Source organism: Rhineura floridana, chromosome 1 (genome assembly GCF_030035675.1).
Source record: "Rhineura floridana isolate rRhiFlo1 chromosome 1, rRhiFlo1.hap2, whole genome shotgun sequence".
Taxonomy (NCBI): Eukaryota; Metazoa; Chordata; class Lepidosauria; order Squamata; family Rhineuridae; genus Rhineura; species Rhineura floridana.
In genome coordinates, this window is record NC_084480.1 from 266,654,456 (window position 1) to 266,726,085 (window position 71,630).

At 42.7% G+C, this 71,630-nt stretch overlaps 3 protein-coding genes across 8 annotated transcripts in view; all 3 read left to right on the forward strand.

Moving 5' to 3' along the window:
* Nucleotides 1-8,291: 8,291 nt before the first annotated feature.
* On the forward strand, nucleotides 8,292-13,356 carry RRS1 (ribosome biogenesis regulator 1 homolog). 2 transcript variants are annotated; one of them, XM_061600345.1, is made up of 2 exons: nucleotides 8,292-8,329; nucleotides 11,606-13,356. In XM_061600345.1, exons 1-2 carry the CDS (start codon nucleotides 8,307-8,309, stop codon nucleotides 12,765-12,767), a joined length of 1,185 nt encoding a protein of 394 aa, XP_061456329.1. In that variant the 5' UTR covers nucleotides 8,292-8,306; the 3' UTR covers nucleotides 12,768-13,356. The 2 variants fall into 2 exon arrangements, with proteins under 2 accessions (XP_061456329.1, XP_061456319.1); XM_061600335.1 differs by lacking the exon at nucleotides 8,292-8,329 and adding an exon at nucleotides 11,342-11,529.
* A 2,262-nt stretch (nucleotides 13,357-15,618) lies between these two features.
* On the forward strand, nucleotides 15,619-42,238 carry ADHFE1 (alcohol dehydrogenase iron containing 1). Of its 4 annotated transcripts, XM_061600377.1 has the most exons (15): nucleotides 15,620-15,854; nucleotides 18,097-18,134; nucleotides 22,379-22,422; nucleotides 22,582-22,635; nucleotides 23,268-23,422; nucleotides 24,415-24,611; nucleotides 26,952-27,029; nucleotides 28,002-28,107; nucleotides 31,375-31,527; nucleotides 32,789-32,887; nucleotides 33,405-33,483; nucleotides 33,614-33,710; nucleotides 35,395-35,552; nucleotides 40,939-41,009; nucleotides 41,511-42,238. In XM_061600377.1, the coding sequence occupies exons 1-14, from the start codon at nucleotides 15,799-15,801 to the stop codon at nucleotides 40,996-40,998; spliced, it is 1,374 nt and encodes a 457-aa protein (XP_061456361.1). In that variant the 5' UTR covers nucleotides 15,620-15,798; the 3' UTR covers nucleotides 40,999-41,009; nucleotides 41,511-42,238. The 4 variants fall into 4 exon arrangements, with proteins under 4 accessions (XP_061456371.1, XP_061456361.1, XP_061456351.1 ...); XM_061600387.1 differs by lacking the exons at nucleotides 40,939-41,009; nucleotides 41,511-42,238 and adding an exon at nucleotides 37,843-40,922 and having other exon boundaries at nucleotides 15,619-15,854; nucleotides 24,526-24,611; XM_061600367.1 differs by lacking the exon at nucleotides 41,511-42,238 and having other exon boundaries at nucleotides 40,939-41,422.
* An 8,876-nt stretch (nucleotides 42,239-51,114) lies between these two features.
* VXN (vexin) overlaps nucleotides 51,115-71,630 on the forward strand; it is a 31,176-nt gene continuing 10,660 nt past the window's right edge. For both annotated transcript variants that reach the window (XM_061600400.1, XM_061600410.1), the window contains exons 1-2: nucleotides 51,115-51,266; nucleotides 59,443-59,498. In XM_061600400.1, the coding sequence (XP_061456384.1) occupies nucleotides 51,203-51,266; nucleotides 59,443-59,498 (120 nt within the window). In that variant the 5' untranslated portion in view covers nucleotides 51,115-51,202. The remainder of the gene's footprint in view (nucleotides 51,267-59,442; nucleotides 59,499-71,630) is intronic.

Below are 71,630 nucleotides of genomic sequence, written 5' to 3' on the forward strand. Positions count from 1 at the left end.
GTTCCAGAACACAATGTGTGTTTCTTACTTCAGAATACTATGCTGCTATAGAATGTTTATAGCTCCATAGCAGCAGTTGTCTTTGACACTTTGCCTCACAATCCAATGTTACTTGAACAGGTGTCAGGGATGCTTCTATGACCACCCATAGGAATCCTGAACACCTATTCCCACCTGTCCTCACTGGTGTCACTCATAACTCACACTTTTCTTCTGGAAAGGCAGATGACTTTAACATCTGCATGTCAGGCAGAATTCAACATATGCAGCTTTTCCAATACAGGAAAAGCTGCTGACTTCACCTTGCCATGCAGCTGTCAATGGCATATTTACTATGCCAGGGAAAAATGGCAACCCTAATTCCATTTTTGCTAAAACTTCGGCATGGTCCTGCATTCCGGGATGGGCAGCAGCATCATGTTGCCTGGCTTCTGGGATATAAGTGATTTTGTGCTCTCCTACATGAAGTCACTTCTGTTATTGGTCTACAAGTCACTATCATTTTGACCTTCAAGAATAAGACAATGCTATTCCCCTTGAGCTTCTTCTACAACAGAGAAAGATTTGAACTGTTCTCCCATAAGTTTAGAAAGATCTGAATACACTATTTTCCACCTTCTAGTAGAAAGGGAAAAGAAATGTTAAAACACCAAATACTTTGCAAGGGTGTCCATTTAAAGGAAGGCAGATGTAATCTTTGAGGGAAGAAGTAACTGGTACTGGTATCCATCTTCAGCACAGATTGAAAATGGGAAAGTCACACAGCACAAATACTCTGCCTATACTTGTTACTTGCTCATCTGTACAGTCCGTTTGGCCAACTGCAGTACCAGCACAGAGAACATTTTATTTGTGACTGGCAGAGCAAGGTTAGTGCAGATTCTCCTGTGCTACCTGGTGGGTCTTGCTTCTGATTTTTAGCACTAAAACACACAATAAAACCTCAAAGACGAGAAGTCCCATGCAGACCCATCCTAGACATTTATTTATTATTACATTTATATCCTGCTGTGGAGACAGAGGCAGTATGCTTTTGAAAACCAGTTGTTGGAAACTGCAGGAGGGGAGAGTGCTCTTGCACTCATGTCCTGCTTGTGGGTTTCTCCTGGACATTTGGTTGGCCACTATGAGAACACAATGCTGGACTAGATGAGCCATTGGCCTGACCCAGCAGGCTGTTCTTATGTTTTAACTCCCATTAGCCCCATCCAGCATGGCAAATAGTCAAGAATTATGGGAGCTGTAATCCAAAAACATCTTGAGGGCCACAAGTTCCCCATTCCTGCAATAAGTGATGTGATTCTATCTCAAGTGGTAAATATGTTTTTTCAGTGATAAACACATTGTCCTCATGTGCTCAACAGGGTATGTGCGCATTACAACCACCTGCCGCTACAAGAGAAAATAACCTCTGGTTTCCAGTCTGTCATGGAAATGTGTGTCTCCTTAACAAGCCACCCACCATAAAGCCACTTCCTTCCTGAATGTGAACAGCGACCATCAGAACTCATCAGCCACAACATCTAAGGGACCAAAACATCACAGAGTTAACATTCCAAAACTCTGGAGCTGGAGCTGCTGCTGGCTTACAATGGCAGCAATGGTAGGCTGTCAATACAGCTGCAAAACACATGTATTGTGTGATATATTCCTCCAGATTATTGCAGAGGGACGGTGGCGGGGACAGAATAGCTAGAAAGTATTTGGTAAATCTTTTTGGCTTGTTTATTTGGTATTTCACCTTGAACAGAATTATATCACCAAATTACCTGGCAGCAGAATAACTAAGAAGGAAATTAAGAGACCGTTGTAACTAACCCTCAATAATTCAATATATTAAAATTATTTAATATTTTAATTAACAGTATTCTTTCAAGAAACAATCAGAAACAGATTTGTAGGATGCAATTATCTGCTTTCAACAAGGCCCCAACCAGTAGTAAAAAGAAAGCTTTGAGAGCCTGCCTGAATTGTGCATGTGAAGCCTCCTTTGACACTTAAGCATACAAGGTAGATATGCCATATCTACTGAGTAAAAATTAGTTTCTCACATTTTATCCTGTATTGAAAAGAATCTCAATTTTATACAGCTAAGATTATAACATAGAAGTCACACCCCAAACCCCCAACATAGTTCTGTTACACAGTACAATCACATGTTTAAAAAGCCACATTTCAATAACTTGAATACATCGCTATGAAAGTTTACAGCCTTCATCCAGTACTTTAGCAATTGACCCCACCAGCAGCTGAATCATGCACTTAAATACCTCATAGATTATGAAATCATTCTGCAAACATTTAAAACGCTTGATTTTATTTGGGAACAGAATGCTTTGTCTGTCAAAATGAGATACTTTCCCTTCAACAAATTGAAAAAAGGATGCTGAAGAAAGAACGCTGAAAGAATATCTACTTTCACTTGAGCCATAGTCTCATTAGTAAAGGAGTGTTTACTTGTCCTATTGTGAAAGTATCCCATATATCATTGCTAACTCTGCAATGTAATCCAATTCAACTCCCAGTGTAAAACAATACCACTTACTATGAGTGAACACATATTACTTGATTCCATTCTGAAACCACCACCAGTCATGACAAAGATGCCCTTTAGACATACCTCAAGACACATGGAAGCTGTTCTTCCCAGAACTGATCATAAGCAGGGTCTGAATAATGCAACTACACAGGCAGGGACCAATTTCATTGGTTGTCTTTGAGGAAAATCAACATGCTTGGTCTTTCTAAGCTTGACTACCTGATATCATTTTAATTAGAGATCCCAGGGACTGTATATGGGATCTGCTACATACACAGAATTTAATCTACCACTAAGACAGTCTTCCCCAACCTGGAGTTTTCCAGATGTTGTTGGACAACTACCATCATGCCTGACTATTGGCCATGCTAGCTGGATTTGGTGGGAGTTGCAATCCAAAACATCTGGAGGGCAGCAGGTTGGGGAAGGCAATAAGCTATCCCACCCACCCATGTGTGGTATTGACTCATGAAAGAACAGCTCCTACAGAATATATATATGGCATCTGAGAAAGTTCTTCTTTTATCATCTGAAGGCTTTGGGGCTACCCAAAATATTTACCTGACAAGGACATCAAATAAAAAGCAGTATTCATGACCCAACCTTACATTTTTATGGCTTTAAATCAGCCTTTCCCAACTAGTGAGCCACCAGGTGTTGCTGGACCACAACTCCCATCAGCCTCAGCCAGCATTGCCAATGGTCAGGAAAGATGGGAATTGTGGTCCAACAACATCTGGTGGCCTACTAGTTGGGAAAGGCTGCTCTAAATGGAAGGATACAATTAGCTCAGACAACTAACATTTTCAGATGGAAACGTTCTGAAAATACAGTAGTTACTATGCTGGAGATAAGAGGCCCATTCCAGCTAGAGTCAATGAAAAATCTCTCTAAAGCTTCAGTCCATTTTTTATCAGAATCACTTGCAATTCTGTTTTATAGCACTGATATGGTAGATGAGTTCATATGAATTATAAACATAGATCAATAACGTATCTGTCTCTGAGGTTAAGATCAGGAGAGAATAAGAGCATGAAGGTATCCATTATTCTTTTATTTCTATACAAATGCTTGAGTAGAAGCTTAATTTGGAAGCTATGGGTTTCTTGTTGGGTAATTTTTCCCATTGTAGTACCCTATAGTGTGAGTAACACTGTCTTCCAAGACTTCTGAATATCCACAATTTGCTCCCATACCAATTTCACTAATCAGCAAAAACACAATAAGAATGTACTCTACCCAGTGCTGCTTTGCACAGCTTGAGTAAATTGGACTGAAGGAAATGCAATCATCCAAATCATTCATTCTAGGAGAGGTTATTCTCCTCCTCCTCCTCCTTCCCTCTGGATCTTTTCACATTATCTCTTAAAGTAGTTTTCCATGGCTCCCCTCCTCTTGTTTCTGCTGTCCACAGACTAGTATATCTCTAGTAGTGTTCATGCCATGGTTCTTCTGGAAATGGGGTATGGGGTCAAGGACCATTTATGAGCAAAGAGACGTTTTCCACCTCTTGTGCAAGGGTGGGCAGAAGGTAAATTGGGATCTACTGGTGGATATCTGATTTGCAGTAGGTAGACAAAGGTTTCTGACACCCAATTGTTTAACATCAGCAACAACAAAACAACTTTTCTCCTAAATTAGGCTGCTGAAATGAAGAAAGCTAACCAGGAGTGGACTTTTGAGTGAAAGGAACATGAGTTCAATTCAGTTCTGGTACTAAAAACAATTTCTTAGGCTCACAATGTGCTCATACTAGATGCCCTGTTCTTTAATTCTAACTGCATGTCATTTGCACCTGTCTCTGGTTGGTAAAAAACAAAGTAGATCCGACAAGCCTGAAGTCTGTCCATCCCAGCTCAAAGGAATACTTGCATAAATGCCTTCTCCATTACAACCTTTTCCCTGTCTAATATTTAAGATCAGCTGATAGGGGCCCTTCACTCTTATCTCCCTTTAGGAGACACAAGGTCAGTTAGTGCAGAGTTGAATATTTACTGTGACAGCATTTACAGAATTTTCTGCTAAAGGAGACTTACCTGGCTCCTGTATTCATGCAGGACAGAGGTTAAGTAACTCCTACATGTTTCCACTAACATGAAGGAATATCTAAACAAGATAATCTTACCATTCCAAATGAAGGGACCAAGTACCCTGAAGTTCTGTAGGTCAACTAGACTACAGGAATATGTATTTTTGCAGGAAAGCATCCAATTATTCTGTTCAGAACAGAGGGCAAAAATGCATACTGCTTTTGTTAAACAAGGTCTGGTTTCAGAATTAGGAGAAACCATCAATAGTTCCTGTGTGTTCTGATATTTCAACTTAAGAATAGCTCCGCTGGATCAGGCCAAGGCCCATCTAGATTAGCATTCAATTTGAGCAAAGTGTCTAGAACGGTCAGAAGGACTATGTAGCACAAAAGTAAGAACTCACATTGCCTTCAGCTTTGTACAGCACCTTGTGTGAAGTTAAAGGCCTGATTCATCTCCCCTCACAGAGATCACACACAACCCTTTGCTCCCAAGTCCTTTGCACTTCAGAGATGATGGCAGGGGCAGGAATTCACTTGGTGGAAAGCAACATCATGCCACTTTATTACAGAGTCTTTTAAGGTGATCTCACTGAGGAAGGGTTTATTTGCCCTGGAGGCACCAGTGCATTCAGTCACTGCTCTTTCTACAGAGAGAAAATGCAGTTAATCATTCTCACTAATGATCCTCCAAGCAATAGAAAGGGTGGATTGAGGCCCTGGTGGAGCAAGAGCTTGGCTCAGGAGACATACACATACATAGAGCCACCCATCAGGGAGGCAACTTGGCAAGCTTCCCTGGGGAAGGAGTTCCACAAAGATTATATTTCTCATTATCACTTTCCTAGGGGTTTCTCCTGCCTATATAATCTGCATCTGGATTACTGTCCCCTCCTAATCTTGTCTCCAGTACAAGTACACTGGCATCGCAGTCAGACATATGAATACAAAAGTTCAAGGCGCAAGAGTTTCAATACTCTGATGTCAATATTAAGCCATCAGAAAACAGTGAAGCAGATACAGCATGTGCTTCACATCCTCTGCTCAACATCTTTGAGAAACATTCCAGCTGCATACTTGAGTGCAGTTTAGTGAGGCAGGGTTAGTTCCAGGTTTGGATCACTTTCGTTATATCTGGGTAGTGATCCACAAATTGGAAAACAATGCAGCCATTCTCACCTTCATGTCTATAGATTCTTCATATACAGAAAGCATCTATTACAAAACTGGTTTTATTAACTTCACACACACACACACAAAGGCTATATATAACCCAGCATCACATCAGTTATTGTTATATTTCCACAACATAACCAGTGGTCCTACGAGTCAAAATCCTGCCTCCTGTCTGCAGAAGGCAGGCTGCAGAGGCTTCTCAGAGCATTCATGTATATTGCCACACACATTCACACATACCTGTGTCAGATGGTTTGTAAAAAACAAACCCCAGCAGAGTAATTTAAGCTATTTCATTGCTCCTATTAGGATATCCAGCAATCCAAATCCCTTGTCATCAGACTACATGACAATAGCAAAGAAAAACTATACATGCATGGGGGCTGGACTGGGACCATTAAATGGAGAGAAGAAGCAGAAGTGATTAATCCAAGGTAACCCATGTGTGGGAGTAGCCCCCACCTTATGCTGATACTGCTAAATGGCAAGCAAGAAGATGCCCAGGAAGGTATACCTAGCCCTTGTCCTCTCAGCTCCCCTTCCTTTTCACTTGCATTGGCCAAGCAACCAGTTACCTATCATTCACACACCAGATTTCTGCCACCTGCCTCTTTACAACTTACTTCTGATTTATTTCAAACCAGTTCTCCAAACTGAAATAGAGGACTAGGGCTACAATCCTAGTTCTCTTACCTAGGAGTAAGCCCCACTGAAATCTGAGAAAACATGGATACACTTGGCTGAGGGGGGTTATGAGGCATATTGTACAAGACTGATTTGACCATTTGTCAAAATAGCAACAATACGCCATACCACATGTCATCCTTGTATTTCAGGATTTAACTACAGTGCTGCCCCAAGGCATAAGGTGATCTACCAGAGAAGCCATTAAAACTGCAACCCTAAACACATTTTCCCTGGAGCAAATCTCACTGAACTCAATGTGCCTTTACTTCTGAATAGATATACAGATTGCTCCATTAATCTTCTAAAAAATTAGTTGAATCTATTCTGGTGGAAAACATGAGCTGCATGAATCAAGAAGGAATTATCAGTTGTCAGAGCACAGTACCATCTTGTGGTTATTTACAGTATTGTTACAGGGAAATTACCCTAAAACCCATTTTAAAATTGATTTTAAGATGCAAAATTTATTTTTTAAGTAACTGTGCCATGAACATCTTAAGAATAAGAACCTGAAATCAATGGAAAAATTATTGGGTCAAACATATAAAGTTGCAGTCCATGCAGTCACACTGTTCTTGGAACAAGACTAAGAACAAAAACAAATTCTTACTCGTGTTGCTTACACTCCAAGCTTACTGCCTCGTACCTGGGAATATGCCCTATTGAATTCAATAGGACTTACTTCTGAATAACCATGCTTAGGACTGCAGCCTAATATATTTAACCACTGACTAGTTTGAATATGCATAAATACTACAGTACTATCATTCTCCAGATGCATTGCACTTATGACATTTTGGAATAACTACTACCGTATCTACAAAGATTGTGACAGCTCACATCTCTTCCGTCTTTGCATCAAAGATTTCAATGGACCTAGTGTCCCATCACTGTACTCGAGCTTTCTCAGAGCCAGGAACCACAACCAAGTTTCTGCCTGCCATTGGCATGGCATAACACTGCAGCGATTAGCTTTTCACCATTTAGTTTACCAATTTATCACTTTGGCCCCATCATCAGAAATGCTAGAACTACTAGTCCATCACTTTCATTTCCCCCCCTCTCTCTTAACACTACAACTAGCAGATATCCAATAAAGCTGATTGTTGATAGATTCAGGAGAGCCAAAAGAAAGGACTTCTTCACACAGCGCTTATTTAAAACTATGGAAACCGCTCCTACCCGATGCAGTGATGGCCACCAACTTGGATGACTTTAAAAGAGGAATAGACACATTCATGGAGGATAAGGCTATCAATGGCTACAAGCCGTGATGATTGTGTTCTGCCTCCATAGTCAGAGGCAGTATGCTTCTGAATAGCAGTTGATGGAAACCACAGCAGGAGAGAGTGCTCTTTGCACTCAGGTTCTGCTTGCAGGCTCCATTAGGCATCCGGTTCGCCACTAGCGATGCCAGATCTCCGGCAAATGGCCGGAGACTCTGGCCCCGCCCTTGCTTTTCTCACCTCCGGCCAGAATTGCCCCCATGTTGTTTAATCTCCAGTTTTCAGCTGGAGTCTCCGGGGTTTTTTGGGAGGCCTCCAGCTCTCCGGCTAGTACCCCTTAATCGCCGGACTCTCAGCTTCAATTTAAAAAAAAAATTAAGTTTCTAGGTGGTCTGGTTCCCGAGATATACACCAAAATGTCAACCGCCCCCCGCGCGACTGTTTTTTACAGATCTTTAGAACAATTCCTACAACTCCCATCAGCCCAGTCCAGTGGCCACGCTGGCTGGGGCTGATGGGAGTTGTGGTTTAAAATAGTAACTTTTCAAAGCTCTGGCTGTAACCCCACCCTTTCAGGATTGTAGCCAATGAAGCCAGGGTTGTGACTTGTTGATCCAGGCATGCCTAGGCTTAATTTCAATGTCAGAAAATGGTGGCTTTTTTGCAGTTTGCGTAAGTAATATGGCTTAACGTTTTTTTCCCTCTTCTGTCCAACAGTCAGACCCTGGGCTAGGAAATATGAAAGTATTTAATCCAAAATCTGCTTTTCTGGGAGTAAAGCAATTCGAATCCCATGCACCTGGAGTAAACCCCACTGAATTCATTAGGACTTACTTTTGAGTAGACATGGTTAGGATTGTGCTGTAAATTAATGGGACTTTTGAGTAAATATAGCGCAGACTTGTGTTTGTGTTGTAAATCTTTCTCTCCCCCTCCAACCTTATTTTTAAAGAAATTAGTCAGGGTTTATCAGTTTTTATTATGCAGGAAACTAATACTGATTTTTTAAAAAAATGAATGAAGTTTATTATTTATTTTTATTTATTTATTATTTGATTTCTATCCCGCCCTTCATCCCAGTGGGAGCCCAGGGCAGCAAACAAAAGCACTAAAAACACTTTAAAAATCATAAAAACAGGCTTTAAAATATATTAAAACAAAACATCTTTAAAAACATTTTTAAAAGCTTTAAAAAATGTTTAAGAAAAGGTTTGAAAACATATTAAAAAGCAATTCCAACACAGACGCAGACTGGGATAAGCTCTCAACTTAAAAGACTTGTTCCTTATCACTTCAGGGTACAGTTTTCCCTGGTTGAGTAAGCCCCATTGAATACATTGGGACTTGCTTCTGAGTAAACAAACATAGGATTGCACTATAAATATCTTTACAGGTTGTATAAATAATAAACATATTTGATAGTCATGCTTATATAAATATTTTCATAGAATCATAGAATAGTAGAGTTGGAAGGGGCCTATAAGGCCATCAAGTCCAACCTCCTGCTCAATGTAGGAATCCAACTTAAAACATCCCTGACAGGTGGCTGTCCAACTGCCTCTTGAATGCCTCCAGTGTCGGAGAGCCCACCACCTCCCTAGGTCATTGGCTCCATTGTCGTATGGCTCTAACAGTTAGGAAGCTTTTCCTGGTGTCCAGTCGAAATCTGGCTTCCTGCAACTTGAGCCCATTATTCTGTGTCCTGCACTCTGGGACAATCGAGAAGATATCCCGGCCCTCCTCTGTGTGGCAACCTTTCAAATACTTGAAGAGTGCTATCATATCTCCCCTCAGTCTTCTCTTCTCCAGGCTAAACATGCCCAGTTCTTTCAGTCTCTCCTCACAGGGCTTTGTTTCCAGTCCCCTGATCATCCTTGTTGCCCTCCTCTGAACCTGTTCCAGTTTGTCTGCATCCTTCTTGAAGTGCAGAGACCAGAACTGGACGCAGCACTCAAGATGAGGCCTAACCAGTGCTGAACAGAGGGGAACTAATACTTCACATGATTTGGAAACTATCCTTCTGTTAATGCAGCCTGATATAGCATTTGCCTTTTTTGCAGCCACATCACACTGTTGGCTCATATTCAGCTTGTGATCAACGACAATTCCAAGATCCTTCTCACATGTCGTACTGCTGAGCCAAGTATCCCCCATCTTATAACTGTGCATTTGGTTTCTTTTTCCTAAGTGTAGAACTTTGCATTTATCCCTGTTGAAATTCATTCTGTTATTTTCAGCGCAATGCTCCAGCCTATCAAGGTCCCTTTGAATTTTCTTTCTGTCTTCCACGGTATTAGCTATGCCCCCCAATTTTGTATCATCTGCAAATTTGATAAGCATGCTCTGTACCTCCTCATCCAAGTAGTTAATAAAAATGTTGAAGAGCACTGGGCCCAGGACCGAGCCCTGTGGTACCCCACTCGTTACTTCCACCCAGTTTTGTCAAGCTGTGTCCCTATAAGTATCTGATTTCATACTATGGTTGTACAATACTTCCTTTACATTTTAAGTATGCCTTGGGGTAGTTATGGTTCTCCATTGTTTTCATCCTGAGGGGCAGATAAGCTGACAGATGGTGAGTAGCCCATGGTCACCCACTACAGTTTATAGCTCATTTCCATTTTGAAAAATTAATTAAAACAATTTACATGCAGGCAAAATTTATTAAGTGGATTCACACAATATGTGTAAAGCACATCCAACCCACATTTAAAGCGCATGACTTCCCCTAAAGAATTCTGGGAAGTGTTCTCACCACTCTTAACAAACTGCAGTTCCCATGATTCTGTGGTGGGATTCATGTGCTTCAAATGAGTGTTGAATGTGCTTTAAATGAATGGCGTGGATCTGCTCTAGGTATGATGTTCATTCAAGAGTGAATTGGAAAGGACAATTTTAAAAGATACTTCTTACTCTTACTCATTTCTCAGACCTCTTTCTGAAGTAAAGGGTCAAATCTGTAAAAAAGTTTGGAGCAGCCACGTTAAAAGATAAAGGCAGCGTATTGCAGGCAGGGGGTTCCAACCCTGCTTGGATATGGATGTCTTTGCAGAAGAACCCTAGTCAAGGTTTACCAACAGCACAATCCAAACTATATCTACTTAGAAGTCAGTCCTGTTGAGTTCTATGGGGCTTAATCCCTTAGTAAATGTGTTTAGAATTGCAGCCTTCAGAAGCATCCATCTTTACTCCCCAACGCTCCCATCTAACATCTCCAAAACCCTAGGCTCCTTTGTCCCTGCAGTGGCCTTTGGTGACTGGCCTGGCCTGAAGGCACTTAACCCTTCTTGCTGAAAGCAAGTAGGATAGATTAAATGTTCCCTACCCAGGCTCCATCTTTTAGCTAAAATGTCTAGCTTAATTTCCAGTCAGATATTTTTTTTAATTGTATGCTCCAAGCAACTGTGGTTGATGCTTAATGTATCATGCTTAATGACATCACTAGGGCCCGCCCCTCAAATCTCAGGTTTTGCGATGCTTCTGACCTGGCAACCCTATTGGCCCCTGTGAGAACAAGATGCTGTACTAGATGAGCCACTGATTTGATCCAGACGGCTTTTCTTATGTTCTTATTTCAAACTCTAGGGCAGGTATGGAGGACGGGTGGCCCTCTAAATTTGTCGGGACTCGTAGCGTGGCCAATTATCACGGATAATAAGAGTTACAGTCCAACAACACTTAGAGGGCCACACCTTCTCTGTGTCCGCACGGCAAAAAACCACAGCACAGACGCCCAAATATTTCACCCAATCGATTTCCCAATCCTCAGACCTTCCCCCACTATTCAACTCCGTTCACAGAGATTACGAGAGCATTGCATGTCGGGAGTCGTAGTTCATGTTCAACCAGTCACTAACGACCTGTCGTCTATGGTAAGAAACCCGTGCTTACGCCACATCCTGTTGTTCTTTGACTGCACACAGGAACCAATTTCTTTGACCTTTCCAGGAGCCGGCGGTGCGCGGTGCGGAAGAAAAGAAAAAGGGCAGCGTTCTTTGCGCACGTGGGGAGCCCTGCGGCAATGGCTGCTTTGTCTGTGGAGGACTTGCTGGCGCGCGCTGAAGAGCGCGAGGCGGAGACCCAGCGCAGCGTGACGGTGCATAAGGAGCTAGATGTGGAGTTCGACGTAGGAAACTTGATGGCGGTGGACAAGAACCCCGCGCCGCGCGCCGTGGCGCGACAAGGAGCCGTCTCTCAGCGCGAGGCTCTCCTGCGCGCTTTGGCCCGCGACAACACTCAGCTGCTGGTGGGCCAGCTGTGGGCGCTGCCGTCGGAGCGAGCCGAAGGAGGGGCGGGTCCCGTGGTGGCGCGGTTGCCGGAGCCTTCCACCCGCATGCCCAGGGAGAAGCCGCTGCCCAAGCCCCGGCCGCTAACGCGGTGGGAGCAGTTCGCCAGACTCAAAGGTATCCGCCCGACGCGGAAGAAGCGCGGCACGTTGGTCTGGGACGAGGCGGCGAAGGAGTGGCGGAGGCGCTGGGGTTACCGCCGAGGCGGCGGGGACCCCTCCCAGGACTGGCTCCTTGAGGTGCCTGACTCGGCGGACCCGCTCGAGGACCAGTTCGCCAAACGGCGCCAGGAGAAGCGCGAGAGGGTCGCGCGTAACGAGTTTAACCGCCTCAGAAACTTGGGGCGTGCCCATCGCGGCGGAACGCCGACGGAGCTGCACCCGACGGGCCACCAGGACCGGGCCGAGTTGGGCCGCGTCACCGCTCTCGCCCGCATCTCCACTGCCTCCCGCGGCCGCTTCCAGCCTCGTCTTCCCAAGGAGCCCCACGCCCCACAAAGCGCTACTGCCGGAGGAAAGAAGCGCCGTTTCGGGCCGGTTTTGGGAGATCTCGAAGGGGAGAAGAATTGGCAGCTGGAGCTGGCCCGGAATTTGGGCAGCAAAAAGCCGCCTCTGGACTTGACCCGCGCCGTCAACAAACAGCTTCGAGAGGAAGAAGCCGAGGCTGCCAGCGCCAAGGGCAAGAAGCGCGGGCAGCGGGGCAAGAGAGGTCGGCGGCAACAGCAGAGGCCCGGTGGGGCCAAGGGCAAGAAAAGTGGAGGGGCGGCCAGGAGAGGAAATCGGGGGCGACCTGGAAGCATTGGTGGCAAGGGAAAAAGAAAATGAGCCTTCTAGTGATGGGGTTGGAGTCTGGGCCAAGGATGACTGGAGCAGCCGCCCCCAGTTTACATAACCTTAGGGTACTGAGTGCCTCCCAGCAAATTACACAGCCCTGTTTAATTATTGCTGCTACATTAAGAAAATGGGGCCTTGACTTTCAGAGACTTTCTTCTCTAGTTGAACAGTTTGCCTGGAAACTGTGGCCAGATAAATAAAAATGGGATGAAAATGTTATCCAAAACACCAAATCAAAACTGAACAATAATAATTTCTTTGACTGAAGTGGAGTTGGAGTCTCCTTAAAAAATCTTCTCACTCTGCAAAATGAAAAGCAATGTGCAATCCTTGGATAGCAGTTTCAGTGTAAATTCTTATATAAGTATTGCGAAAATCTGATGGAGCACATCATTACCAAAAAGTTACAGAATACCAGTTGGTTTTTTAGTCTACTGTGACCTGGATTGACAGTGTCCATAAGAAACATGGCAAGAGTGGTTGGGGCTGAAATAGTTGAAAGGATTTGTTTCAAAATAAAATCCTAATAGTGTTTGTTTGCTTTTAATGGGATCTGAAATAAACATCTTTCAGAAATTAAGTGTGTGTATCTGAAAATTTGTATTGATTGTATATCATTCTGTAAGGAAATACTAAAAGAGTAGAGCAATTCCAAACCATGCATAATTTGCTTAGCCTAATAAAATGTTGCATGAATATTAAGGACAGATCTGAGTGCATGTTTTGAAAGCCACAGAAGAAACTCCTGCATTTGGTTCTGAGTCTATTTGATAAAAATATGTTATAGGAAATAGCACATCTTTGTCTTAAATTGAGGACTCACTAAATTCAGTTAATGGGTTGGAAACTGATTTTCAAACTCTTATGAAACTAGAGAGAGGCCTGAAGTCTAATCTTCAAACCATGTATTCTCCAGAAAAATCCTACTTTCAAAGGTTCAGAGGTGGATATGACCCTCTCCATTCTATCAGAATTTTGCAAGAAGGTATTATATATTTTTCCTTGCCTTGAAAATGGTAGGGTTTACTCACTTAACAAAAACATTTTTATGGGGACTTAACCCTTATTTGTGAGTGGTTCATTACAGATTGGGAACTGAGGCTCAAAGCTATCCAATGAGCAAGTGGCTAAGCTGTCTACAAAAGCCAGTAGAAAATAAACTGTTAGGCTGCAATCCTGTACCCTCTTACCAGGGAGTAAGCCGCCTGAACTCAGTAAGGCTTCTGAGTATAAACATAGGGTTGCATTGTTAATCTTTAAGGTACCATAAAGCTGTTATTTACATATTACTTTAGTTTTATATTCTAGGCTGCTCTACGGAGAACTTGCAGTAAAATTTTGTACACTGGACCTACTTAAGTTTACAAACCTACACAAACATGCAAGAAAGTAAATCCTATTGAATCAGCAGGGCTTACATATGGGTAGATTTGAGATCCCACTGCATGGTGCTTAATGCAAATGGATGACTATTACTCAATCTATATCTGTACATTGGTCTCTTTCATGCCTGGAATAATAAGAGTAATTTAAGGTCTGAAACTAAGATATGAGTAGACAATGCAGTATTAAGTGACTGTATTATATTTCCAATTGCCAGTTTATAATCTGTGTTAAGAAAACAACCATTTGTGAGCATATTGGTCAACATGTCTCAACTGCTAGTTTATTTTTGCATGCTAAATGGTGGCTGCATTCCTAGGGACTGCTGAGTAGATATGTATAGGATTGCAGTGTTGAAACTTCTTTAAAGCAAACTTTCAAATCATTTTTGTTAAGAGTAGGAAAATCAAAATACAGCCTTCTAAACAGTGGATTCTATTCTGGAAAAGTGGAAAGCATTGCTGCACTTAAACCAAATCTTTGGGAGTTGAAGGTAATATAGGACTAGGCAACTGACAGCCTGGGGTTCAGTTTACCCAGCACCAGGGTTTTCTACCTCACTAGCAAAGATAACCTAACTCCAAAGTTCTTGATAAAGTAGGAAGCTGCCAAGTGCTGAGTTAGACTATTGATTCATCTAGCTCAATAACATAAGATGAACCTGCTTTATCAGGACAATGGCCCATCTAGTCCAGCATACTGCTCTTACAGTCGCGGATCAGTTACCCATGGGAAACCTACAAGCAGGACCTGAGTGCAAAGAGCACTTTCCCTTCCTGCGGTTTCCAGCAATTGGCATTTAGAAGCATGCTGCCTCCACCTTATACTGACTGTGTCAGATGCAGAACGTTAGACGGCTTTTTCTGAGCCATGTTGGAGATGCCAGGGACCCATTTGGAGGTTTTTTTGCCTGCAAAGCATGTGCTGAGCTATAGCTCATCCCCAATACATTTCAACTGTTTTGGCTTGCACGAGCGACTGAGTGCCTGATGTCTGCAATCACTGCAGGCTACTGAAGAAGGTCACCTGTATGTGGGTCAGCGGGAGCAGATAGTTATGCTGATACTGCAACTTTCAATTGATTCAAATTATAGCTCCTGCCCTGTTAAAATTAGGGGCTGATTGGAGTGATACAAACGGAGTTAACGTTTTGACGTTTCTTCTTCACACCAGCTTTTCCTGCACTAGAACAATCCCGATTGCCTTTTTTTTTACAAATAACGACCATGTTGTGAAAATGCTTTTCTTAAGACTGAATATTCTACATTCACGATGCACCAGAATTGCAAGTTTCAATTTCCAAGTAAAAGCCTGGAAATGATTTTCAGACGTCGGTTTAGCAAAGACCGGCAACACATTCAGAGGGCTATATTTTTCCTTGTAAGGAATAAAGTTTAAAAACCTGATAGGATATAAATTGTTGAACCATGCCCAATAGGATGAATAGTTGGAGTTAAAAAACAAATCGAAACGATTACAAGGTGTTCCTAACTAACCCTAAAGGCTTCAAAACGATTTCGCGGGTAATCCAATGCTGTTCGGCCCGGGACTGCGATGACCAAATCCTTCGAGGGGAACGGCCCCTTGTAGTGTTTACACAGCTTCCCATCATGCCTTGCTATCCCAAGTAGTTGCAACTATGGCAGGAGGACGCGACAGAGTGGCTTATTTGCTGAAGCAATTGCAGCGGGCGTCGTGAGTCTTTGCGTCTTTCCCTGTTCCTTCCTTGTTAACTTAATACTCAGCATGGGAGCCTCCAGTAAAGCAATTTCGCTTCCCACAGAGCGCTGATCAGGTTGAGAAGCTCTGGCACTTTCCAGCATTACAAAAGCATGACGATCTTTGTTACAAGAGGAGGCTTGAGGAATCTGCACATCCTAAAGTCAAGGAAATTGGTGTATTTTGAGAAAATGCCCCCCCTCCCATTGTTGGAAGTTGTTCACTAGCGTGGCCATGTCTATTTGCCTTTTTTTTTCCTGAAAGAAAGAACAGGAAGTTTTGTTCAGACATCTGCATGTTTCAAAATAGTTCCTATAGATCACAAAAATGAACTTTGGTGTTTGCTGAAACTTTGTAGCAGGTCACAGTTTAGGCTTTGGAGAGAAAAGCGTGCAGACCTAATATAATTCAATATAAAAATAGTTTTGGGCTTTGTTGTATACCATAATACACAATTGTTTCTGATAAGCACTTCTTTTGGAGCAAATCCATAAGTTTTTAATATAAATTGTATGTGATATTGCAGTAAGCATATAAAATTATGCATTCTGTGGAGAAAGTTGGCAGTGTTTCTGTCACTCTCATAAAACAAGAAATTGGGGTCAACCCATGAAAGTAATTGGTAGTAGACACAGTCCTAAATAGAATTTTCTGCCTCAACAAGCTGGAATATTGGAAGGTGTTGATGCCGATTAAGAACTAATCAAAATTTGCTGGGTGAGGCTCTCAAAGACTTTAGGCAGTCAAAAATGTTGTTAATCCCATTAAAACTCACTGAAAATTTAAAATATGTGGTTACAAAATTCCCACGTAGTTTACTTATATGAAGTGTTGTGTGCTCCCAAATCTACATCCCCCCCACCTTCCTTCTCACATGCCAATTTCCTTTTCCTGTTTGTTTGTTTGTTTATTGCATTTGTATATTGCCCCATAGCTGAAGCTCTCTGGGCGGTTTACAACAATTAAAACATTAAAAACAAATATACAAATTTAATAACACATTTTAAAAAATCAATTTAAAAACACATGCGCTGTTTTTTTAATCAGTTTTGCCCCCAGTCCTTTGAATTGTACTTTGAAGTGGCTTTGCAAACCACAATTTGGAGTCATTGCTGGTTAGTGCTAGCCATAGGTTTGCCTGATTTGCAGATCCAGCAAATAATGGCCATGCAAACCAGAAAAGGCAGGTGGACCAATCCATTATTTAGAGAATTGCTAATGTGTTGTCTGTATTGAGCTTTTCTGTCAGTGTATCTACCTTGCAAGGTGGTTGTTGAAAATTAATTAAATTAAGGCTGTAATCTGCAAGGGAAAGGACCATAGTTCAGTGGAAAATACATGTTCTGCATGCAGAAGATCCCATATTCAGTCTCTGGAATCTCCAATTTAAAAGGATCAGGTAGCAGGTAACAGGAAAGACCTCTTCTTGAAACCCTGGAGAGCCACTGCCAGTCAGAGTAGACAATACTGGGCTAGATGTACTCACTGGCTATGAGGCAGCTTACTTATATGAACATTACATAGGAAACACTTGCTCCCAGTGAGTCAACTGACATAGCATCAGGCTGCATGGCTGACTCCTAAGCATACTTGATAGAATGTAGCTTATGTTGAACTTGGTGAACTCACTTTTAAGTAAACATGTATTAGGTCAGGCTAAATCATAATTACTTGGGAATAAATTTTATAGGAACCTCAACGAAAATGTCTTTAAGATGGTTAGGACTTGATCTAAGATAAGAATGAGGCCCGCTGTGAGCCTTGGAATAGGGTGCTCTGAAGAAATCCACAATGAATACAATTATTTTGTTGATTCTATGTTAATTGGAAGAGACCAACAGTAAAATAGAAATGTTCTTCTGAGCAAAGAAGCATTTCCATTAATGGGCTTTAGATATAACAGGTGTAGAGAACCTTACTTTACAGTTGATGTTCCTAAATGGATGTACCCTATTTCTGAACTCTATTTAAACTGTATTCAAATTAGATTACAGCATGATACAAACAGTTGTAAACAGGGCTTAATAAATGAGCATTTCAGTATCACCACTTTCAGACACTAGATGGCAGGATACATCTGTGGAGGGGGAAGTGCAATATAGTATAATTAACAAATTCGATATATAAAGATGTTAGTTGTGCCCCGGTTTATATGGTGTTGATAATCTCCTTAATTTGTTAATGCTTTGTTACCAAAACCATTTTTGCTTTTCTTTAGATGCATGTGTCCTGCCCATTCCCACGCATATTCTCAAGGTAACACTATCATTATTTTGTGTCTATGTGTCGATCCTCTATTCAAATTTCCACTAAACAATCATTACAGTACTAATTAGACAAACCCTAAAGCATACTTCTAAAGAGCAGTCTGGTTTTGTGACAGCAGCTTTTCACACTGTGGCAGAGGCTGCTTCTGAACCTCTCTCAAGTTTTGGGAGTGGCTTGTCAAACAAGCTGTGGGACTACTTGGAGTTATTCCATACACTCAACTGCTTTGAAATTCTCCTCCATTCAAGGGAACTGTCATTGTACTCTTATCTCACAGCAAGGAAGTGGCACCCACTTTCCCTCTATGGGACAAAAAATAAAAAGACTACATTTTTATAACAGATTTTAGTCATAGCCACATGATACATTTAAAGCACTCTTATACCACTTTAACAGTCACAGAAAATCATGGCAACTGTTGTTTGTTAAGGTTGCTGAAAACTGTAGGTCTGTGAGGTCAGCACCCTTACTACAGTTCCCAGGATTCTTTGGGGGAAAGGCATGACTGTTAAAGTGGTGTAAGAGTACTTTAAATGTATGGTGTGGATGTGACCTAGGTGTGGGGAAGATGCTTTCCCCTGTGTCTCACAACATGTATACATTCTGACTGCAAACAGAGAATGACATAAGCTTGGCAGGCTTAAAGCGCTGCATGAAGCTTCATAACATAACTATCATGCTTTCTCCAGAATTGGGCCAGACCTATCTAGATGGATTTTTTTGCTATTGTCAGAAAACACACAGCTAGATGAAAGTTAGATACCATACAGGCAGCCAAAGAACCCAAAATATATGCATAGCAGCTATCCACTCCACATTATTCGCTATTGTTTTGCAAAGTCTTGTTCTGGATACAGAGCTTACTTTAATGTACATCCCCCCAAAGTCATTGCCTTGCTGAGCCCTTACTGAATTACCCACAACTGCTTCCATTAGGAATCTGTTGCATAAACATGGATGCATCTAGAATTGCTGTCTATTAAAGGGGGTTCAAACAACTCCCCCTGCATTGAAAGAATGTATGCAGAAGGTCACAAAACCCCTGTGCTAGCCACATTCCCCACTGATGATTCATGTAGCCACCACCCCCGCCTTTTCATCCCGTACTTGGCCAGCATGTAAAAGGTCTCTCTCTATGTGCGTATTGGGCCAGATTTTTCCTTTCATGGAGGAGCTCGATGGCTGTACTGGTGCACGTGCAAGAGACCCTTCACACACCACGTACAAACTGCAGGAGGCATGGATGCGGTATGCATCACTATCAGGGATTGGGGCTGGCCCATGTGGCCCTGGAACCAGGGCTGTGGAGTCGGTACGCCAAACCTTCGACTCCGACTCCTCTATTTTTCTACTGTCCGACTCCACCCAAAATTGCTTCCAATTCCACAGCCCTGGAAAGGGCTGTAAATGTCTTTTTAAATTGGAAGCTCTCATAGGAGCATTTTTATCGCTGCCTGGATATGCGCTGATGTTGGCATCACAGCATTTGTCTTCATCTGGGTCCTGTGTCATACACTGACACACAAAATGTTTTCCATCTTGAGTTATGGCGAAATGCTCAACTACAGCTGACTTCCTGGGAAGCTTCTTTGACATTTTGAATTTATATTTTTAAAAATTTGTCAATCAAAATTTATTTTGAAGCCGGAGTCGGAGTCGGTACATTTCTACCGACTCTGACTCCACCCAAAATTGCTTCCGACTCCACAACTCCGACTCTGACTCCACAGCCCTGCCTGCAACTCCCCCTTACATGTTCTTTCAACTCATGGGCAGAACATCTGAACGCACACACTCTTTATATGTTGTACTTATGGCCATGAAGCTTCTGATGTTGATTGTGTGAGCTGCTTAACAGACTTTCCAAATGAAAATGTCAGAATATTTGGAGTCTGTCTTCAGGAAAGAAAAGGAAAGTTGACAATTTGGCAAGGATTAAAACTGCTGGAGTCAGGAATCACTTTGTAAGACTGGCTGAGGACCAGGAGGTGGTTGCAAGAGGTGGGAAGGCTAAGGTGGAGGGAGGCCCAGAGGTGAAATATCTGAAGGAAAGGTGCAGGGTAGGCAATGGGCCAGGAGCCTCAGGGAGGGTAGATGAAAGAAGAGGAGGATGGCAGAGAGAGGACAAGAAGGGACTGAGGCATGAACGCACTAATGAGAGAGAGTCATGGGGAACTTTGGTCCTCCAGATGTTGTTGAACTACATCTCCCATCAACCCCAGCCAGCAAGGTCAATAGTCAGGGCTGATGGGTATTGTAGTCCAACAATATCTGGAGAGCCAACAGTTCCCCATTAGTCTGGGAGCACCTCATACCATGTCAGTGGTGAAAATTAAGGAGGTATGGGCTTTATCAGTGCATATTTGGGAGGTCACTAGGAACTCTTTGTGAGTTACTCAGCTTTCTCAGGATGAGCAGGATGCATGTATAGTAACATTTGTTTGATATTTGCACTGTTGAATTAAGCAGAAGTGAGCATTTACAGAGCAGACACTGCAGGTTGCGGAAAAATCCAAGTGTGTATCATTATTCTGTTGCCTTGGGTTTTTTTGTCGTCATTTGTATTTAAGTAAGCCACTTCAAATATTTTAATAAAAAATAGCAAAATTATAAATATCTAACCACAGCATCAGATTATAAAGGAGTGACTTTACTGTGTCTCCTCTTCAGTAAGCATTCTATGTTTCATGAGTATATATACTGTACTCCAACGGAAACAATATAATTTTCCAAGCTCTTTAAAGTATTTAACAAAAGCTTAGCTCTGAAAAATAATACAGCAGCAGGAGATCTATCATACCATCAAAAGAAAATAGTATAAGTGGCTTGAACATGTCTTCAGGATGTCAAATTAATTACAGAAATGACAACAGACTCAGACATTAGGGGAAATCAACCATGAACAGGGCTGGTGAGAGACAATAGAAAAAGTAGCCAAGGGTAGCAGGCCTGAGCATGAATAGAGAGCACAAAAAGAATCTTTAATATATTTATGTGCTTAATTATTTGGGTCACCACTATGTTGCAACCCAAAGTATCTGTAGGCTCATTATCATGGCTTCAAACACAAAATAATTAATTCAGCTACCAGACAGAAGGAATGGTTAGTTCTTTGACTGGGGTAAAAAGGGCAGGATTTGACTGGTGGTGGTGGTGGGTATTAATTCTCTCTCTCTCTCCCTCTCTCTCCTCTCTGTCTCATATCTTGTGTGTTCCTCTGTGCAGGAAATTTGTGACTATGCAGTTTTTTCTATCAAATCTGAAAGATTTGTAGGAAAACCGGGGGGGGGAGAAAATTTCTATGCAAAGAGGCATTGTAAGCCCTCATGGTGACAATGGCCAGGTTGGTTTTACAGAATGGAGTATCATAAAGGTGAGATGATACATTTTATTGGTCCAGCAGGTCTCTGAAATCCCAGCAGAAAACTTTAAAGTATGCACCCTTCATCAGACAGGTGTTAGGAGCAAAAAGAGATAGAGGGAGATGGAGAGATAGATCTGATGGTAAATGCTTTTAGTAACAAAGACAAGCTGAAAGGTTTTGAGGAGAGACTGCATTAACTGGATTGCAGAGAGTTTGGTCTCACTGGAGACTTTTTTATTATAGAATATCTCCCAGGCCCCAGTGGGAAAGTAGTAATATCTTTGTTCATCTTTTTCCTTTTTGTTTGAACTCTTTTTTTTTAAGTGCATTTTGTGAGATATGGACAGATGTTACTTTTGTTAGGAATACAGCTTCCAGACTGCTAGGATCAAGCAAAATATAGATTATTGTTGTGGCTTAATACCTGAGAATAACTTGCCATCATCTCCTTTTTACAAATTAAGAATTGCCAGAGGGATTTGAACTGCAAAGGTTTATGAAGGACAAATTTATACATGGCAGCTGGTCCTATATAATCACCCCAGCAATATGATGTAGTGCTGTGTTTCATAGCTGAGCAATCCCAGTATGAAGATGCCATTTCTGTGAACTGAGGTCTCCATGTGAATACTGTACATGTGGCTGCCCTAATTTCCATGACAATAATAACATGTTTTGAAGCAAGCAAGTAAATCTTAATGGTGAACACTAAGAATAAAATAAGATACCAAAAGACACCACCTTAACACACTGAGGTTTATACTTCAAATGAAAAAATCCATTTAATAAGAGTGTCTTGGAAACATAAACACGGCTGTGTCTTCCTGCCCATGGGCTTGCTAAATTTGGTGTACAATTTCTGTTCCAGGTATTGAACATGCCGCTTTGGGGAAAACAGACTATGCCTTTGAGGTAAACTTAATAAGTTTGAGAACTATATTTGAAACTTTGTTGTGCTAATTTTAAACTTAATATTTCTTGAAGATAATACACGTTGGTTATTTGAAAAGGTGACTTTTGTAGGCTTCATATAACCTCTTTTCTGAAATTATTATTTCTTGATTTTTACAGATGGCTGTTTCCAATATCCGATATGGAGAAGGAGTAACTAAAGAGCTGGGCATGGTAAGCCATTAATTACATATTTCCATGAGGGCTTCTGTTTGGTTTAAAACAAAGAAAGCATTATGAACAATTGTACAATGTAGCTACCTTAGAGAAAATATTCTTCTGAAACCTAAAGTTTGCTGTATTTACAAGGAAGAACTTAAGATGGGGACCAACCTGTGTGCTCCTGCAGTATTGCAACCAAGAAGTTAAGCATTTCGGACAGATACATTACTGCAAAGATAATGGCTGTATGTTGTCTCTGTAACAGATCGTCTTCATATGGAGATTAAATTAATTGCTATCATTTAAAAGCCTAACAGACCCTTCTTTTCCAATGAATGAGAAGCTGCCTTGAGCACCATTTGGTGGAAAGGCAGGGATAGAAATTTAACAAATAATTGACAGCATTCTTCCCATGGAATCAAGTTTACACAAAGAAATCAAACTTCCTCAACCTCAGGTGCAGGAAGGGTTGGGAGAAGAGTGAGCAGTAAGGTAAATTGGATATTTAAGATTACAAGTACGGGAACAGTGAGCATTCAGATAATGTTGGATATTTAGCATTTTGTGATGGAAAGGTTCTCTTCCTTTGAGATTGTTTTCCTCCTCTTCTCCTCTTTGGTTTTAACTGCTTTTTCTCACTATAGGACTTGCAGAATTTGGGTGTTAAAAATGTTTGTGTGATGACCGATAACAACCTTTGCCAGCTCCCTCCCATGAAAGCAGTTTTGGATTCTCTGACAAAAAATGGTGTAAACTTCCAAATATATGAGAACGTAATGGTGGAGCCAACAGACCAAAGGTACTTATACTGGCTTTTTTCCATTTTGCATCTTAAGTTTCTGCAAGAAAGCTTAAGATGAGGACATATAAACTCCTGGACTTCTGCAGCATTGCGACCAAGATGTTAAGCGCCAGATGTTTACATTGTCCCACACCCTAAACAGCTTTACCTCTTTTTGATGTCATGGGTAATCTTACTATACTACATAGAAAACTATGGTCCTTCCCCTTCCCAGCATCAGTATGATGATACTTTCAGGTGTGCACTGGTTTTCTGTAACCCCCTTAGCACAACTGATATATGAAGCTCAAGTCCAGCATACTTAACAGACCTCCTCCTTTTCCTCCCTTTATATTCCACCACAAATTTCTTAAGATTGGCCAAGAGTCCTTTTAACTATAAAACCCATACAGAAAATTCATACTCTGTAGCTATAGTGCAATAATATAGTGCATGGTCTGAAAGATAAACACTTGCCTTTTGCAAGACAATGCTATACATGCTTATTCAGAAGTAAGTCACACTGAGTTCACTGGGGCTTGCTCTCAAGTAAGTGGGAATAGGCTTGTGAGTGGAAATAAACTTCTACCAGTTTGTAGGAAACAAGACACATATTTAAAACCTACTACAGTTTGGGATGAATCTAAAGTATATTACTTCCTATTAAAATACATGGGACTTAAGTCATCACAGCTAACTTTTCACATTGATTTCATTGGAATGTAAATGCAGTTTAGTCTGGAATCAACCCATTAGCTGCAATATATGTGGAAATATTGCTTTTCCCCCCACACCATATTTTCTGGTTCCCGCATATGCACATGGATGGTGTGTGTGTGTGTGTTTGGATCAGGGTCATTGTCCACAGTGAAGCAGAGCTGATGTTCTCTAAACTATTGGTTCCTTCTATACCTCAAGCTTTTTCTTTTGGTTTTTAACTACATGATGACACTCTGTGAGTTTGGAGGTAGAGCAGGGTAAAATCAACCAAAAGGTCTTTTCTTTCCAAGTTTCATGGATGCCATCGAGTTTGCTAAAAAGGGGGAGTTTGATTCCTATGTTGCCGTAGGCGGAGGTTCCGTCATAGACACCTGTAAAACTGCTGATCTCTATGCATCCAGTCCAGAGTCAGACTTCTTAGATTATGTCAATGCTCCCATTGGAAAAGGCAAGCCGGTCAGAGTCACTCTGAAACCATTGATTGCAGGTAAGGAAACATGTTGTTTTTGTGTGTGATTGTAAGATGACAGTGTTTATCTGATGGTTTTGAATCTCCAGTTCTCATATCCTAAGCAGGTCTAATTCTGGATGAGAGATCTGTGGGAACTTATCAGATGCTGATATTTATACAGTAGGGCCCTGCTTTACAGCGCTTCACTTTACAGCGCTTCCCTAATGTGGCAGTCTCAGTTAGACGCAATTAGACTAAAACCCCACTCATACAGTGCTTGTTCCATTTTTACGGCAGTTTTCGGGCATTGCGTGCCATTCTATTCAATGCGTTCCGCTTTTCAGCAGGGGTCCGGAACATAACCCGCCGTATGAGTGGGGCCCTGCTGTATGTGATATCTCTCTTATATAGACTATCTGGGTTCTTTGGAGAAAGACTAAGGTGCTAGTGTGATAAATAAATTGCACTGATGAAATAAATTCACAGAAGGCGATGGCACTGTCCTGTTGGCAGTGCCACGCTCTCTTTGTTTTGAGAAGCAGAAGTGTATGATGGCCTTCTTTGTTGCGGCCCCCAAGTTGAAGAATGTCGTCCACTCTTGAGGTGCGTCTTGTGCAAGCATTGAGTGCTTTCTGATGATTGGCCAGGATGCACCTCTTGACCCAGACGTTTGGTTGAGTGGGTATCTTCCCTCCTCCTGCATCAATGTCCACTGTTTATTTTATTTCTTAAATTTATTAGTCACTCATCTGGCTGGTTGTCCAGCCACTCTGGGCGACGCACAACATAAAAACATACAATTCACATTAGAGCCTTAAAATTCCAACAATAACACTAAAATCTAACTGCTCTTCTCTGCTGCCTTTTTGTTACTTTGTCATCAGCTTTTTCGTGGTTTAATGTAAATTGTATTTGTTTTAATTATGACATTTTTGTAACCCGTCCTGGGACCATTCAGCTAAGGTTGGGCCATAAGTAATAAATAAATAAATAATAAATAAATAATAAATAAATAATAAATAAATAATAAATAAATAATAAATAAATAAAATTACCCTCAGGGCTGGATACACTATTAAAACTAAGTAATGGTGTATAACATTCATTATCAGTAGGCCTTGACATTTTAGGGGGTAGGAGGAGCAAAAGAGGGGATGAAACAACCACTAGCACCCTCAGTTTACTCTCTTTTATTTTCTTTGCTGCCGTTCCATTCACACTAGTCAGCATTCCTCTGGAAAGGTTTAGTATCGCTGTTTCCTTGTGGCCCTGCCCCCAGTTTACATGTTTACTCCTTCTGGTTGCTCTACCTCTTGCCTCCAACCACTTCCAGAAGTTTGGCAATTGAAAAGAAGTGGGGTCATCTGCCCCCCATTTCTCTGAGGTCCCTTTTTATTTCAGAATAAATTTTTCCCCTTTCTTTGAAAAAACAATTGCAATCCCCATGACTGTTTGGGCTTCAAGGCTGAAGCCAGGAGAGCACCTCCATGTGAAATTGACATGACACTGACTAGACCCCCCCCTTCTCTGATTATCATTCCCCGCTCCTTCTTTCTGAAGAAATGCTTGCACAGTGCACAGGATTATTTTCTAATGCATGTGTGCACGCATGTGTGCAGCTGCTGAAATTGTTAGCCTGGGTCATAAAAGTGATTTCAGCAGAACTCATTATGCACTCTGGGCTGCCCCATTTCTATCATGCCAGGGCATTGCCGCCGCCATACACTTCGCAGTCCAACATTCACTTCCTTCCTGCAGATCTGTGGTGCGGTGCGGGAAAATCGCAGGAGTAGTTCAGCTTCGCTTTTGCAAAGCCTGAGGGTGTTTAGGTGGAAAGAGTTCGAACTGTGCCGAAGTTTAAAAAAGAAAGAAAGAACAGTGCCAGTGATAGTAGTAGTAAGTGTCAGTAACAAATCACTTCCTCCTGATGTGGGAGGGCAGAGCGAGTCGGAAGTGGCTGGTTAAGCCACTGGAAACAAAATGGAATTCATGGAGAGTTTAGTGGGTGGAGAAAGGGGAGTATCTGAAAGTGACAATCCACCTGCCCAGCAAAAAAATTGGAGTAAAGCACCTACATGAAGGAATGCAGCGAAGCAGAGATTGTTTTTTCTTCACTTTTTGCATTATCAGCAAATTGGGTTGATAAAGATTTAAAGGGGGAAGCTTTGTTATAGCTTCTCCTTGCCTGCAACATCATGTGAACCATGCAAATTAAATGGGGATGCAAGTAGCACCAATCTCACAGTAAGTCACCATGTGAACGAGCCCAGAAATAGCCTCCCTCTCCATTTTGCTGCTCAGGAAATTAGTTTCTAAGTTGACTTATGATATTGTGTGTGTATGTGATAACGAATTTAATTTTGTCCTTTTCCAAAGTTCCTACAACTGCTGGGACTGGAAGTGAAACCACTGGGGTTGCTATTTTTGATTACAAAGAACTAAAAGTAAAAACTGGTAAGGATTTTATATGTTTACGCCTATCTTGTGGATTTTATGTTACCTCTTCGTTCCAGGCTTCTTTTGTTTAACATCGTGGCTTGGTACTGTCTCCATATTATGATATCCAAGAAGATTTTTCCCCCTCAAGTACTATTCTCTAATGCAGTATAATAATGGCATATGCACATGATTCAGAAAGCTACAGTTGACAATCATAAGGGGACCGGGGATAACAACTCCTTTGTAGAAAACTTTGTATGTTCTATGGTTCTATCCTGTGTTTGGAATAAACTAAGAGCTTCTTCACATATGATAAGTTTCCTAGAGGTCATGAACATACACATGTGTACACTATCACAGGCAATGTATCTGCACATACCTGTTTAGCTGTGTGTACATGATCCAGGAACATAATTGCACCTACAGAGACATTTGAAGTGGATACAGTGGTTCTGCCTCCTCAGACAAAACATCTGAGGAATTTCAAGGAAAGCCAAATGAATTTTAGAAAGACCAGTACAATTTCTCAGGAGGGTGCCACGCATTCTTAGATTTCAGCCACAAAGAATTTTGAAGTAAATTTGGAGGTTCTCTTCAGGAATTCTGAAGAATTTTAAAAGATTCCCAGATTTTCCTGGAAGAGGGATTGTTAAACCACCCTGGGAATCGTAGCTCCCTGAGAAGAATAGGGATCACCTAACAACTCTCAGCACCCGTAATGATCTATAGTTCTCAGGATTTGGGGGGGGGAGTCATCCCTGTTTAAAGTGGTGTAATACTGTTTTAAATGTATAGTGCAGTTGGGGCCTTGGTTACTCCATATTAGAAGTATATACATGTGCGTTTAGTTCTTACTTTTTTCCTTTCTATGCAATCCCTTGACACTAACCCTTTGTATGGTCAGTCTTTTAAAAGACATTTTTATGTTATTTCAAAATATTTTGAGTCCTTTTCCTAGATATTCATTTATGTAATTTTCATGTTCAGGCATTGCTTCTAGAGCTATTAAGCCCTTTCTGGGCATAATTGACCCTTTACATACTCTCACTATGCCCGAGCGGGTGACGGCTAATAGTGGATTTGATGTGCTTTGGTAAGTAATCTTTTAAAAGTATTGTAGATTTCCTTTGTTTTAAAGACATTTTTATGTTTCTTGGTTGTGTATATTGATGAGGTGTTTTTAATGAAGCATTTAAGCAGAAAAATGAAAGTGTGGCTTAACATGTCAGTTTTGAGCTGAACTCCTTGTTTGTTTTTCTCTCATTTCGTTATCCCTTTTTTCCCTCTGGACACAGCCGCACTACAAACTTAAATTGGTTTAACAGTCATTCCTTTTCTTTTTTCATGGAGCCCTGAGAAGGCTAGGCATGCAGCCTCCTGCTTTACTGCCCTTCACCATAAAGTCTCATGGCAGGTTACAACAATATAACCTATTTTATAACTAGTTACAAAAACAAATCAACTCATTGCAATTATAAAAACAAGTGAAACTGTTCCAAATGGGACAGAAGAACAGTAGTATAAATTCAGCAAAAGGGAGTGGTACCCCATAAAACAAAGTACCTGAACAGTCAAAGTAAGACGTGCGTCTTCAGTATACAGTGAAATACAATGAAGATGTGTGATACACCTCTTTGAGGAGGGGGTTCCTCAATTTAGGGGCTATGAGAGAAAGCTCTCTCTTGGGCTACCATTCCCCACACTTCTGAGGGTGGCAGAACTGCCAAGAGGGCTCACCCTGAAGTTCTTAACACCCAAGAAGGTCAGTAAGGAGGACAGAGGCAGTCTTTCAGATGTTTGAGGCTTAAGTAGTTTACTGATGTACGCACCTTGAATTAGGCTTGGAAATGAACTGGCAACCAGTGCAATTGTAGACGAAACTAACCAGACACGATGTCAGAGATGTGGGAATACGTCACCAGCGTCTTTCTCTTCTTCCTCCTCCAGAGGGAGGGTAATTTAGATTGCAGCCATTGGGGGAAAGGGGTTCAAATCTTTCTCCTTAAGCTGCATCCCAATCCAAATACCACCCCCTCCCAGGGAAGCATGCTATACACATACAGTATGGATGTCGAAATGTTTTTGCCTCTACAGTTAACAGGAACTCTTGGGGAAGGATGTTTTGGATTGGGGTTACCACCACCCTGGTGCCATGGCACAAATCTAAATTGAGGGCTCCCACTGCAGTGAGAAGTTCCAGGAATGCAGTGCTTGCCAAGGTTTGGTTTCCATTGGAATGAGGTCACTGAAGGCTGTAATCTTTAATTTATTTTCAAATATAGAGGTTGAGCATAGATGGAGGCACAGCTTAAACACTTCCAACAAACAGCCAGATTCACTGCCCCATATCAAATCTCCTTGGAGACAACCCCCCCATATCGCTCTAAGCTTTGAGAGGCCAAATTCAGCCCTCTGTCTCAATCTGCATCTCAGACGCCATATCTGCAATCCTTTGACATTCCTTACACGGAGATACCTATATCACATCATCTTTAGCTTAGAGGAGTGGTTCCCAACCTTTATGAGTACGGGACCTCCTTTGTAAGCTCAAAAAATTTCATGACCGCCCCATGCTCCAAATCAGATCTCCAAATATCCCTTTCTATAAAAAGCTCCCCACACACAGGGAGGTGTTGCTTACTTTTCTTAATGCAAAGGTCCAATCAAATCGGTCCCAATCCTCCCCCCCACACACACACACAGTCTGAAGATGTACAGTCCTGTCTCCCAACACCAGTGGGTTACAGTGTTGAACTAAGATCCAGGTACAAATCCCCAAGCAGCCATGAAGCCCACTGGGTGACCCTGGGCCAGATACAGTCTCTCAGCCTGACCTATCTCACAGGGTAGGTGTAAGGGGGGGGGAAGAAAAGGGGGGGGAAGAAAAGGGGGGGGACTACCACTTTGATCAACTTGGAGGAAAGGTGGGATATAACTACAATCATAATTAAATAAATACATACATTTCAGCTTAGTATGTGGACCCCAGCCTCAGCCAACCTGCTGAGCTTTAAAAATAATAATAATAAAAGAAGCAGCAATGTGGTAGTGGTGGGGATGCTAGATTGTGAAGACAAAAGGGTGATAGATCGAGGAAGCGGATTAGTGCTTTTAGGCCTTGGGATGATCATCAGAACTGATAACTTGGTCAGCGTGCACATGGGGAATGAGAGTGGGCAGAAGACAGATCAGCGCATGCACACACACAAACACACCTTCCCCTCCTGCAAGCATCTGCAGGCATGCATGCATTTGGGCACTTGGGAGGGGGGAAGCCCTCAACTGCTGCAGCATCTTAGAGAGAGAGATTGGGAGCAGAGTGTAGGTGGGAGAAAGGGGGGACACTGGCACACACACTTAGCCTCAGATGGGGGGGCAAGCAAGCTTCCTCACTGCTCCGTCTGGGCTGAAGGCAAGATCTGGGCAGCCTCACAAATAAGAATAATTTTTAAAAGGAGATGGCAGTGAATCAGGAGCCAAGAAAGGCAGGCAGCCTGGCTGCCAGGAAGGAAGGTGGAAAGCAGCCTTTTGCTTGCAGCCTTGCTTCTTTTTGCATCAGAAAGAGCCCTCTCCTCGCATTCTGAGTAAGGGCAGCAGCAGCAGCAGCAGTGCAAGGAGATGGGAGTCGGCGATAGTAAAACCTCTTCTTCCTGGTAGCTCCACCCTTAGCCTCCTTTGGCATCTGCCACGTGTTTTATAGGCAGATGCCTGCCTTCAGCATGCCTGAAAGATGCTCTGGTACTTCAGAAAAGTCCTCCCCTCTTGTTTGGAACAAGGGGGAGGTGTTGTCTGCAGCGGCAGAGGGGAGCAGACAGTGTCTAGGGAATGAAGACTCTTTAAAAATAATAATAAATAATTCATATCTTTACTGTTTGTGGCCCCTTCTGGATTACTTCATGGCCCCCCTGGGGATCATGGGCCCTAGGTTGGGAACCACTGGCTTAGAGGGTCATCTGCTGTTGCCTCATTCAGAACACTTAAGAAGTCCCAGCTACTTCAGTACTACTCCAAACAATCAGTCAGTAATCACTCTAACAAAAAGAAAGCATGGCAAGACGTGGCCAACAGGTTTGACCAACTTTGAGCAGTCCTTCTAGCCCCATTGACCCTCTCCAGTCCACCAGCCCCCGAACAACCAGTACATTGCTAATTCATTGCGGCACATACCTTTTGTGACATTTGAAAACAGTTGCCTAATTATTGGCCATGATTGTATTGGGATATAGGAATCGCATGAGAAAAATCAGGAGAAGTCACTCATCTCTAGTTTTTCAATGGTATTGGTTTGCAAATACATATGAGACGGATTACATGAGTTCAGGTTATGTTTTTCCCTCCATTTCCTCCATCAACCTGCCAGCCATGCCCTTGAATCCTATACTGCTCTTCCCTACAACCAGCGCAGTCCCTGTCCTTCAAATCCAATGAACCGGCCAGCTTATCAAGGAAGCAACCCTATCAGTGATATCTGGGCTGTCCATGCATTACAGATTGTTGCTAAATATTTAAAGAGGTAACATTTTTTTCTAATGACTGTCTATGCCTTCTATTAAAAATGATTCCCTAATACTATGAAACTACATATTCAATCTTGAATGAAAGAGCTTTATTTTATTAGGGTGTGTATAACTTTATTTACAGAGCCCTGTAGTGGATTCTCTGAAGGTAGAAAATTATGGCAAAAAAGAAAAAAAATAGGATGTATCTAATAACAGGCCTTTGCTTCCTGTGGCAACTTTTATAAAGAGCCTATCGAGATTAGCTAAGCAACTCAGACATACATCATGAAAGATGCATAACTGAGGTCTCAGTCATTAAAAAAAACCCTTTTTATGGCACAAAACAACTAATTTTGGAGAAATGTAGTGGGCAGCATGTGATAAAAATCACAGCATTCTCTACTGTCACCAGCTGTGCCCATTACTGGTACAGATACTTAATCCTTTCCAGTGATTTTCAGAAAGGTTTCTTCTCCTGCAACAGCTGATTTGAACACTGGTGTAGGGAGGCCCTTTACCTTCACTGCTTTCAAGGAAACTGGGGAGGTAAGTTAGCATCATTATATGGTTGCTGGCCTGTGCTCTTCAATGGTTTCTGGAAAATTTCTACAAATATGTATAAGCAGGTGAGCAAGGTTTCTAAGTGCAGTGCATAAGGAACCTAGGAAGCTGCCTTATATTGGTCCATCTAGCTCAGTATTGTCTGTACTGACTGGCAGTGGCTCTCCAGGGCTTCAGACAGGGAGTCTTCCCCAGCCCTACCTGGAGATGCCAGGGATTGAACCTGGGACCTTCTGCATGCAAGGCAGATGCTTTAACACTTAGCTATGGCCCTGGTCAAAGTAGGTGGGACCTTCCTTTCTTCATGTATCTGACAAAGTAGGAACACTGGAAACTGCCTTATACTAGATCAGACAATTTGTCCCATCACCTGCTACCTGGTTGTTTAACTAGAGGTGCCTGGGATTGAATCTGGGACATTCTGTATGCAAACCATGTGCTCTGCCACTGAGCTACAGTTCCTTCCCCAGCCAAATGGTTTGTTGCCTATGAACCCAATGCCACAATAGGCCTCTAACATGCTACAGCAGCCTTTCCCAACCAGTGTGCCTCCAGATGTTGTTGGACCACAATTCCCATGTTTCCTGACCATTGGCAATGCTGGCTGAGGCTGATGGGAGTTGTGGTCCAACAACGTCTGGAGGCACACTGGTTGGGAAAGGCTGTGCTACAGTACCATTTGCCTTTGGAATAAAATATTTGTATTCTGCACAGAGCCATCAGGAATCCAGAAGATCAAGAAGCAAGGGCTGGCATGCACCTAGCAAGTGCTTTTGCTGGTATTGGATTTGGAAATGCAGGTGTACATCTTTGGTGAGTCGAGCAAAAATTTTATTGCTCTATCATAACTGGGTTTTTTTGTTCCATTAAATGCAATAACATGCAAACACATTGTCCTAAAAAAAAAAAGATAAGTGCCAATTACAGTATTCTTGTCCAATGTAGCCTTTCCAGTGGCAAACAAGAGCATTTAAAACTGAGCCTTAGCAGTATAAAGTATGCTGCAGTGTATAATCCTTTTTTATTTGATTGATTGATTGATTGATTGATTGATTGATTGATTGATTGATTGATTGATATTCTGCCCTTCCTCCCAAAGGAGCCCAGGGCAGCTTTATGCTCCATAGATTTTGAAAGGAGCAGGTGGGGGCGCCACTTAACCTCTTGGCCCAATTGAGACACAAGCAAAGTCAAAGAGGCGTTCATAAATCTAACAACTCCCTGCACCTCCTCTGATCAATTATACTGTTATCAACCTGTGTATTTTCATGTACAATTTATTAATTCCCATGCATTTTCATACTAAAATGAAGGTTTTCTTTCCTTCTAGCCATGGCATGTCTTACCCTATTTCTGGCTTGGTGAAGAATTATAAAGCAAAGGATTATAATGTGGATCATTCTTTAGTGGTAACAACTTAATGCACCTGTTATAAATGACCCAATAATATTGCTGTTGTTTTCAGATATATTTCTGCCACTGAATTTTGAGCAATATAAGTTGTCTGATTAATGCATGTTGTGCTTTTCTTTCCTCCAGCCACATGGTCTTTCTGTTGTCCTCACGTCCCCAGCAGTGTTCACTTTCACAGCACCTATGTGTCCAGAGCGTCACCTGGAGGCTGCCCAGATAATGGGTATGATGTTTGTCAATAGAAATGTGAGAGTGCTTTTAAAGATGATGGACAAGATGTATTTCTGCCATTACAGGCCCTGTGATTGCAAAAAGAAAAGGGCAAATGGAACCTAAATATGTTTAGTTTGGAGGGTTCTCAAATTTGTATAAGGTGCCTTTGCAGGTTTTTTTAAAACCTGTGTCATTCCCCCCCCCCCACACACACACATACAGCAGTATTTCCCCCGGTGAGTGGGTACACGTTGCTCCTAGATCTGGATTGGAAAGTAGGAGAAATATGTGGCCAGTAACAAGAGAAAAACCTCAGAAAAGGAAAGGTCCACAAGGACAGAGAGCCATTCCAGAACGGTCAGGTCACTTCCTGTACGCCTGTTTATTGAGTATTCGTTCTGACTTGTTGGCACAAAGTTTGCAGAGAGGTTATACTCTGTCCACTGTTTATTGACCATTCATTCTGATTCCTTCTGGCATCACATCAGTTTTTATCCCACACTTTACACTGTATTTTCCTGTCACTTTCCTTAACTTAAAAAGCCCAATTTTTATTTTATTTTTTTGAAAGCCGGTTTGATGTACAAGAGCGTCAAATCCACCTGAAATGTGCAAACTGAATTTGCTGGTATGCAACTGAAACCCGCCTGCAAAATAGCGACAGTCTGAAGTGGTGTTACCTAATATGTCAGATTTACTGACAAGCAATACAGACTTTATGGGTTTTTTTAAAAGTAATTTGTTGATTTATCCTTTTAAAACAAGAAAAAAAAGAAGAAGAAGCAACCACTGACTCAGGGTACTTCCAGACAGGGGCTTAATATTGTAACTGGGTCATTTGCAACAGACTGTTTTAATTTGGGGCAAATTCAAACAAAATCGGGGCTGGGTAAATATGGGCATTTTGATATCAGTGATGTTGTGTCAACACTGCGAAAAATGTGCATGCATTGAGAAGCAGCCATATCCCACCGTAAACACCTGTCTAGAAGCACCTTTTGACTCATCATACTGTTCACAGAAGTTAGCCTGATCAGTTTCAATATCACATGCATGAATGCTAGTTACCTGGCTTCCATTGATTTCATTACAATCAATGTCCTGTCCTTCTAGGGGTCTTGTGTACATCAGAAGGATCAGTGGGAGTAAGGGGCACAGGACCCTAACTGGAAATAAGTAAGCCACAAGAAGACATGCAGGGAGTGGAATGCTTCATCTCCCCAACGCAATTTGTCTGGACAGCCATAAGTCCCTATGGCTACGATGAGAGTTTTTATAGGGGTAGCTGCCCTAAGCACTACCTCATGAAAATACACCAAAATGTTTAAGAATTGCTGCATCTCTCATGATTCATATGCTGCCTTTCTGACTTCTTCACAATCCATACAGACTGATGGGCACTTGGTTGTAAAAGCATAACGGGCAAAATAATTACATCTCATGCTATTAACTTGTTTTGTTTGTTTGCTGTTCCTCTTCCAAATTAGTTCTAGATCATATTTTTAAACTATTTTAACAGAGAAATAGTTTCATTCATTCTCTTTCATTTGATGTATTTAGGGAAATGACTGCTCTGTGCGCGCGCGCATGCTCGTGCAAGCACACATGCGTAATTATGCATTTAGTATATTCAGCTAGTGTTACAACGGAGAGATTTCTTCTTTATTTGCTCAAAGTATCTCTCTTTATTTTAGGAGCTGACATCAGCACTGCCAAAACTAAAGATGCTGGGCTTATTTTGGCAGACACTCTGCGGAAATTCTTATTTGATATGAACGTTGATGATGGCTTAGCTGCACTTGGTTATTCAAAGTCAGATATCCCTGCCTTAGTCAAAGGCACCCTGCCTCAGGTAGGACAGGTGACAACGGCCATTTCTCTTTAAATAAAACATTTCCCTTCTTTTTTTAAAAAAACTATTTTTTATTTGAAAATATAACAGAAAGAAGATAGAAACATTGTCAGCTGACATTAACAATAAGGATATTCCATCAATCCTAACTTAAACATATAAATTCATATAGGCAGTCTGTGTGTTAGATTGGTATCCAAATGAGATTGACCATGCTAGTAGACAGTGGATGCTTATCCTTCCAGCTGTGCAATGTAAGCCTCTTTGCAACCATAAGTGCTTGCAGGATTAAAACATTTACCTTAAACTATGGAGGCTAGTAGCTCTGATGTCAAGTCGGGCAGTGAATCTGCTCCGGGTTTTAGTCTGAGCATCTTGGACAGCTCCTTGAAAGTTCAGGCTAAAATCTGCAGTGGATTCACTGCCCCAGTGACATCAGAACCACTAGTCTCCACTGCCTTAAACATTTTCCTTTCTCTTCTTTCCCCTTTTTTTTTTGTCCCTGGCAGCAACAATAAGCAATGAGTAACTATTGGGTAAAATAAGTCATCTGTTTTTCTTTGTCCTGTGCAGAGCATTCTTGGTAGTGGATGGAGTCTTTTTTTGGGGGGGGGGTGAATTTTCCCCACACATTATTTTATACATTCCTTCAGAAGGAATTTCTAATGATAAACAGGCTTATCGTCAGAAAACAGTGGTGCCACTGCAACCATTGCTGATCCTCAGACTGGGTTTTGGTGCCTGATTCACTTAGAGATGTGAAGAAAAGCATGGAGATTCTCCTATGCTGTCTTGTTGGAAACTTTTGCCTGATAAGAAGCTGCCTTATACTGAGTCAGACCATTGGTCCATCTCGCCCAGTAATGTTGACACTGACTGGCAGTGGCTCTCTAGGGTTTCAGGTAGGGATTCTTTCCCAGCCCTGCCTGGAGATTGAACCTGGGACCTTTTATATGCAAAGCAACTGCTCTACCACTGAGCTACAGCCCTTCCCCATCAATATGTTCTAATCATTCATCCAGTACTGCTAACATGGGACAGGTTCTAAAGAACTTCCTTAGGTTGACCTAACCCAAGAGTGGAGAACTTTTAACCCCCCAAATATTGCTAGGGTTCAACTCCCAACTTGCCTACCATTGTGCTGACTGGGCCTGATGGGAGTTGTGTTATGGTTATTATTTATATACCGCTTTGCAGCCCAAAGGCCCCCAAAGTGATGAACACATTAAAAAGAAATATGCAATAAAGTATGATACAAATGCCATAAGACAATCAGCAAGCAAACAATGTAGTCCAACAACATCTAGAGGGTCACAGGTTCCCCTGACCTCACCTGTGCAGCAGGGTAATGCAACCTGTCCCCGCCTCTGATGTTGCACTGCACATGTGACCTGCCCCCCATATCTGCAGACTGAGTGCAGACTGATTGCTCATGTGCAGCCACCCCTTTTTAGACGTCCACACTCAAGACAGTATATCAGAGGATTGGTAGTGGGCAGGGTCAGAAGCCATTGGCCCTGCTTCAACCTCAAAACATTAGCTCTTCATATGGAAGCCAAGCCTGAACAGAACTATGAACATGTCTGAATGAGCAATTCTATTTCTGTCCACAAGTTCTCCACCACATAGGCCCCACTGAAGTCCATGGGAAGTGTGATAGCATATGTAGATTAGTACCAAAGTATAACAAGATAGAAAATATGTGCAGACCTTCATTTTCATCATATGCAGCCAGTCCTATGAGGTTTACTCAGAAATAAGTCCCACTGAGTTCAGTGGAGCTTACTCCCAAAGTCAATGTGCATAAGATTTCAGCCTTAGTACTCCAATACTGAAACCACATACATATAGATTCCAAGAGGATTACATATAAATTTCAGTAGGAGTCCCAGGAACCTAATGTAGCCTTCCAAGACTCTCTGTGTGACCCTTGGTACTCTCCCTCAGCCTTGCCCCCTTCCCAGATCACGCCCCTTAGCAGCCCTGTTCCATGCCCTTCTTGGGTGCTTTTGCCTGGCTGGATTGTGTCTCTGAACTGTGATAATGTTTTGGCTCTGGTCTTGCCAGTCACTGGCATATGGCCCCTAGAAGGTTCCCCATGAGGGAGGGTGGCTCTCAGGCTTAAAAAGGTTCCCCACCCCTCCCTTAAACTGTGGCAAGGCACATGCTGCAATCAATTCCTAATTTGTCAAATATCTTTTAGTCCTAGTTATCAGTGTGCACTCAACTGAACTGTTGATATTTGCCAAAACCTTTACATAATTCAGTTTTACTTTTTGTTTTTTTGAAGGAAAGAGTGACTAAGTTATCTCCCCGTCCACAAACTGAAGAAGAATTGTCTGCCCTTTTTGAAGCTTCCATGAAATTGTATTAGCTTATATATATATATATATATATATATATATATATATATATATATATATATATATATATATATATAAATAGCCATCATATGAATGAATGTAACTCTGTATTCTGCATTTGAGAATTCATGCCCGTTTCTACATATCCAAAATGTTTATGCTTCTTTTATTGGTCACTGGAACTAATCAGTGGTTTTCCCTTCCTGATAACAATACAGTAATTAAGGTTGTCATTTCATTATCTCTACATGAAGTGGTTCAGACATTACAAATACAAGAATAAAACTTTACAAGTTTGGAAAATGCTGTCCTCTATAGCCACTTCTCATTCAGAACTCCTGTTGATACAAAGGGTGCTTTGTGGTTTTTTATGACTGCCTTGAACTCTTGACTGCTACTCACCCATTCTGTGTTAAGACTCTTTTATGACAGTATACCGGATGTGGCTCTGTAAATCAATTTATTGCTTGTAAAAGAGGCTAGGAGGAGGTGCAAGGCTTTCTGTTTACCCCAAATCAGTGTATCATTCAGATAACAGTCATGCAAACTGCTATGTCAATATGTCCATTCTTGGTCTGAAAGCCTTTTGAGCTCAGACTTTTCTGCAGCCTTTTAGGACAGAGATAAATGGGTGAGGGAAAGAGAGGAAGAAAAAGAAAGCTTAATTGAATTGCTGAATATTAATAAGTACACACACAACCTCTATTGCCTCAAAAACCTCACGAGGTTAGGCAGCAACTCAAGAAGAGCTAGGGCATGTATACACTACAAGATTAAACTGATCTGCAACAGATTCCTTTCTAAGAAATGTAATAATGCAGAACTGAGGACTCTCTAACTGTATATGTTGAGCATCCTCACAAAACTATAATGCCAAAGCTCTTAAAGTCATGATATAGTGGTTCGATGCAGGCTTAAATTTGTGGTGTAGATGTTGTCTTACCAATATTATAATTCAGGAGTGCATGCGTCTCTGTACACATATGCAGAGTCCTTAATAAGTAAGAAGAAGCTGAGGACCATTTTGCACCTATGCAGTGGCAAACCTATGTTGTCCATTGACTAACAATTCAGCCAGAAGCTGCAGGAGACAATTCCAGCTCACTGACAAGAGTACCTCTCTATATCTGTACTCATAATTTTGCAAATGCATTTGTTGCACTCACACATTACATTTTCACAGGTACATCTTAAAAATATGTGTGCTGGAGTAGATTTGAGTAATATTGGAAGAACTATGTAATATTCTTTACACTAGAGCCTGCCCTCCAAATCAGCCAATCATACACTTGTGGAGGAAAGGGTTATTTTGCTTAAAAGTCTCATCCACATAGAGCAGTGAGGGACCTCTGTTATGCTAGTCACCTCACTGACCTTTGTGCTGAATGTTGTGCTTTAATGAGATGCACAAACTTGAATCTTGGTCCCAACGGCTGTAAGTTCACTACTTGGCATTCAGATGCTGATTTACAGCTGCAGCCAAAATGGGTAACACATCTTAGAGATGGATTGATTGTCACGGTTGCCAATGTGCTGCTGCCCCATTTCCATTGTTGTGTCACTTGTCTCTCAGCACTTGAAGTGCACCAGCCATTGTCTGACATAGTTGGAGTTGCTGTGGACACAGCTGTAGAGTCTTACTCCTACACTGTGTAAAATATAGACAGACAGACAGATATTCATTCTTCAGAGACAGACTTGATACAGTGCAAAACTGGGATTGGAAAGTGTGGCGGTACACAAAGACACATATACTCACACACAATTCAGACACAAAAATTAAAATAGGGAAATTTGGGACATTTTCAATAATTTAATTAAAAAGCAACCTGCCGGGGAAACAGGGAAAAACAAAAAATAGATTCTTAGGACTGGGTCCAGAGTAAGTTAGTTGTACTTAGGTCCTGCTGAAATCAATGGGACTTGTTGTCAGGACCCCTCCTGTGTCTTCCACCCTGTCATGGTCCCACCTCAGGGTCCTGGCCTCTTAACAGTTCTCTCACTGGCCCTGGTACAGATCTCTCAAGATCCCACTGCTAGGCAGCACCACCTGACACTCCCTGTAAACAATATTGCCTTGAGACTGTGCCTTAGTCTCCTCCTGGCTTATTGCTACGTTGAGTCTGGGTGCACTTACAGGCCACAACCCCCATGTATCTTTGTGCCTATAAAGATTACAGCCCTGGGTTGTTTTGGATCCCTGATGATGTCACACTATCTCTTCACCGCTGCCACCATTGATACTGTTTCCCAACCTTGGTATATGCCCTGCCCACCCTTCTGGTCTCTGAAACCCAGCCAAGGATCAGACATTTTGGTAAACCAAGAACTGTTTATTTATGCAGGGAATAACAAGATTACTTTAAAGGTTCAGTCAACATGTGTGTAGTTTCATGCATTACTCTTTATATTTCTTAGTCATAGATAACCTGCCTCACTACCCACCTAAATCCAATCCACCCAACAACCCTCTCCAAAAAACCCTCAGAACTCCCACCCAGAACAACTGTCATCCTCTCATTTATACTTTCAGACACCCAGACACTCAGCCAATCATCACACAACATTCTTCAACATTCCAACCCATGTACTCCCCCCTCTTACTCAGTCTACTTACCACATATACTCTAATAAACCTGCACGTACCATATTTACAGTAATTACATTTACAGGGGCATCACATTTGTTAGTTCATAACTACCTTGTTCCACTGATTTCTGTGGGACCTAACTAATTTAGCCAGTAGTAAGTCAAAGATTAGTAAATCCTGTTCTTCATGAACTAGTTGTTGTAAAAGTTGGAATTGCTTTCCCTACTGCTCTCCTTTTAGAAACACCAGCAACAGATTTATTGCTAGCAAACATCACCATGCCCTGAATTTTCTATGACATGCTTACAGCAAAATAATAATATTCATTCTTTGTTCTGAGGATATATGGAAGTGTGCAGTTTATAGGCTTATCAAGCTGGCATGTTACATAAACTATGAATTAGTTTCCAAAATGTGTGTCTCTGATATCTAGGAACGTGCAGAACATTTTATGAACAAAGGCCAACCTGTATCCCAAGTGTTTCGATTGTAAGGATTGGAAAGGTGAGCGAATGTTTTTTCTCCAACCGCCTCCACCCACCCTTTTGCAAACTTGGCGTGGTAACTGAGGACCGCGGGAACCGCAGGAGCCGGGTGTTGCGGCTAATTGAGTCCGGGGATGGTAGCGGCCTTTTATCTCTCTGCTGTCTCTCTGCTGCTGCTGCTGATATTTGTTCATTCTTCGGCGGGAGTGTTCAGCTTTTTGTCCCTCCCCGGCTTGTGTTGGTTTGTGCCTGCTCTCCCGGTGTGCTGGTCTTGGCCGTTGCCGCCTTCTGGTTCCATCTCTGCCTCTGGTTGTGTGGGGCTTCTGTTTCTGCTTTCGCCGGAGTGTCCCTGGGCTGTTGTGCAGTCTCTGCCGTCGCGGCTCTGCGCCCTGGATTTCGGCGTGACTGCTGTGGGCTGTGGGCTTGGGCGCTCCGCTGTCGCTGTCGCTACGACTGTGGTGACAGTCATCATTGTGCGGCCGTCGTGGACTCAGACGTCGCCTTCCTGCTGTTGCTGCAGTTTCGAGTGCTAGGCGCTTGCCGCTGCTGCTGCTGTGACCTGCCGCCTGAGTTGCCATCATCGTTGCTGTGACTGCCGCGGATCTGGGTGTTGTTTTACTACTGCTTCGTCCCGACACCCTTGAACTATCCTGGGATTGTTGTCATCGCTGCTAATCGTTGTTGCTGTCGCCTGGACCTTACAACCTTTGTGATCGCTGCCATTGATGCTGTTTGGTTGGGGGGCATCGTCGCTCCATCGCTCCTGAGCCCCTGCCGTTGCGACTGCCGAGGTTGCGACCCGCTGGCCGCTGGGACATTGCTGTTGCTGCTGTGCTATTTGGATGTTTGTGTGGCTGTATGAATGAGTGTGTGATTATGTATAAAGCATGTGCTTTGTTATTTATTTTATTTTTATTATGTGCCTGGGCGAGAGGATAGTGTGCTGGGAGGGAGGACCAGAGGGGGCCCCAATCAGTGCAGTGACGGGTAATGGGAGGTATGGCGCTGTGAGGAAGACATGCCAGTTAAGGGGAACTCGACCCAGACAACTGGTGGGTGTGCCGTGTTCCGGTCCTCCTCACACCCACAGGATTGCTGGTAGTCTTATCAGCCAACCCTCGGATCTCCAGTTGCTGCTTCTTAATGCCAGATCGGTAAATAATAAAACCTCCCTCATCTATGATTTAATTATGGATGAGGCGGCCGATCTGGCATGTATTACCGAAACCTGGGTGAGCGATCTGGGAGGTATTAATCTCTCCCAGTTGTGCCCACCTGGATATTCGGTCCAGCATCTGGGTAGATCCGAGGGTCGGGGAGGGGGAATCGCTGTGGTCTATAAAAGTTCCATTCCTCTCGTTAGGCACCCTATCCAGGTGGCTAATGGCCTGGAGTGTCTGCACATTGCGTTGGGTCAGCAAGACAGACTGGGAATACTGTTGGTGTACCGTCCACCCTGCTGCCCAACAGCTTCCCTAACTGAGCTGACTGAGGTGGTCTCGGATTTGGTGTTGCGATCCCCCAAGCTTTTGGTATTGGGGGATCTCAACATCCATGCCGAGGCCGCTTTGTCTGGAGCGGCTCAGGACTTCATGACCTCCATGACAGCCATGGGGCTGTCTCAATTTGTTACTGGCCCTACGCATGTGTCAGGACATACTCTAGACTTGATTTTTGCCACTGGGTTAGGGGATGGTGATCTGGGAGTGAGGAATCTTACATCTATTCCTTTGTCATGGACAGATCACTGTCTATTGAGATTTAGACTCACATTGTCTTCTCCCCTCTGCAAGGGTGGAGGACCGATTAAGATGGTCCATCCCCGGAGACTAATGAATCCTGAGGGATTTCAAAGGGCTCTAGGGAATTTTCCGGCTGATAAAACTGACGATTCTGTCGAAACCCTGGTCACTCTGTGGAATACGGAAATGATCCGGGCAGTTGACACAATCGCCCCAGTGCGCCCTCTCCGTTGCAGAGCTCAATTGGCTCCTTGGTTTACCTCGGAGCTAAGAGTGATGAAGCAAGAAAGGAGACGGCTTGAGTGCAAATGGAGGCGAACTCCCGACGGCTGTAATTATGCTCTTGTGAAGACCTCTACCAGACGTTATGTGAAGGCGGTGAGGGCAGCAAAGAAGCAGTATTTTGCTGCCTCTATTCAGTCATCTTGTAACCGCCCAGCGGAACTTTATAAAGTTGTCCGGGGACTTCTACACTCTGGTCCTCCGGATGCAATACAACCATCGATAGCCCGCTGTAATGAGTTTGCGAGGCACTTCCAAGATAAGATCATTAACATCCGCCGGGACCTTGACTCCAATATTGTAGCAGTTGAATCTAATGAGGTGTCCAGAACACAGTCTTGTCTGGTTTTATTGGATGAGTTTCAGTTGGTACAGCTCGAGGATGTGGACAAGGTGCTCGGACAGGTGCGGGCGACCACTTCTGCTCTGGACCCTTGCCCCTCATGGCTAATAAAAGCTAGCAGGAATGGAACAGCCGGTTGGGCCAAGGAGGTGATTAATGCCTCTTTACGAGAGGGAGTGGTCCCACTCTGCCTGAAACAGGCAGTGGTGAGACCGCTCCTAAAAAAGCCCTCCTTGGACCCTGATAATTTTAACAACTATAGACCGGTAGCAAATGTTCCATTCCTGGGCAAGGTTCTAGAGCGCGTGGTCGCTCACCAACTCCAGGCTCTCTTGGATGAAACTGATTATCTGGACCCATTTCAATCAGGCTTTCGGCCGGGGTTTGGTACAGAAACGGCCTTGGTCGCCCTGTATGATGACCTCTGTCGGGAGAAAGACAGAGGGAGTGTAACTCTGTTGGTTCTCCTTGATCTCTCGGCGGCTTTTGATACCATCGACCATGGTATCCTTCTGGGGCGACTCACGGACTTGGGAATTGGAGGCACTGCTTGGCAGTGGCTGCACTCCTATCTTGGGAATCGCCTCCAGAAGGTGATGCTTGGGGAGCATTACTCGAGTCCCTGGGTACTCCAATATGGGGTCCCGCAGGGTTCAGTTCTGTCCCCCATGCTCTTTAATATCTATATGAAGCCGCTGGGTGAGGTCATCAGGAGTTTTGGAGTGCGTTTCCAGCAATATGCTGATGATACGCAGCTCTACTTCTCCTTTTCATCTTCTTCAGGTGAGGCTGTCAATGTACTGAACCGCTGCCTGGCCGCGATAATGGACTGGATGAGAGCTAATAAACTGAAACTCAATCCTGACAAGACTGAGATGCTGTTGGTGGGGGGGTACTCTGCCCAGGTGGTTGATGTCAGACCTGCTCTGGATGGGGTTACACTCCCCCTAAAGGAGCAGGTCCGTAGTTTGGGGGTCTTATTAGATCCGCTCCTGTCACTTGAGGCTCAGGTAGCCTCGGTGGCACGGAATGCGTTCTACCAGCTTCGGCTGGTAGCCCAACTACGACCCTATCTGGACAGGGAGAACCTCGCCTCAGTTATTCACGCTCTGGTAACCTCTAGATTGGATTACTGTAATGCACTCTACATAGGGTTACCTTTGAAGACGATTCGGAAACTTCAGCTAGTGCAGAATGCTGCAGCCAGAGTTCTTACTGGGACGAAGAAATTCGACCATATAACACCTATTCTGGCCCAACTGCACTGGCTACCTATATGTTTCCGGGCCAGATTCAAAGTGTTGGTTCTTACCTATAAAGCCCTTAACGGCATCGGACCGCAATATCTGATGGAACGCCTCTCTCGCTATATACCTACCCGTTCACTGCGCTCGACATCTAAGGCCCTTCTCCGGGTCCCAACCCATAGGGAGGCCCAGAGAACAACAATTAGATCTAGGGCCTTTTCAGTGGTGGCCCCCGAATTATGGAATGCCCTCCCAGATGAGATACGCCTGGCGCCTTCTTTGTTATCTTTTCAGCGCCAGGTAAAAACCTACCTCTTCGCCCAGGCATTTTAAACTTAAATTTAATTTTATTTTAAACTTAACTGTAACTGTATTTTTATTTTATTCGTATTTTAATTTTGTTTTTAAATATGTTTTATATTGTACGTTTTAATCCACACTTGTTTGTTTTTAAATGTGGTTTTATTTTGCTGTACACCGCCCTGAGAGCTTGTTGCTATAGGGCGGTTTAAAAGCATAATTAAATAAATAAATAAATAAATAAATAACTCTGCCTGTATTTGTAGACTCTCTTTACTGGCAATATGCTAATTACAGAATTGCACCCTACATGGCAAGCATGCTTCATGTCTTCTAGCATTAGGGTTTTGCCTCATTAGGCACTTGCCAAGGCCCATGCCTCAGAACGGGGCCATTGCCAACCCATGAACTCTCCTGGCCTCTTTGATGCTGCTTGTTTGCTTGCTGTTCCTGAGTGAGCAAGCAGGAACAAGGAAAATGACTGCAGACAACACTCACCTTGCTCTCTGCCAGGGCCATGTCAAATGGGCCCCAAAGCAGAGAACAAGAGATGCGCAACAACAACATCAGTGAGGAGGAGTTGGTCCACTATGGGCATCTTACCTGCAAGTGTTCCTCAAAAACCCGAAGCTTCTACTCTTGCAGCACTAGCCAAAGCAGGATGCTCTTTCCATTTTCTCTGGGGCAGTACATTGTCAGCAGTTGCATGCACAGCTCAGTTGGGTTAACTACATCCCATCCCTAAAATCTACAGTTATTTTCTTCTGAACACAGAGACAAATGATCTTGGAGAAAGTATGTAACAGGCTGCCTATTCCTGTATGAGCCTGCCCAGCAATGAGATCATCACTGGAGGCCATCTCTAGGTGGCCTGGCCATATAAAGATTAAGAGGTAGGAGGCAACTAGAGAGAGCACCTTTTCTATGTTTGCATCCCCATCTATGGAATTCCCTCCCAAGGGAGATCTACCTGCTACCTTTGTTGTTACCTTTTGGTCACCAAGCAAAGTCTGTTCACCTGAGCCCTTAGTGGGCAATTTATTTGTTGAGTGGGAGTGCCTCCCCCCCTTTAATGTTGTCTTATCTGCTGCCTTAGTGTGTTTTTTTTTCTGCTTTGTAAAAGTTGTGCTACTACATACAATGATTATTAACACGTTGTTAATCGTCTTGAATCCCACTCGTAGGAGAAAGGTGGTATATAAAATTCTTAGATAAATAAATGCCTGTTCACCCTGCCTCCCACAGAACCTTTTTTAATGTGTTCTGCATTTTTAGTGTGTCAGAATCTAAGGGTCAGGGCCAGCATGTACAAATTTGGTCTAAAAATCTTCCCAGTGTATGTTATTACTTCACCATTCTAAAACCAGATGTTGATGAACATACAGTTATTTGCTTAAAAAAAACCCACAAACACATAAGCACTGTAAGTTTAAAAAGCAGGATCAGGAGATGATTGGAGATAATTGTTTCCTTGTTAAAAAAAAGGGGGGGCAGAACAAGCATTGGGGTCAAGTGGTATGAAGGGTTGTCCTATATATTTGGAAGATCACAAGGTTGGAAATCCTTACTATGCATTCATTGATCTTATTATCGGAGATGATTTACTTTAATCAGCTTCGTAAAAACAAGAGATGTACTTAAAGCTTTGGTACCCTTTGCAGCAACGTTAGTAGAGAGGCTAAGAACTAAGGCTACAATCCAATATATGTCTACTCAGAAGAAAGCTCCATTGTGTTCAGTGGGACTTACTCTCTGGTAAGTGTGTATTGGATTGCAACCTAAATTAATGTAGGGATTGGGCAGAGCAATCCTATGCATGTCCACTGAGAAGTAAGTTCCTAGTGGGCTTACCCCCAATCCCAGGTAAGTATGCACAGGACTGAATCCTCAGTTACAGGTTTAATCTATTGATAGGAATTTCCTTACAGATGGTAATTAATAAACACACAACAGATTAATGTGCCTAAAAATATGAAAAAGCAAGTTAATTTTGCACTAAAGTCATCCCAACTGAATTTATCTATGGTTAGAGGTAGTTCAGGTTTTGTGGTTGCTTTTTTGCTAGGACAGCAGTCTTACCATAAATAATCATGTTAGGATTAGGGCCATAGTTTCTGTATAGTGATTAATAATGCCTGGAATTTAAGAGTCAGAACTGAATGGGGGATGACTTGGTGGGAAATGGTATCCAGACCAAGCATTTTCAGCTTGATTGCTAAAGCACTGTACTCTCTTGTATCAACCCAATGCAACATTTATCTGAGTCTTCTTTCTTAAAAATGTAAAAGTACTGCCTTCAAGTCAATTCCAACTTATGGTGACCCTATGAATAGGGTTTTCATGAGGCTGAGAGGCAGTGACTGGCCCAAGGTCACCCAGTGAGCTTCATGGCTATGTGGGGATTTGAACCCTGGTCTCCCAGGTCATAGTCCAACACCTTAACCACTACACCACACTGGCTCTCATGTCTTCTTTCTTACATGTGTTTAAATGTTCCAATGCAACAGCTGTTCCTCCCTGTTCTCCCAACTATATGTTTGTTGTTGCCACAAGGCTTAGATTCAGGCTAAAAAGGGTATTTTTATTTGAAAGAATCTCCCAATGCAATATTTCTGACCTGTTCTCCCAAACCCCTTTAAATTTAGCATTATTGTAACTACTTCATGAACAGTGGACACAAACAGACAGGTATGCAGTGTATGCACAAAGTATCCCACCAACACTAAACTAAATAATTACTAAATCAAAATAAAATTAAGGGAGTTTTCATGAAAGATATAACCACTTGTTTTTGGAAACGATGTCACAGTTAGGTAATTTTAGATTCTGGGCTTAATGGTCTTATTGGAGGCAGTGCTTTTTAGATGCTAATGAGCAGAGCTGGGAAAAGTTACTTTTTTGAACTACAACTCTCATCAGCTCCAGCCAGCATGGCCACTGGATTGGGCTGATGGGAGTTGTAGTTCAAAAAAGTAACTTTCCCAAGCTCTGCTAATGAGAATGACTTCACTTCAAAATATATATATGCCAGCTGTAATACAGTTGGGGTCCCTCCCACTCATTCTACTCAGTAGGGCCCCGGTCTTCTATCCCCATGTCCTGTCCTGACAGCACCACTGTCTGGAAAGAAAAGAGTTCAGCCACTTTTATGTATACTTTTACATTTGTTTTTATATACCGCTTAATATAATAAAACTCTAAGCAGTTCACACAAATTAAAATATTAAAATCACAAGCAAAAAATAAATGCATAATATCAAAATGCAAAGAAACCCAACAACATCTTACGCAAAACATTAAAAAGAAATACTCCTCAGGGGAGTGCCCCAGACTCAGAATATAAAATACACTTAGCCATTACTTAGTTAATAAAACAGGAGAGTTCTAGAACTCAAATATACTTGGAGGTAACAGCCTCATGGAAACCATTCTCTCTAATTCCTGATGCACTGATAATCAGTGATGAGAACTCTGCACATGTTCAGAGGTCCTTTAACATTACTTAATTTTGTTCCGCTCTGATACTGAAAATATGTCATTAGGCTTGGTTCAGTTTAATCTGTATACATACCATTCTGACCTAGTGCACAATACCATTTTTTCTTCTCAGTGAGAACATTACCTTACAGGATAAGTCCCTATCACATGTACTTCTAAACTTCTGGCCCCACCTCCTGACATCCACGTATTGACACTCATATGCTTACCCTATGCAGATGTTGACAGACATCGCATAGACAGGGCTGAAGAACTGCATACTTTCAGGGGTGGAAGCATTCCTATATGTGGATAATATGTGAATGGGCAAAGATTGACACAAAAAAATGGCATATCTGTGGTAGGTTTTCATACCATGTGAAAGGTTGCACTCCACCAAAGTTGCTGAGTAGCCTCACCCCACCAACAGCACCAGGAAGGTAAGGATGATCATTGCACAATGTTGCTCTTCAGCGCAAGTAGAGCTTATAAACATTGCTGGGGGGGGCACTTGACACAGGACATTTCAACAGGAAGATGACAACATCTTCTTTGTGTCCATCAGCTATGGACAAAAGCCAGGCATTTTGTTTCTTCCCCAAACATGGGGGGTGGGGAGGACTAAGGTACTTATTTTTCATATATTGAAAAAATGTGTTTTGTATATTTGCAATAAAATTTAATTTTTAAATAGTTTTAACATATTGCAATTGTATTATGCTATGCCTTCCAGAGTAGAAAAAGTATTCTAGAGTATGATGGCACAATCTCAGTGTTAAAACTAACTTTGATTTTAATGGAAGTGCATCTTCTCTCTTAGGAGCATTGTCTTTACCAAACATCCAAACATTAGCAGGTGGGGAAATAAAGACAAATTTTGATACAGCCTCCCATTTTTGTCAGTGTGGTCAGTGGTTCAGTGTGAATCTTTATGGTTTCTGGCTATTTTTTAGACGCTTGAAATCCCTGCTGCCTAACCTCATCCACTCAGCTCACTGCTGAATAGATGGTGCACTGATTTCTTTATTGGTTGGTAATGGATTTAGTTTGATTGCTTGACACAAGAACAATAGAAGGATAAACAGTTCCATTTGTGGCCATGAAATTCCCCATCTGTTTAGCGTGTTTGTGTTCAGGACAAAGTGGATGGAGACAGATGAACAAGCCAGCCAAGTCTGATATTAATGACATGAGTCATACAAGCAGAACATGTGGCACAATAAATCAAAAACAAATTGAACTTGGAGCTGATTGTATTGATTGCTCCCTGAACATTTTAAATACAATGTTTTCTAGAACAGCTTTTCCCTCTCCTCCCCCTTCCCTGGTCATAGATTTGGTGCCATGGGGACAGGTTGGACACTGCCCTAAGAAGGTCAACAAGTGATACAAAATACTAGCTTTGCTTTGTTTGTGAAACCACAAGTCTTATATAAAGCAAGAAATGTAGCATTTGGCTCAGGTTCATTTATTGAATTTTGATGTCCTCCTTTAAAAATTCTATTGTATGATAGTAGTGGTATAGCAAGTTATATTTCCATGACATCAGTCACCAGGGACTGCTAATACCTGCTTGTGTTTCTGACCCAGAAGAACTAGATTAACCCTGTATGTGCATTTCACATGTCTGAAGACGAAAAGTACTTTTGTATGTGCTTAACTACTTCTCAACTACTGTTTTAGAAAGACCCTTCTCCAAAGGATGTATAACCTATACACCTTTTGTACCAGACAACATACCAGACATATGTAGTACATTCAGCACTGTAGCATTCCTTTGATGAAAATGCTGAACCCAGCCACCTAAAGGGAAATCCTTCTAGGTAACTTAAGAATCAAAATGGGAAAAGGAGCTGCAGTGATTTCAGTGGGCCTTATTCCCGAGGCAGTGGGTGTAGAATTTAATCTGGTGTCTGTTGTTTTAGCAGGAGCTCAACACCTCAGCAAACCAGGCCACCTATTAAAAGAGCTACATATAGATTTGAGTGCTGAAGTCCAAGTTATATTCGAAAATGCTGATCTCAGTGCAAAAGGGATAGGCATTATTGTGTATTAACTACTGGGTTCCTAATTTTAAAAAGAAAAAAATACTTTTGTTTTTAATTTTTAAATGAACATGTGCCTAAAGTGAAGAATAAATACTACAACAGGATGTCAAACTCTGTTGCTCCAAAAAACCTCTTATTTTATTTTATTTATTATTTTATTTATTTATTTTATTAGATTTTTATACCGCCCGACTAGCATTAGCTCTCTGGGCGGTGTACAACAAAATATAAAAATACAAAAACATCTCAAAATCTCATAATAAAATACAGCATAAACATATGTAAAAACAAGAAATCAGAAACAATTACAACAAAATTTAAAACTAAAACAAGTTACATATTAAAACGCCATAGCAAAGAGGAAGGTCTTAACCTGGCGCCGAAAGGACAACAATGTCGGCGCCATACGCACCTCTTTATAATTCCTCATCTATACACAGGAGGCCAACATTCCTTCAGATCACCATTTATTATTCTTTGGGGGTGCCTGTAAATTGTATGGTAATAAGAGAGGCTATGCAAATAAAATATTACTAGCATAGTAGTGGTGTAAAGAAACAGCAAAGTCAAACCCTGGCGTGAGCAGAATTCATACAAAGGCAGACTGGGGTAGAAAATGTTGCAATGAAGAATATAGAATGAGATGAGATCACAGCATCAATCTGTCCTTTGTGAACCTAGACAATGATCACAGAGCCAGATGGGATCAATGAAACCTATTTACCAGAAGTTCAGAGCAGTTGCATAACGCAATAGGCAGCCAGGGGAGAAAAATGCACCAGATTTACAGCTGCAGTGACGAAAATTTAGAAGTCTTCACTGTGATTTCTACCAAATGTGAGTACCACGTAACCAGCACTATTGCAAGGGCTGTGGGTTTTATTGAAATGGCATGTTAGGAAAAAGCCTTCAAAATGATAAATTCAGATGCATGCTCAATGTATTATACTTGCTGTGTAGTGAACTCTGATTCCTCTACCCCTCCCTTGGAGAAAATACAGGCAGAAATCTATTTCCCCAGGAAGATCCTAGACATCAAAATGACCATTAAGAAGACAAAGCATAAAGTTAGGTGCAGTGAAAAATGACATCCTGACTAGTTAGATGCCAAAAAAGGCTCTGTTCGTTTTTGACCCATTGGATCAAAGGAGGGATTATTTTCAAATTCGTGTTCTGGGATTGACTGCTTATTTAACCTTAGTGTTAGTCTGTGTCACAAAGAGCGAAAGTCAGACAAATATCAATGATCAATATGCATTCATGAGAACAATAGTTTTTCAACTCCTTGCGCCCAGGAGATGGATTGAGCATGGAAAACTATAGAGAAAAGTGAAGTCTAATATTATTTGCAAGCTCCAGTTCATATTTTCAGATTTATTATTATGATTTTTTTAAAAAAAATGACAATGGAATTATCATTGCAATCCCAAGAATATGATTGTCACACAGCTGATAAAATCATCAGAGCCTAGGCAAGGCAAGGGGAAGAGGGGCAACCCTAACTTTGACTGGAAACAGAATCTAGAATTTTAACATCTTTTGCTTTTGTTTTGTTTTTCACAGGCAAGACTTGGTGTGATTGAAAGGAATTGGTTGTAGAAGGCCAGGGCAGAAGGTGTATTTGGGAGGGGATATCCTACAAACCTGGTTTTGCAAGGGGATGTTTTAGAGTCCAGGGTCCAGTCTCAGAACCTCAGAAAGGCATCAGTCTGTGACAGGATGATCACATGGAAGTGAGGTCTCCTGTAGCTGAAATGTAAAAGAAGGAAATTTGGCAAATGAAGTTTTTCTCATACCTGCAACAATGTAGCATGTTAAGCCACAGTTGCTTGCACTCCCTTTCCTAGGCAACTAGCAAAAGCTCAGACCTGATCCGCAGCATCTCTGGGGTAACCAATGTAGTGGAGCACTATTCAGCATGTAGCAGCACTTGGTAGGTGCTCAGTAAATGATTTGTTGTTACATGCCTTCAAGTCAATTACGACTCTTTGGAGGAGCAACAGAGCACATGCTTCACATGTGTAATGTCCTATGATCACCCCTATGTCTCTTTACATAGGATTTTAGGAAGCCCTGCTGGAAAAGCTCTCTGCCTGAGACCCTGGCAGAACACACAGGGCTGACAACCAATTATAATTTTATCAGCCTGGCCAGAAATGTTTCCTAGCCAGTTGCCAGATAGTCGGAACAGGAGGATATAAAATGCCCTCAAATGTGCATTCAGTGCTTTTGATGTTAGCATGCATGCTTTTTGTGTGCCAAGTTATATCCAGTAATGGGTGCTTCTATCTGCATTAAGGTGTATCCTTCTGAAGGGCACTCTTCACATATTCAGGAGCACTCAGCCCAAGATGCCAGAATGCACCAAAACAAATGTTACTTGATGGGCCGTTAGTCTGATTCAGTATAAAGTAGTTCCTTGTACACTTATTTCAGAGAGGAAAAGAGAAGGTGTCATTCTGGCTGCCATCTTCATGCACGACTGTTCCTTAAGAGGCCTATTCAAGAAGTATTACCTCCTGTTAGAACTGCTCATGCAGTTCTTTGCTTCTCCTTTGCTGCTTTCCCTGCCTGCAGATGTACATTTCCACTAGGAAAATTACAATAGGCAAGCTGTAAACATATACCAGATGGATATTTATTCACTAATAGGCAAAAAAACCTTGCAGTTTAAGAATGTACCTATAGCCCACAGATATTTCTATCAAACTTTTAAAAGCAGGGAAATTGGGCAGCTATAGTGAATGCACCAGGGGAGCAGGAGACCTGACCTCCTCTCTGAGATATTGTACTGCCCTACAAATTTGTCAAAATGCAAACACCATTTGGTTGGTCTTTCACAGTCCAATCCACTTCCTGTGTAGCTTGGAAGAATTTGGTAACATGTGCCTCTGAGCATATGGTGAGTGGTGGCAATACCTACCATCTCCAAAGATGGAGAATTACATTTTTGTATGTTTGTTGGTGTTCTTACTTTGCTTCATTCCTGTGTTACTATTACTGTCTCACATGAAATCAAAGTCTGGTGTGTGTGTGGCCCCCTGATTAGGCAAGCCAAGCAGCTGTGAGTCTGGCTTTTAGAACACTGACAGTTGGTTCTTACTGAGCATGCCTGACATTATCATTGAGGGCAAGCCAAAATTTATTAAATTAATTAAAAATCAGCCAGACTTTTTTTTAACTTTTAAACTGCAGAAGATGAAGGTCAGTGTATGGGGCAAAGTCAGTAGCAGGATTACAGGTACTCTGTGACCATGGCTGATTTTTAATGAATTTCAACAGATTATGAGAACTCTAACAGAAAAAAGTCCAAAAGGGCTCTGAGTTTTCTCTCTTTCTCTTTAGACTTTGAACTCTCTATTCTTTCTGACTGTTCTGTTTATTGCCATGAAAATGTACAGGGTTTTGTTAAGCAAGCGTTTCTGAGTTCAGGACTATACATTTTGTAAGGTTTTGTTTTCAAATGAGCTTATGGGAAGCATCAGAATGGGAAGGGGGTATTTTCAATTTAACATTGTAGAATGTAAAAAATCCATGCTGGCTATTGTATACAGCCACTCTTGTGGCTGTATAATAAGGCACTCATTGCTGCTTAATATGGAGCATCATTAATGTAGTTAAAATTGCATTCAAAAAACAATGAACATGTAAATAATTTTTCATTCTCCTCTACTTTCAATAAGATGCCAGTAAGTAAACTGTATAAAGACAGCGGACACTTTTACATATGCTTAATATCTTTCCAATGCTAGTATTTATTTAACCTCTTCCTTCCATGACCCTAGTAGGTCTGAACCATCACTTGCCCATTTTTGTTCTTAATTTATTAATTATTTACCTTCATTATTGGGAATGTGTACTGTTCTGATCTGATCCACATCCCCACAACACAAGAGGTGGGGTGCAGTTTTTTGTGGCAATTTTCATCCCATTTCACAGATAAAAGTGGAGCAGCCACAGATTCGTTGTTGCCCTTTTAAATGCTTCTGCAGCCATCTCATTTCTGCAGAAGTGCATATAGCTCTTTGAAAGATTGTACACATTTAAAGTTTTGTTTTATTTACATTACTCCTTCAAAGACCTCAAAGTGGCTTCCATTCAGTTTCTTCCCAGTCAGTCTTTTCTTTGGATAGCTTACAACTCCAAACCTCCTCTTCTACAGCAATGTTAGCAAACAAAATGTCTTGCAATTCTCATTGAATCTCCCTCATAGCCAGCCCATACACTGGACTATGCTGAGAAATATGACTTGTTTCTATTGTTTTTAGCTGCTGCTATTGTTATATTTTTAGATTTTACATTATGCTTTATAATGTTATGCTTGCCATATTTTTGTTTTTTAATGTGTTGCCAGCTGCCTTGGAAGAGCTAGCCCAAAGACAGCCTTTAACAATACTGAAATAACTAAATATAAATGATGGTGCTGGTTTGCTTGGGAGCAGTACTGCAATTAAATGGTTAGGCCACCGGTTGGGCCAAGGAAGTGGTTAACGCCTCCTTGAGGGAGGGAGTAGTCCCTGGTAGCCTCAAGGAGGCAGTAGTGAGACCTCTTTTAAAGAAACCCTCCTTGGACCCAGATAATCTGAATAACTATAGACCGGTGGCGAATGTCCCTTTTTTGGGCAAGGTTTTGGAGCGGGTGGTTGCCAGCCAACTCCAGGCGCTCTTGGATGAAACCGATTATCTAGATCCGTTTCAATCCGGTTTCAGGCCCAGTTTTGGCACCGAAACAGCCTTGGTCACCCTGTATGATGACCTTTGTCGGGAGAGGGACAGGGGGAGTGTGACTCTGTTGATTCTCCTTGATCTCTCAGCGGCGTTTGATACCATCGACCATGGTATCCTTCTGGGGAGACTCGCGGAGTTGGGTGTCGGGGGCACTGCTTGGCAGTGGTTCCGTTCCTACTTAGCGGATCGTCACCAGAAGGTAGTGCTTGGGGAACATCACTCGACACCATGGACTCTCCATTGTGGAGTCCCCCAGGGATCGGTCTTGTCCCCCATGCTTTTCAACATCTACATGCAGCCGCTGGGTGCGGTCATCAGGAGTTTTGGAGTGCGTTGCCATCAGTACGCTGATGACACGCAGCTCTATTTCTCCTTTTCATCTTCCTCAGGTGAGTCTGTTGATGTGCTGAACCGTTGCCTGACCGCGATAATGGACTGGATGAGAGCTAATAAACTGAGACTCAATCCAGACAAGACCGAGACATTGTTGGTGAACGCCTTCCCTGCTCAGATGGTGGATGCTTACCCTGTTCTGGATGGGGTTACACTCCCCCTGAAAGAACAGGTACGTAGTTTGGGGGTTCTTCTCGACTCTTCCTTGTCTCTCGAGGCCCAAGTGGCCTCGGTGGCACGGAATACGTTTTACCATCTTCGTCTGGTAGCCCAACTACGCCCCTATCTGGACAGGGATGACCTCGCCTCCGTTGTCCACGCTCTGGTAACTTCAAGATTGGATTACTGTAATGCGGTCTACGTAGGGCTGCCCTTGAAGACAGTTCGGAAGCTTCAGCTGGTGTAGAACGCAGCTGCCAGATTATTGACGAGGACCAGTCGGTCTTCGCATATAACACCTGTCCTGGCGCGTCTGCACTGGCTTCCTATTTGCTTCCGGGCGAGATTCAAGGTGCTGGTTTTGACCTATAAAGCCTTACACGGCGTGGGACCTCAACACCTTGTGGAACGCCTCTCTCGCTATGAACCTACCCGTTCACTTCGTTCAGAATCTAAGGCCCTCCTCCGGGTACCAACCCATCGGGAAGGCCGGAGGGTGGTTACGAGATCTAGGGCCTTTTCTGTGGTGGCCCCTGAGTTGTGGAACAGCCTCCCCGAAGAGGTACGCCTGGCGCCTACACTTCCATCTTTTCGGCGCGAGGTAAAGACCTTTTTATGCTCCCAGGCATTTTAATCTTCTTAACTTTTTTAATCTTTTAATCTGTATTTTAATTTTTGTAGTATTTATTTTGTTTTTGCTGTGCTTTTCGTTGTTTGTTTGTATATGTTTTTGTATTTTTATTATGATATATTGTATTTTATTTTGTTTGTTCACCGCCCTGAGAGCTATTTCGCTAAGGGCGGTATATAAATTGAAATAATAAATAATAAATAATAAATTAGGCATTTTCATCTTCAGAACTCTGAGTTTCAACAACATTTCACATCACCCATGGGTTGAATCAGTGGCCTTGGGCAAATAATGGTATCCTAGGGCCCCTGTTTGTAAAATGGGGATAATAGTGACCTATCTCACTTAATTGTTTTGCGGACTATATATAGCATAGACATTACAAAATGCTGTATGCATTGAAGGTACCCTAAGAAATTATAAATGTGTAATAAAGGTTTTGACCTAGAAATTCTACATCAGGGGATAGGGAACCTATGGCCTACTAGGATTGTTTTGGTTTTTTGAACTACAATTCATATTGTCCCTGACCATTGGACAATGTGGCTGTGGTTTATTAAGTTGTAGTCCAACAATGTCTGGAGAGTCACAGGTTCTCCATCCTTGCTGTGTATGATCTGGGTCCTACACACATAGTACAAATGCACTTGATAAATCTGTGGAACAACCCCAGCTAGTGATATCTGCACAGGAAACCTTTCTTGATATTCCAGCTTGGTATTGTATGGAATCTGTGAAAATACACAGCAGGGCCTTTTGCTACAGTGGCCCCCACATTATACAACTTCCTGTTGAAGGAGCTCTTCCAGAGTATGAGTAAACTGAAATTTAGGATATGTCAAAAATCATGTCTTTTACCATAGGGGTATGCACCAGGGACAAGATTCAACTTACCTGTAGCTTTGGGAAGCAATCCACACTGTTTTGGAGTTGCTCTGTGTTTTTCCAATTTGATTCATTACTTGGGACAGAATTAGATCTGTTAAAAATGAAACTCTGTTTTTTCCACCCACCCCATTCAGGATAATGCAGAATCTAAAAATGGCTATAACTGTTTTTCTTTTTGACAGAAGCGGATGAAATTTGCAGGCAGAGCAGCCCCTCCAGAGTGGATTAAGCCTATAAAATTGTAGACATTGGTCCTGCAAAGACAAATTTTACCTTTGGGGGGTCCAATAGGAATCACAGTGAGGCAGGGGGTAGTAGTGGGGAAAAAGAACATGGATTCCCTGGAAAAACTAAGGTTGGGAAAAATGTCATTACCCAGCAAGTACCCTGTTACCCCAATGATCATTGGTGGAGGTGGGCTTCTGTGGATACAGTGGTGATCCCTCTAATGACTTGCATAGGGGAAGACATAGATCTATGTGGAAAACACAGGTTTTTAATCCCTCCCCAAAATCACTGTGATTGGAGTGCTCTGGAAAAATTATTAACTGTGATTAAAAATTAGACCTGTCTGTAAAAATTAAAGATCTCCACCCCTCCCCTTTCGATTTCTGGGCATTTCCCCAGTCAGCTTGATTTTGTTTGATGGGGGAATGTTCATGCATTTGTTGTTTTTTGGACCGCTGAGGCCCCAGACCCTTTGGGAAGGATAAGTCCTGTCTCACTAATCTATTAGAATTCTTTGAATGCACCAACAAGGATATAGATAGAGGTGACCCAATTGACACAGTGTACTTGGACTTTCAAAAAGCTTTTGACAAGGTACTTCACCAAAGACTGCTAAATTTAGCAGTCGTGGAATAAGAGGAGAGGTCCTGTTGTGGATCTGGAATTGGTTAAGTAGCAGGAAGTAGAGAATAGGAATAAATCAACAGTTCTCCAAATGGAAGGCTATAGAATGTGGAGTTCCCCAAGGATCTGTATGGGAACCTATGCTTTTGAACTTGTTCACAGACAATCTAGAGTTAGGGGTAAGCAGTGAGGTGGCCAAGTGTGCTAATGATGCTAAATTGTTCAGGGTTGTTAAAACAAAAAGGGATTGTGAAGAGCTCCAAAAGGACCTCTCCAGACTGAGTGAATGGGCAGTAAAATGGCAAATGCAATTCAATGTAAACAAGTGTAAAGTTATGCATATTGGAGCAAAAAAATCATAATTTCACATGGGGACTAAACTGGCAGTGACTGGCCAGGAACAAGACCTTGGGGTCATAGCGGATAGCTTTTACTCTCCAAGGGCTCGGGCCCTTGCTAGGCATGAGTTTAAATAGGTACCTGGAGAGAGGGAAAAAACACAGCCTTCAGTCAGGGTCCCAGCTGCACCTCCTTTCACTAACACACACACTACCAGCCCCGCCCCACCTGATCCGACTCAAGACATCTTGTTAGTGGCACTATCCAACTTGGAACATGAGAACCTTCCCCCCATCACCCCAATTTGCTTTATAATTTAGGGCACACACAGTTGATGCACACCCCTAGCATTTAACTGATAGTTGAAATGTCTGGTTTATCATTGTTTGTTTTAAAGATGTTATAATCTGACTTTCAGTCAAATTATCTCTATGGCAGCTTACAACAGGTGCTCTTTCAACTGAACGTTGTAAGCCACCCTGAATATTTTTTTAATTATTTGAAGAGTAGTATATTACAAACAGATGTCAAAAGGCAACCTTGTGCTAGTGAGCAACCTTAACACTCCTGACTCCATAACGTCTCTCAGCAAGATCACTTTAGTCTATCCGTGATATCACTCAGGGCCAGCTCCAGGTTTTGAGAGGCCCCCTTGGCAAATCATCCTCTAGTACATCTATATCAGTGGGCTCCCTCTTATGTGGGTGAGCCCTGGCAATCTTATCTGATGGTAGCAATCCAATCAGTGCCAATCAGCCATGAGCCACCATTTTTAATTTCCCACAATGTTCCATATGTCTCCAGAGCACTGTGGGAAATTAAAATGACATCTTCCAAACCCAGCCACCTGGTACTGATCAGAGTGCCAGGGAAAAAATTGAAGGGAACCCAGGGCAGGTGTTACTGGTAGGCACGAGCAGCTGTCTGAAGATGCTACATGCTGACACCAGGCTAACCTATCATACAAGTGAACTCCAACAATTTCTTTACTTCATTCTGATACTGTTTCCATTGTTTTTGTAGCACGTAGCCCAGTCAGAAGAAAAGCCAAAAGTACCCAGTGCATCCTACCAAAAAAGGTAAGGAAAATGTTATTTACTAAAGAAGATATCTCTTGTCTATGGAAGAGGAGCATAGCTTTTCAAGACCATGGTGTGGAACTGACACATTTACCAGTTCAAAAAGGAAATGTAACATGGCTCATAAATTGCATGTAGATTTTGGGGAAATCTTCGAACGCAGCCTTTTCATAAAGAAAATTATTTTTTAAAAACTAGTAGAAATTACAGTTCAGAAGTTCATCATAGTCATTGTTTACATTTAAAATACCTGAGAGAAACCAGGAACTATTGGAAACTGGTTTCATTTACCGATGGTACTTTGCTAGCAAAGCTTTGCACATGTACCTTCCCAAGATACTGGTCGTTGCTAAAAGTTGTTATATATTGCAGAGTTATAGTTTTATGTAGGTGAAGTACTATTGTACTTCTGTATTGTACTGAGCTGAACTAGATAGGAGGGAAACATAGGCTTCCAAGCCCCCAATTTCCCTCATATGGCCAATGTGGATACGGGATACTTGCGGGGGGAGGGGAGGAATTATTGGGCAGCCCAGAAAGCAATTAATTCTCCTATTTGCAAATTATCTGGATGAGGCCATTTTAAACAACTTTCCTTCAGTTGGGCTTATGGTCTGGTTACAGAGCCCAGCTGAGTGATAGTCTAGAAGAGAATATGCAGAGGAGAATCAGCCACCAAGGAAAATTAAGTCCCACCTCCTGATCTGCCCTCACATACATTTGTGTCATCTTGGCAAACTGATCTGGGTGGACCAGGCAAGGCCAGCCCCAGGCATGCCGGGGCCCTTGGGCACAAGCCTGCCTCGGGCCCTGGCACTCCCCTTCAGCAATTCGCGGCAGGATCACTGCCCCATATCGCAGGGCGGGAGCTTCAGAGCCCTTGCCATTCCCTCCCTCAACCTACCTTTCTTGGCTGTGTTGTGTGGCTGCGTGCACAGTGCTGCCCTTCACCAAGATGGTGGCTGAGATTTCCCTAAGAGGCTGAAGCCTTTGCTGCCATCTTGGCTGATGGCACGCATGTGTGCTATGCGTGCACATCCTTGCCATTAGTCAAGATGGTGGCAGAGACTTCAGCCCCTTAGAGAAACCTCAGCTGCCATCTTGGTAAAGGGCAGCGCTGCACGCACAGCCACACAGCACAGCCAAGAAAGGTAGGTTGAGGGAGGGAATGGCAAGGGCTCTGAAGCTCCCGCCCTGCGATATGGGGCAGTGATCCTGCTGCAAATCACAGAAGGGGAGCGGAGGGGCCCCTCAGGGGCCCCTGTAGCCCCAGGGGCCCTTGGCCACAGCCTCAACTGGCCGCCCTTTGGAGCCGGCCCGGGGACCAGGTAATTTGGCATTATAACACAACCCCCAAGCACGTCTGAACCTCAAGCACTTCAGAAAGTCGCAATCTGATCTGGAAGCTCCACCATCCCTCTCAGGTGTGGCTGGGAGTAAGTTGTGTTGATTCAGTAGTGACAAAAAGGCACACTTTTTTTTGCAAATTCCTTCCAGGCAAATTTGAGCATCCAAAGAAGTTCCTGGAGGAAAGGTAAACCCTGGCTTAAGTTAAAGATGCTCCTCTGCCAATAATGTTAACCACCCTGGGAACATATATTAAACATGATATTCATACAAACATATATTAAATAAAATAAGGAGTGCAATCATCCCAACAAATGGCAACTACATAATTTGAAGGGAGATTTTAAGGCCCAACATTTTTTTCTATAACACAAAACAGGGACAATGAATTCCTTTTAAAACTTGTCCCTTTACCTGTTGTTAGCCCCGTGACTCTGCCTGAGATGATGGGACATCTTCCACTGTGGTAATCTTCATAGATGCAATTGTTTAATCCCAGACAATAGCAAGCACCCCTGGAAGCCTGCCAGAATCTTTAAGAGCAATAGCACTCTGAGTGTGTCAGGGCAGTGTTAAGTGCTGCTTTGTCATATGACTATCTCTGTGAATTAAGGTCAGATGCCACAACATTAACAATTTCCTGATAGCAATTATGTTTTGAAAACTCTGTGAGGGGAATAGTACACAACCGCTTGCCAGCAAAATGTGGGCATACAAGTTTCTCATTAATTCTTTATGTTATGTGGTCATCTCAGATCCACAATGCTCATTTGTTTTCAAGGAGTCTTGAAAATGCATGGGATTAAAGCACCAATAAATTTGTCACAAGCCCCATTGAAATTGTTGAGGGGATACTTATGAATGGCTTAGGGTAGATTGCTGCCAAAGTGGGACCATCACATTATGTATTAATAGCCCAACTTCTGCACTCAGTTTAGAACAGCCTTCGCCAACCTGATGTCGTCCAGATGTTTTGGATTACAGCTCCCATCAGCACAGCTTGGAAGGCACTAGGTTTGGTGAAGCTGACCTGGGCTGGCTAGGCTATGGGAGTTGCAGTCCAAAATATCTGGAGGGCACCAGATTGGTGAAGGCTGGCTTAGAATATCCATACTAATGAATAATGAGCACAATCCAACCAGAGTTCAGAACTTTTAAGTGCCGTGGGAGAGTTAAGGAATTGCTTAATACTGTCTCCCATTGACATTGATGGAAAGTTTTATAAATGCTTTTTAAACAGAGACTTAATTTATACATGCTTAACATTGCTTGGCTCAGTCTCCTAAGGTGTAAGTTATGGTGGTTTTCTATAACAGTTAGTAACCCTTTGAATAAGCAAAAAATAATAATGAAGCAAGTAATAAACTTGCATAGTATAAAATTAATTTACTTTAGGCTTCTGGAATTGAATTGGTTTTAATGCTAACTTTTTTTTTTTTGGCAATGCATTCATAATACGCAACATTTCTAGCTTCCTCATACTCCACACTGACTTTTCTTTTCTTTTTTTCTACTGCTTTGTACAACGAAGCTCTGCAAACTGTGTTTGTAAGACACAGTTGCTGGTTTCTTGGGGAATATAATGAAAATAGCCACTGAAAGTGTTTTGCAAGGCTCTCTACATCAGGACTCCACAGCACAAGAAGAAAAGTGCATCCAGTAAATGGAGCTAGTGGCTGCTGCTTAAAAAAAAATAAAAATCAGAAACCAAATATTTAGAGAGGTGCTTTCCAATGCTGCTTAGTTTGGATGACATTACTATTAATCTGAATAACAGCCAAACTCACATTAGATTTTCTGATACAGTTAGAAAAGTGACTTCAAGATAATGCCAGCGATTTACCTTGAGAGTTCATAATGACCCATAGAAGCTTGAGATCCTGTTTAAACTGTGCTACTATAGGCTTGGCTTCCTGACCTACATAAATCATCCAGACTTATTATGGCACGGCATTAGGCCCTAATATACATAAGCAATTTGATCATATTTATTTTTCAAGGAGAAATAGTATCGGTATTAAATGAAAGAAACACATATGAAAGAATAATGTAGCAGCACTCTGTGTTGATGGCAAAATACTCATGGTTATGTGCCTTTATATTCTGCATAGCTTTATTTTTTAAGACGTAGAAATACAGGTAGATGTTGCACAACATTATCTTAAATTCTACTCCCAATGTACTAAGAGCCATCCCATTGTTACAAATAGGAACTCCCCTATGACTGCATCCTACTTCAGTAATATCCAGAATATCATATAGGATGAGTCAATGACATGGTTACTTCCCATGATAGCATTGCCTGCCTCCAGACAGATCGAATAATACAGGCATAGGATGTAACCACACTGGTGGTCCTAGTCCTTTCCATATTATGTACTGGGTTTGTTATGATCTTGGAGTCCAGCAGTGAATCCACTGACCAGCAGAATGAGTCCAAAGCTTCAAAGTCACTGGCTAAGAAGCCGGACCATATTCCTGACTCTGAGCGTGATTACTGTGATCAGGAAAGCGCTGAACCTGAGGCTGGCAGGCAGCAACTCCATGAGCCAGACAACATCAGGGCCCATAGAAGAGAACCAAGACCCTCACACGTGCCATATCCTGAACCCACAGAACTTGCTAGTCCAACAGTGCAAGGAGCATACCTGGCAGAGGCCATCAAGTACAGGCGCCCATTCCAGAGGATTAGCCCTTTAAGGATTCTAGCTCTCAAAAAGGGGGTGGTACTAGGGGAGGACTGTGATGTTCCTCTATTAGTGTATATATGGTAAGTGCTGTTTGTATAGGAGATACATGGTAAGTGGAATGAAAGAGGAAGGGGGAGTGAATGGGCAGTAGAATGTTGGATGATTGGCTGAATGTTTAAAATGGCTGACAGTATAAATGGAAGGATGTCAGGTAAATCTGGGTGGTGAATGTTAGTGGGTTGTTTTGGTGGGTTTTGAGAGGAGATTGTGTGGAGAGTTGGTGGATGTGAGGAGAGGGTGGAGTTCAGATTAGTATTAGATAAAACCATATGCTTATGTGCCTTATGAAGTAATCTTGTTATCTGTGTTATTTAATAAATACTTAATTTGGTTTACCAAAGGCCTAATCCTTGGCTGGGGTTTCACAGACCAGAAGGGAGGGTGAGGTAAATAACCAAGGCTGAAGGGAAACAGTAGCAAATGGTGGCAGCGGGTGAAGGGAAGAATATAACACCACAAGTATTCAGAGCAAACCAGAATTATAAGCAGTCTGAGTAAATCAAAGGGATTGGGACAGCTTAAGCACGCAGTCACAGAGGTAACCTAATTGAGGGAGACTCAGGCAGAGTCTCTGGGAATACTGGTTATAGGACGTGACTGGTGGTGCTGCCTAGCAGGGGGATCTGTTGAGATCTATGCTAGAGCGGAGAGGGAAACCATAAAAAAGGACAGTCCGGACTGGTGGAGTCCCTGGTGGTGCCTAGTGACAGGCAGTAACCACGAGCAGGTAGGAACCTGACAGGGAGAGCCAGGGAAGGGCGTCACATGTGGTAGCACAGCGGTGGGATACGAACCAAAGAGAGTCCCAAAGACACGTGGTGACAAAGGAGACTACGTCACAGGTGTTGGCTGTAGCGGTGGTACGAATACTAGAGAATCCCTAACAGTGGTGTGACAAACAGAAATAACAAAACAAGATTACTTGTGAGAGTGACTGGCAAAGAGTGTGTGGCAAAGAGTGAGTGAGCTCAAACACCATGGCTGAATATATAAAAATGAAAAGAGAGGAGCTGGTGGAGAAGTGCATAACATTCAATTTACCTCACGAGGGTAAAGGGGTAGATGAATTGAGGGTAGCACTTATAGGATTTGCAACTGCCCAGCAAAAACAACCTGTCAGGGAAGAGACCCCAGAAGGATACTTAAGCAATCCCGCTTATATAGAGTACTTGAGAGAGAAGTTAAGATGGGAGGCTGAGGAAAAAGACAAGCAGAGGGAGTTGGAAACTGAGAGATTGAGGATGGAAGGTGCAGAGAAGGAAAAACAGAGGGAGTTGGAAACTGAGAGATTGAGGATGGAAGCTGATGGGAAAGATAAACAGCGACAGTTAGAAACTGAGAAGTTGAAGATGGAAACTGAGAGATTGAGGATGGAAACTGAGAGAATGAGAGTGGATGCTGAGATACAAGGGGAAAGATTAAAATTGGATAGAGAGAAATTTCACTCTGAGGAGACAAGGAAAGACAGAGATGGAGCAAAAATAAAAATTACTCCAAAGGACTTTGCTGTGTATGAGCCTGGTCAAGATCCTCAAATTTATCTCACAACCTTTGAAAAGGCAGCTCAGTTGTGGGGGCTACCTGAAGATAAATACATGCAGTATTTATCAAACCTGATTAAAGGGGAATTGGCTGAGGTATACCAATATTTCCCCTCAGACAAGCCCGTCACCTATGCTGAGTTTAAAGAGGCAGTCTACAAAAGATTCAGACTGGGACCTGACTATTTTAGAAAGTTATTCCGAAACTGTCAGATCCAAGCAGGGAGGTCTTTTGTTGAACTGGGAGCAAAGCTGATGGATATATTTGGAAAGTGGATGAGTAGTGCAAAAGCTCAGTCAGTGGAAGAGGTGAAAAGCCTCATGATACTGGATCAATTATTCCATCAGTTACCACCAGAAATAAGGCTCCTGGTCAAAGACCGTTCCCCTACATCGGTGCAGGAGGCCGCAGAGATGTCGGATCACTTTGCCTCCAACAGAACTGGCTGGGTGGGGAAAACATCAAGAGAGTTTAAACCCAGACCATATAATGGTGGCAGAAAGGATGTGGTGCCACAGCGAGTGAGTCCTCCAGTAAAATCTGAAGGGCACAGGACACCCCAGAGTGGATCTGTGTACCCTAAAACAGAGGAGAAATTATGCTACAAATGTGGTAGACCGGGGCACCTACGTTTTCAATGTGAGGCTGCCAACCCCATTAGTAATCCTGCTCAGACAAGGGCAGTGAAAACAGAGCCCAAGGCTTTAGAAACAGCGAAAAAGGTTCAGTTTTGCCAGATAAACTGGACAGAAGTAACAGACCTTGATTCAAGTCTGAGAGAGGAAGTGAGTGTACAAGGGGCAAATTATTGGGCATTGCTTGACACTGGTGCCGCTCAGACGTTACTGAGGCCAGATTTAATAAAATCTGAAGAAATATTACCTCAGGAAACTGTGACTATCCAAGGAGTGAGGGGTCAACCAGAAAGCTTGCCTGTGGCCCTGGTGAAAATGGCGTGGAGAGGCCGAGAGGGCAGATATAAAGTAGGCATTAATGCCCAACAACAAGAACCAGTGATACTGGGAAGAGATGTTATGGGGGCACAAGGGAAAATATATGTGGTGACCAGACAGCAACTTGGCAGAGAAACAGAAGCCATGTTAAGGGGGGCTGAAACGAACAGGGTGGAATCTGTTAACGAGCCTCAGGTCACCATAGCAACCACTAGCAGGCCTGCTGAAGGAGACAAACTGTATCAACTGGTCTCTGGGGAAGAGACAGAGCATTTCAGAGAAGAACTGAATAAGGATACCAGTTTGAATCAAATAAAGGAGCAAGCCCTGACCCAACAGATTCCTTTCACTGACAAACTGAGGAATCAAGTTGTGTGTGAGAATGGGATTTTATATAGACTGTGGATGCCTGCTGAGAGAAAGGATGAATGTGAACCAGTGAAGCAATTGATAGTACCTAGCAAATACAGAACCAGATTGCTAGAGGTAGCCCACGATGTCCCATGTGCAGGACATCTGGGAATAAAAAAGACCAAGAGGAGATTGGCTGCACACTATTATTGGCCAAACATCTCCAAAGATGTAAAACAACATTGTATATCTTGTGGAATATGCCAAAAGGTGGGGAAAAGTGGAGTAAAGACTAAGGCACCCTTAAAGCCCCTTCCTATAATTGGACAACCCTTTTATAGAGTGGGAATAGATTTGGTGGGCCCTTTTTCCAAACCCACAAGGCATGGCAAGAAATATCTAGTGGTGGTGGTGGATTTTGCCACCAGGCACCCAGACGCAGAAGCACTGAGATCTGTAGAAGCCCCTGTAGTGGCAGAGGCTTTATTAAAAATCTTTATGAGGCTGGGTTTCCCTCATGAAGTGCTGACGGATCAAGGCAGTGTATTCATGGGAGAAGTGATGCAATGTATGTGGAAATGTTGTGGTCTAAAACATCTAAAGACCACTACTTACCATCCCGCCACTAATGGGCTAACAGAGAGATTCAATGGCGTTTTGAAGGGCATGATAAGCTATGTTCAAGATCACCCACAAGACTGGGGTGAACGTTTGGGATGCTTCTTATTTGCATACAGAGAAGTCCCTCAAGAGTCAACAGGCTTCTCACCCTTTGAACTGATGTTCACTAGAAAAGTGAGGGGACCTTTGGAACTGTTAAAAAATTCATGGGAAGGAACCCTGGGAGAGTACAAAACATCTGTAGTAGATTTTGTATTGGAATTCCGCAATAAATTAACATCAATGATGGAGGTGGTGAAAAAGAATTTGAGTCAAGCACAGCAGAAGCAAAGTTACTGGTATTACAGAACAGCCAGGGAACGTGTGTATGATGTGGGAGATATGGTTATGGCGTTCATACCCAGGAAACATGACAAATTACAGGCTAACTGGGAAGGACCATATACTATCAGAGAAAGGCTTGACACAGTGACATATGTAATCACCACAGACCAATTAAACAAAAGCAAAGTGGTTCATGTAAATATGTTAAAGCCTTACCATACCAGGGATGCACAGGTGTTGCAAGTTACCTTATTCCCTGAGGGAAGTGGGCTTGAACTTCCAGATTTGGTACAGGAAAGCAAAGACAAAGGAGGGGTAGATCAAGTGGAATGGTCAGAGGAGGTGGAGGAGGAAGTAAAGGAAGAGATTCTGAAAGTTTTGAAAAACTATGGGAATCTCTTCAGCAATAGACCTGGCCGAACCAGTATAGCCAAACATTCCATTGATACTGGAAATCATGCCCCAATCAGATCTGTTCCGTACCGTGTGAATGGGAAAGTTTTGAGTGAGATTAAAAAGGAGGTCGAAGATATGCTGGAACTAGGAGTGATCAGGGAATCCATCAGTCCCTGGGCCTCAAGTATTGTCCTGGTTCCGAAAAAAAGATGGAACGACAAGATTTTGCATTGATTATCGGCTAATCAATAAAATCACGGTCCCAGATGCGTATCCCATGCCCAGGGCAGATGCAATGTTAGAGTTATTGGGGGCAGCAACCATTATCTCTATGTTAGACCTCTGTAAGGGATTTTGGCAAATGGAACTAGACGAGCAATCCAGAGCCAAAACTGCCTTCAGTACACCAGATGGGTTATATGAGTTTGTGACCTTACCCATGGGACTAAGGAACTCACCAAGTTCGTTTCAGAGGCTAATCAATACTGTGTTGCGAGGCATGTCAGATTTTGCAGTGGCCTATATCGATGACGTGGCTATTTTTAGCAAATCGGTGCCTGAGCATGTCCAACACCTGACAACAGTATTACAGGCATTAAGAAAGGCAGGCCTCACAATAAAAGCGAAGAAATGCCAGTTTGGGTTGAAGGAGGTGGTCTATTTAGGACATAAGGTGGGGAGTGGGAAAATCACCCCCTTATGGAGCAAGGTGGAGGCAATACAAGCGTGGCCTATCCCCTTAACCAAAAAGCAAGTTAGGGCATTTCTAGGTGTGGCTGGTTTTTATAGGAAGTTTGTGAAAAATTTTGGGGAAATCGCAACCCCCTTGCATGAATTGACAAAGAAAACGTGTTCTAAGCATGTGGTATGGACGGATGAATGTCAGAAGGCTTTTGATCTGCTGAAGCAAGCCTTGTGCCAAGGACCAATATTAATAGCACCAGACTATGAGCAACCATTCATCGTGGCTACAGATGCGTCAGACCTCGCGCTGGGAGTTGTCTTGCTGCAGGAGAGAGAAGGCACCAGACATCCAGTGGCGTATCTGAGTCGCAAGCTGACGCCGAGGGAGAAAACTATTCGTCGGTCCAAAAAGAGTGCCTAACGGTCGTGTGGGGACTGAACAAGTTGCACCCATACGTGTGGGGATGAAGATTCACGGTAACAACGGATCATCGGGCCTTGTTATGGTTGCAACTATGAAAAACCATAACACTATGCTGCAGAGGTGGTCCTGGGCCCTACAAGACTATCAAGTGGACTTCCAGTTCATAAAAGGCAAGGACAATGTACTGGCCGATGGACTGTCAAGGCAGGTGGCTGGGACTGCCGTGACGTGACCAGACGGAGGAACAAAGAAAGACATTTTCCCCAGAGAAACTTTTTTTATGTGTTAATGCGACGTATAAATCCTGGAACAGGAATAATACTCTGCCGTTGTTTTAAGGGGGGAGGATGTGATGTTCCTCTATTAGTGTATATATGGTAAGTGCTGTTTGTATAGGAGATACATGGTAAGTGGAATGAAAGAGGAAGGGGGAGTGAATGGGCAGTAGAATGTTGGATGATTGGCTGAATGTTTAAAATGGCTGACAGTATAAATGGAAGGATGTCAGGTAAATCTGGGTGGTGAATGTTAGTGGGTTGTTTTGGTGGGTTTTGAGAGGAAATTGTGTGGAGAGTTGGTGGATGTGAGGAGAGGGTGGAGTTCGGATTAGTATTAGATAAAACCATATGCTTATGTGCCTTATGAAGTAATCTTGTTATCTGTGTTATTTAATAAATACTTAATTTGGTTTACCAAAGGCCTAATCCTTGGCTGGGGTTTCACAGACCAGAAGGGAGGGTGAGGTAAATAACCAAGGCTGAAGGGAAACAGTAGCAAATGGTGGCAGCAGGTGAAGGGAAGAATATAACACCACAAGTATTCAGAGCAAACCAGAATTATAAGCAGTCTGAGTAAATCAAAGGGATTGGGACAGCTTAAGCACGCAGTCACAGAGGTAACCTAATTGAGGGAGACTCAGGCAGAGTCTCTGGGAATACTGGTTATAGGACGTGACTGGTGGTGCTGCCTAGCAGGGGGATCTGTTGAGATCTATGCTAGAGCGGAGAGGGAAACCATAAAAAAGGACAGTCCGGACTGGTGGAGTCCCTGGTGGTGCCTAGTGACAGGCAGTAACCACGAGCAGGTAGGAACCTGACAGGGAGAGCCAGGGAAGGGCGTCACAAGGACAAGCAGCAGAGGTTCAAAAAGCCTGAGTTTGCTTCCAATCCTAATCTGAGCAAGTTGCTCACTCTGAGGTCTCCAGGTTGTGCTGCCAACATCTGGCCTTCCTTGCTGCATGGGCTCCTCCTTGGAACCAAACTAGACCAGATCCAGGATAGGACAGGGTTCAGATATTAATAGAGCAAAGTGAGAAGTAACCACATTATACAACCACGAGAGTGGCTGTTTACTATAGTCAGCATGGATTTTTTGCATTCCGCAATGTGAAATTGAAAATACCCCCCATGCCATTCTGATACTTCCCATAAACTCATTTCAAAACAAACTTTACAAAACTTATAGTCCTGAACTCAGAAACGCTTGCTTAACAACCCTCTCAATTTTTATGGTGATACACAAAACAGTCAGAGAGAATCGAGAGTTCAAAGTGGAAAAAGAGAGAGAGAAAAAATTCAGAGCCCTTTTGGACTTTTTTCTCTGAGAGTTCTCATAATCTGTTGAAATTAATTAAAAATCAGCCATGTTCACAGAGTACCTGTAATCCGACACTGACCTTGCCCCATACTCTGACCATCATCTTTCATCTTCTGCGGTTTAAAAGTTTAAAAAATGCCTGGCTGATTTTTAATTAATTTAAGAAATTTTGGCTTGAATTTAATGATAATGTCAGGCATGCTCCGTAAGAACCAACTGTCAGTGTTCTAAAAGTCAGACTCACAGCTGCTGGGCTTGCCTAATCAGGGGGCCACACCCACACCAGACTTTGATTTCACATGAGACAGATATGGCTTTCCCCAGAGAATCTTGGGAAGTATAGTTTGCGAAGGGTGCTGAGAGGAGACTCCTATTCCCCTGACAGAGCTCCAGTGGCCAGAGTGGTTTAACAGTCAGCTGCTCTGATTGAAGCTCTGTGAGTGGAACAGGGCATCTCGTAGCAACTCTCAGCACCCTTCACTAACTACACTTCCCAGGATCCTTTGGGAGAAGCCATGACTGTCCAAAGTGAAATAAAGGTCTGGTGTGGATGTGGCCAGAGACAGCTTTTGTTTAAATTTGGGTGGGAGACTACATTAGTGGGAGGCTGTAGAATAAAAAGGTGGGGGAAACCGTGAAAAGCAATGATACTGTTCACAACGTTTTCCTTTTGGAAAGGAAAGAGGCTTCCCATCTGCCGAGTGCCCACCCACCTAATTTCCTTCTCTCCCCCTCCCCTTCCTGCCCACCTCCTCCCCTCCCCCAGATCAAGCCCGAGCGAGTGGGCAAGTGAGTGAGTGAGCGAGCAAGCGAGCAGGCGGGCAGGGGGGCAGGCAAGGGGGGGCAGGTGGACGGGCAGCTTCCTCCCTGTAATCTGTGGCAGGGACCCTGCCGCGGATCACGGAAGTCGAGTGCTACTCCCCCACCCTAACGAGCGGCCCTTCAGGGACCCTGTGGACCGCAGGGCCCTCAGCCAGGGCCCGACCTGGCCGGCCTTTGGCAGTCTGTGAGTCAACCCAAATTGTGTTTGCATTTTTACAAATTTGTAGGGCAGTACAATATCTCAGAGAGGAGGTCAGGTCTCCTGCTCCCCTGGTGCATTCACTATAGCTGCCCAATATCCCTGCTTTTTAAAGTTTGATAG

Excerpts from the sequence above, each read along its gene's own strand:
- ADHFE1 (XM_061600359.1), top strand. The coding sequence starts at position 15,799 with ATGGCAGGAGGACGCGACAGAGTGGCTTATTTGCTGAAGCAATTGCAG. Across the intron at positions 28,108-31,374 it reads AGTGGATTTGATGTGCTTTG|CCATGCCCTTGAATCCTATA; the intron begins GTAAGTAATCTT and ends TCAACCTGCCAG. Across the intron at positions 35,553-37,842 it reads TCAAAGGCACCCTGCCTCAG|GAAAGAGTGACTAAGTTATC; the intron begins GTAGGACAGGTG and ends GTTTTTTTGAAG.
- RRS1 (XM_061600335.1), top strand. The coding sequence starts at position 11,495 with ATGTTCAACCAGTCACTAACGACCTGTCGTCTATG. Across the intron at positions 11,530-11,605 it reads CTAACGACCTGTCGTCTATG|GAGCCGGCGGTGCGCGGTGC; the intron begins GTAAGAAACCCG and ends TGACCTTTCCAG.